Here is a 72,089-nt window from a genome sequence, read left to right as displayed (position 1 = left end):
CCTAAGCACCCACCCCAGACTGACTATACCCACCCTATACCCATTAAGTAGTATAGTGGTACATCATACCCATATAATAATAATAATAATAATATGGGCATGATAAGCCTCTATAGCACTCAATGAGCACCCTAATAAAAATACAGTAATACACAAGACACACAGTAAGAAAACCTAACTATACTCCCAAAAAACACACTTCACTAAATAAAATCAGTAGCCAGCTAATCCAATCAATAGAAGCAATTACAACATCAACAATGAATTAATTAAACCATTATCCAATCAAAACAATTAATTCGGAAAGCAACTCAAAATGAATAGTAACACTAACCAATGTAAACAATGAATTAATCCAACATTAATTAATGTAACCATTAAAAGACAAATAAATACATTAAAACTATCTCTGAAGTATCCATAAAACACATTAGCTAACATAATATAACATTAAGTACAAGCGAACACCAATCGCAAATCTTTTCTTACATTAACCATAAACAAACAATTACATCCACATCAATAAATGCAATAACAAGCGTGAAATGCCCCCCAAATATTGGCATAATAATGTATTAATCTGTACCCTAAAGTGGTACAGATTAATATATTATCACTAAATGTGCCTCCCCCAAAAAATAAAAAAAGACATCCAAAGAATACACCTGTAAAAAGAGACATTTACAAACATTGAATATCTTATTTACCATTAAAAGCGGTGGCCCTCCGACTCCCGGGGTAACAGGAAGCTCACGTACCTTGAAGGCCTCCAACAGCATCCGATGCCATCCGCCATCAGGATCCGGCTCAGGTACCCCAAACTTATTTTTTCTTCCTTTACTCACCGTCTCCTATCTTCATCTGTAACCATTTCTTGTTGTTCTTTATCTTCTTTCTTCATCTGTCAATCCATAAAACCCCATGTTAAATCCCAGCCGATGCTGTCTCGTCGGCTTCTTGGGCTCAAATGAGGCGTCACGGCCTTAAATATGGCTTGTGACGTCACATTTACCCTCACAATGGTTAACAGCCACCTGATTGGCTGTTAAAACCATGTGCAGACTGATTTTTTTTTTTGCCGTGACGTCACTTAAAGGGAATGATGCCAGCCAATCAGAATGGCTGTGCTTCATTTACCTTTAACATGACGTCGGTAAATCCAAGATGGCCGCTGTGTCAAAAGATAATTCAGCCAATCAGCGTGTTGAATTGGTTCCCAGGATCTAGTTAGTAACCGCTAAGGTGATTAAAGGGTTAGGGACCATTAGAATGTATTTATTTTCTATATATGCTTTCTGGCAACGGAGGACAGAGGGACCTGCTGTTGTGGTAAGTATAACTGTATTTATTTATTTTATTTATGTATGCTAATGCATTGTTTAATAATGGGCAAATAATCTATTATCCATATCTGGATAATAGTTATTTTGCCCATTACTGTACTGTATGGGTTTGGGGGGGGTGGGGGTTGCGTGTATTGATCTGTTTTTAAATATTTATTTAAATATATATTTCTTTAATAGTGTAGAGGTGCAGGGGGCCTCCGGAGCTGAACCACGTTGGTTTTATGTCCGGGGACCCCCTGCTTCCCGAGATACAGGCCTCTTTATGGGGTGCTGGTATCCCTCTACATTGAAATGTCCCGCGTCACGTGACCGGGACATTTCCTTGCATAGGAGATACCGGCACCCCATAAAGAGGCCTGGTAAAGATGTTAAGGTGATATTATCCACGCCGGAATTAACCCCAAGCGGAGGTCTGCGGGCAGCACCGGCGTAGCACAACCTTCACTGAACACAATAATATTGGTACCCTGTAACACACAGTAAGATGCACCCCAACCTGATACCAAAAGTGAGTGTCCCCAGAGTACATTGGGTGGCAGGCACCAATACCCTGATATCCCTTTCCCAATGTCAAGGCCCACCCAAAGTGTTGGAGATAGCGCTATACCGTGGAGTGGTGGTGCACTTAGTTAGGTACTTGCCCGGGGCTCCAGCACCTGGGTAATGCAGAAGAACAAAGAGGATCCGTCTGATCCGACATTGTCATCCGCGATGGCGTCCGCCTCCGCTTGGGGTTAATTCCGACATGGATAATATCACCTTAACATCTTTACCAGGTAGCTGGTCTGGTCTCAGAACACAGGCCGCAGTCACCGCGTGGCGTCTCACCGGTGCTGTACTTGACTATATGCAGCTACTGGAGAAAGGTCCCTGACTATGGACTTTCCCTATAGCATCCACAAGCTACAGTGAGTCGAGGCCTAACTAGGGCCTAAGGGGGAAGAGTTGGCCTATTCCAGGGCAGCACTGCTCCCTGGACACTACCTGCTCCTCAGAAGTCCCTCTTCCAACTGGCGTGGTCCCAGATGCACCAAATGTATCAATAGTCCAGCCAGGGAGATCTTCGCAGCCCTATTGGCCTGTCCTTGACACATGCCTACTTGCCCTTGTGCACTATGGGTCTTATAGTTCACACAAAGCCCTAACTCCCTAATGGCCGCCTCGCTCTATTGCATTGCGCATGCGCCACTTGGTAAGGGTCGCCGGGCTCCCTTTGCGCATGCGCGAACCTCCGCGAATGCCCTGTCTCCCACAAGACGGTGGCGCCCTACTATGGGGCCACCGGAGCGTCCGGCGAGCCCGTCACTGGCTCACACCTTCCCACAACGCTGCCCGCTTACTCACGGAGGTAAGCGGGGGAATGGAGGGTTAACCCAGGCCACATTTCTATGTCACTTCATGTTGTGTATCTTTAAAATTCATGTGCAGAAATGGGACATGTCTATTCCAAATGTTGTAACTACCGGTATATAACAAATCCTCTTTGATTTTACACATACGATATACAACAATCATACCAACAATCATACCAACCATCTCCGAAAAAATATAATTCAAAGAAAAACACAGTTGGTACTGGTAAATAAAATACAGTTCCCTGGACAAATTCCCTTGAAAAGCGGTATACTCAAGTGCGTCAGGGTGACAGGGTGGTTTCTCTTTCTAATAAGTTTTCAGGGAAAACCTTGTGTAGCTACCACGTCATGTGAGGAGATGGTTAATCACAGCCTGAGGTGATTAACCAGATTCCATCTGTCTCGTGGGGGGGGGGGGGGTGGATCTCTGCTATAGGGAGGAACTCACCCTTGACCACTCTAGAGATCATGACAAATTGGGACTATCTCTCCCCCTCTTGCCCATCTAGGAGGAAGCTGGATGTATCTGCCACCGACTGTGCACACATCTTCTACATCAAGAACATATAATCATTAACAAAGATCAGTCTGAGAGTGTAATGAAAGTCACTTGTCCAGGAATATCGTTGGTTGTTCGACCCTGAAATCACTGAGGCCTCAATTGCTATGAGTCCATTTACACGCTAGCTATACTCAGTACCTTACAGCCTGACGGCCGAAGCGTGTTACACTTGGGTTGGACAGCTTTTTCCTGGGCTTACTGTGCATGTCCTCTTACATGTCTTATACTCTCGTAAGAGAAAAAGGGGATATCTGCTGAACACTACACTGGCGACACACTTTATTCGAGCTCGGCTAGTGCCACGAATTCGGGTATACCCGAGTGTATTGAGGTTTGTGACTGTTTTCTGCCCGAGTGCATTGAGGTATTTTCCAGGCAGGGATTGAAGCATTTTATTCCCGCTGGCTGCAATACTGCACAGTATATATATATATATACTGCATTACAATTCATGAATTTATGCCATCTGGTAGACACGCGAAGCATTGCAGCCTATTAAATCCTAATCATTATCATTTAACAGATCAGCCGCCCGTCAGCCAGGCATGAACCCAGGCTGGGAAGGCAAACGCAATGGGGCTTGTCAGAGGTGAGGAGCGGCGCATTCCAGGTATCTGCCAGGTACATACTGGGTATTTGCTCGAATAAAGTGTGTCGGTGCAGTATATAATCAATAAACATACAGAATTACCAGTGCTCAAGTTGAAGGATAGCCTGCTGGAAACCCAAATAGTATGCTGAAATAAAAATAACACAAGGCACTGCAGATTTTCTAATGCTATTTTAATGAGCAAAAAAAACCTAAGTACAGGCATACCCCGGTTTAAGTACACTCACTTTAAGTACACTCGCGAGTAAGTACATCTCGCTCAATAGGCAAACGGCAGCTCACGCATGCGCCAGTCAGCACGTCCTGAACAGCAATACCGGCTCCCTACCTGTACCAAAGCTGTGCGCAAGCGGGGAGACTATAGAGCCTGTTACAAATGCCTTATTTACATCAGTTATGCACGTATATGACGATTGCAGTACAGTACAAGCATCGATAAGTGGAGAAAAGGTAGTGCTTCACTTTAAGTACATTTTCGCTTTACATACATGCTCCGGTCCCATTGCGTACGTTAATGTGGGGTATGCCTGTAAGTGGTTCGACTTATACTTATACTTTCACAATCAAGATGTCAAGCCTCATCTTATCTTCTCCTTCCTTTGTGCTCCAACTTGGTTTAGTCTTTAGAAGTTTTCTAGTATTATCTGTATGTAATATGGGTGTCTCGCTGCTTGTCAAACTCGCACTTGCCCCCATTCTATCGCCATGAAACCCCTTGTTTCCTCATCTATTCTTTTTCATTTCCCTCCCTCCTCCATCCTAGTTTAAAATCTCCTCCAACCTTTTTAACATTCTCCCCCCTAGCACAGAAGATCCCTCTTCATTGAGGTGCAATCCGTCCCTAGACTAAAGATGGCACCTCTCAGAAACGGAGTCCCAGTGCTCTTAAAACCGAAAACCCTCCTTCCTACATGTCACGGTAGACCAGACCTAATTCATGCAGAATATACTGGGCACTGATTGAACAGGACAAAATTATAAAATAAACTGAAGATTTATTCCCTTTCGGGCAAACACAACACTGTAAAATAAATGACACTTGAAAATAACACTTACGGTAAAATAACAGGGTGAAGTATCCAAGAATAACACTGGCTAGCAATTCTCCCTTGCTGGATTAGAGTCATGAACCACTAATTCTGAACAGCGAACACTCAACCACTCGAGTTGGGCAACCTGCCTCTTTATAGGGTTTGAATTCCCATCACAAACAGGCTAGGACTCTGGGAGGAAAAAGGAGTGCCTCTCTCCCCACTCCCCCCCCTATCCCTGGCAACACCAAGTCTAGGGCTGAATGGCTGGGCATTGTCTAACCCATAGGAGGGGTTGATGGCAGATACTTAATGGTAGCTGGCCCATCCCCACTCCTTATGGTTCTGCAGCTTGATAGTCCTGAATATCTCCAGACACCTTGGCAACAAAGCCACTGGATGGCCTTTGAAGTCAGGGACTCCAAAAGCTCCCAGATCATCCTCAATGCAGATTTATCTGCAGGACCTCACCTGGTTAAATCAGAGGCCCCTCCATACAAATGTAACTCACATGCAAATCCCATTACAAGTCTGCTATCTGAGAAATTAGTACATACAGTCACATAATCCCCTGAACACTTTGCAGGGCTGACTCCCAAATTACATCACAGTGCTTACCCATAGATCACAAAACACTTTACCTCAATTACCTGCTTAACTAGACTTGGAATTCCAATTAGCGTTTTTTGGCGCCAAACGGCAGACTGTCCCTATATATAGGGTGTAGTATACCATGTTTAACTGACTTCTTGATAAAGTGCAATTTTCACTGCACGAAACGCGTAGAAGGTTGCAGCCTTCCGTTTTTAATGTTTCTACAATAAAGAAGATTTTTGCCAGACCTGCTATCACCTTTCTTTCTGTGCGTTGCATCAACAAACTCTGTACTGATAGATGCATGGCAGTTAGATTTCTGACAGTTGGAGTTCTGACAGTTAGAGGGACTGGCAGTTAGGAGAGTTAGGCATTTGGGGCCAGGACAGAGAAAGGGAAGGTAGGGTCTGTGTGTCAGTGGCACCAAGATTAGGCCAGATTAATCCTTTAGGTCAAAGATACTGCTGCGGCCAAGTTTATTCGAGCATTTGCCCGTTCTTGGCCGCAGCAGTAGCCTGGCGCGCGCCCGAGAGTGACGGGCGCGCGCCGAAGCAGCGGAAGAGCGCCCTCCGATCGGGGCGCTCTCCCTACCGCTGTTGGGTCCGCCGGGTCCCCCGGAACCCCCTGCCGCTGTCCCGCGATCGCGGGACACCAGGGCTCCCTCGGGGAGCCCCTGGACGCGCGTGCAGGGGGCGCACGCTCCCGAAGACGCGTGACCGCGCGTCTATGACGCGTTACCGCGCGTCTATGACGCACGGCACGCCGAGGGGCGGCCACTAGCAAGCCGGGAAATCTCCCGGCTTGCGGTACCGGCCACACTTTAATAAAGTGTGTCGGTAGTGTAGGACCAACTCACCTAATCAGATTGTGCTGCTACAGGGAAACCCCTAGCTAGGGACATTGCCTCTGTAGCTGTATACAGTTAGAGTCTAGTGCAATTTGAAGACTGTGGTCTGTGGACTACCACCGCACTATCATAGACTATCAAAGGTGAGACCCTCCTACCGGAGTTCAACCCACGCAGACGTGGAGGCTTCGTTGACATTGACGTTGCTGGATCTGTGGATCCCTTTTGCTTTTCTGCCATACCTGGGTGCTGGAGCACCTAGGCAGGTACCTCGCAACATGCACCAACTATAACACTTTCAGTTACTGTGAGCAGTGCTTTCTCACACATTGGGTGGGTTGGCTCTTATGGACATCAGGGAGGTCAAGTGTCCAGGGGCACGGTGGGGCTACGGCCATTAAAGGCCTATATTGTATGTGGATTAGTAATATACATAGTTTCACTTGTGATATGTAAACTGTTATTAAATTCAAGTGTGTGATCTTTTTGCATTGGGTCCTGTGAAGGGGTTATCAGACGGATCAGGTACACCCCGGGCTCCCAGCAGCGGAGGTTCAGGCCTCCTGTGAGCCACAGGTAACTGCCAGTACCCGCCACGTTTCCCTTAGGGTGGGGGAAACAGCGCTACATTTCGAGGCGCTGCAGAGATTTCAGACCTGGGGTTCCCAATCTAAGCCTAAAAGCAGTCAAATCAAATTAGGGACAATGTCTCTACCGTCCCGCCAGAGCATCCATGTGTGGGCCCTATGACGCCACACATCGCCTCGCCATGTGGTCACATTAGTCAAGTCCCTTTATCCCTGCCCAGCTTGCAAACCGCACGGAAACAGATACCAGGGTTCACAAAAGCACATATTGTGGACGCTAAATGGATGTCTAGTGGAGTACGCTCCTGGTTGATTGTCGCTGTAATATTCAGTGGACAATGCCCCACAGTTCCTGCAGCTTTCTGAAGTGCCACCCGGTGGAAGTCCACTTATCTACCCTAGACTGAGCACCAGAACAGAGGCCGCTAGAGCTGCCGCAAGCGTGGAGGAGCGTCAGGCAGCCACAGCCATCTCTCCACCAGGGAGCCCGAGCCGGAGTAAGCTAGCAGCTGATGGTCCAGACAAAGCCACTACAGTGTCCATCGTCTTGGGGAAGGTCAAAGACTTGTGGAGGCCTTTCAACAACTGACAGAGAAATTAGTTCAGTTGACCCCGGTCCAACCCTACCGCAAGTTAAAAGCATTTTCTGGTGGTGTGGCCCACGCCACTAGGAGAAGAGGCGTTCGAGGAATGGCCTGACATGACGGTGCAAGTGCTGCCCGAATGCATGGAAGCGGTCAAGAAACAGATAGTATAATAGGGAGTTCTTGGCCATTATCTTATACTTGTCCCAAAGTTTGAGAGTGCACTATGGTCAGGGGAAGACTGTGGATTGGTGGTCTGCTGTTAGCTGGCAACCAGAGTAATTTTTCTATCTCTACTGGGTACATTTGAGCTTCCTCAAGGGCCACCCATCTTCTCAGATCAGGGTTTTAGTGCCAGGCCACCCATTGGTCCTCTTGAGCTGCTTTATAATAGGACATCAGACAGGGGAGATACATTTAGTGTTCAGGGATTGAAGCTTGAGAATTTCTGAGTTTATAACTGGGACGGGGACCGTTTGAAAGACAGGGAAGGAGGTTCATTTTAACAGATTGCACTCTGCTTATCTAGGAGACATTGAATTTGGACCAGGTTTTGAGGTCTGCTGTGAGTGCCTTTAAGAGACGCGGATAGTTGCCTTGTATACGGAGGTATAGTCCTTGGTTATAAATACTCCTAAATATTTTATCGCTTGATGTCTAAGTTCTAATAATAATAATAATAATAATAATAATAATTCTGTTAAGATCTAATAATTTGGACGTTTCCTTTCGTAGGTTAATATTAAGAGCCTTTGACTTATTATTTTTTTTGAAACCTGATAACTTGTTTAAGTACTGTATGTCAGATCGGAAAATGGTTTTGGCGGGGAGATTAAAGGCCTAGATATTGTAAGGACAATATCATCGGCAAAGAGGACCAGTTTAAAATTAAGGCCATCTATTTGTATAGAGGAGATATTTGCATTGTTTCTAATTTGGGTCGCCAATGGTTCTATACATAGTGCGAATATAAGTGGTGAGAGTGGACACCCCTGGCAGGTCCCACTCTTGATTCGTATTAGCTCTGATGAGGTTCCTTGGTAAATCACCCTGGCAGTGGCTTCACTATAAATTGACATTATAGCTATGAGAAACGATCCTCCAAAAACAAACGCCTTCAAAGTTTTGTTAATGTAGGTCCAATCTACAGTATACGATCGAAGCCTTTTCTGCATCGAGGCTGAGCAAAATCGAGGGAGACTTTGATTCTCGGGCATATGCTGTTGTTGTGGCCACTATGCGCCTAACATTATTCACTGCCTGACGACCCGGAATAAACCCAAACTGATCATTATGAAAAAGGGGAGGGGGGGAAGAATTGATATGAGCCTGTTGGCCAGTATCTTTGAGAATATTTTAATGTTCAAATTAATTAGTGAAATTGGGCGATAGCTCCCACAGTTCATAGGATCCTTCTCTTCTTTGTGGATTAAGGCGATTGAGGCCTGTAACATGTTTGGGCAAAAAGAGGAGTCCTCCAATATTGAATTGAAGAGATTTAACATCTGGGGGAAGAGAATTTGGGCGAATTTCTTATAATACAGTATATGTTAGAAAAACCATCCAGCCCAGGGGGCTTAGATGATTTCAGATTTTTGATGACCAGGAGGAGTTCCTCTGATTTTATTTTCTGGTTAAGCGTCTCATTTTGCGCTAGGGTTATCCTTGGAAGATTTAGTAAAGAGAGATAGGTATTAATTCTCCTCTCAGGATTTGGATTCTGGGAGGCCTTTTTCCCATTATATAATTTGTAGTAGAACCCATGAAACTCCTCTAGAATTTTGTCTGGGTTGGATGTCAGGACCCCCGTTTGTTGTCTAATTGACTGTACCCCTATGATCGGCTGTTTGTTCTTTAATTTTGTTGCTAGCAGAGTGTCTGCTTTATTACAGTAGCTTTTTTGAAAACAAATATTTTTGTCCACCTCAAAGACTGCTCAGCTCTCGACACAAAGAGAACATGAAGTTCTGCTCTAGATTCTTTCAAGGTGCTAAGGCTAAGGCCCCGCTCCCAGAGTCAGCGCGCCCGCACTGCAGACAGGCGGGGTGCTGACATACACAGACCGCGATATGCGGTCTGTAGGGAGCAGGAGCCGGAGCGGGAGGAGGGCGGGAGTGGGAGGATTGACAGGGAGGGGGGGCGTGGCTTGAGCGGAGGGACCCGCTTCTCTCCCCCCCCTCCCTCCCTCCACGGGCTCTGGCTGCTGATGGTAAGTAAAACACACACACACTCATACACACACACACGCACACACACAGGCAGGCACTCACGCACTCATACACACACACACACACACACAGACAAGGCAGGCACTCACGCACTCATACACACACACACACACAGACAGGCACGCACGCACTCAGACACACACACAGATCCGCACTCACGCTGCTGTCACTCCACACTCCTCCCCGCTTCCCGAAGCCTCTCCTCCTCCCGAAGCCTCCCCTCCCCATTGGCTCACAGCCACACCAAGTGACGCGTCAACGCTAGGGATCACCATTTTCTTGTGTCCCATAGCGGCTGACGCGCCACAGCGTGTAGTAAGCTGTGCAGCCAGGGGGGACCGGGACCGGCTCCGCAGGATTCCCCTGCTGGTAGGGAACTCGCGTGTGGCCGCCCGCGCCAACGAGCGCAGCGGGACCGAGGCCTAAGGGTCTTGGTGGAATGATCTTTTTTTGTGTGTTGAAGTTAGGAAATCAATTCTGGATTGGAGATTCTTTATCTTTATGAGTCTCTCTTTTTTCTTCTACCTGAGGCTATTGCTATAATTTCCCCCCTGATCAAATGAATGGGCTGAAGATTACTTTTGACCTGAAGGTGTCTTATTACATAGTTAAATAGTTACATAGTTGATGAGGTTAAAAAAAGGCATGTGTCCATCAAGTTGAACCTATACTAAATTTAGACAACAGATCTACAGTATATCCTATATCTATACTTACTTATTGATCCAGAGGAAAGCAAATAAAAAAAAACAGTGACATATCATCCAATGACATCTCATAAGGGAAAAAATAAATTCCTTCCTGACTCCAAGAATTGGCAATCGGATTAATCCCTGGATCAACATCCTTCCCATGTGTACTTATTTGGTATAACCCTGTGTACCTTTTCTTTCTAAAAAAAAGGTTGTCCAAACTTTTTTGAACAATTCAATTGTATCTGCCATCACAGTCTCCATGGGTAATGAATTCAACATTTTAACTGCCCTTACTGTAAAGAATCCTTTCCTTTGTAGCTGGTAAAATCTCCTATCCTCCAACCTTAAGGGATGCCCCTGAGTCCTTTGTACTGCCCGTGGGATGAATACTGTAGTTCTTTTGAAAGCTCCTTGTACTTGTAAATAGTTATCATATCCCCTCTTAGGCGCCTCTTTTTTTATATAAATAAATCCAATTTAGCTAGCCTCTCCTCATAAGTTAGATTGTCCATCCACTAATGCCGTAACACTGTTTAGTAAATATGGACTTGTATGGCTCATTTATTTAAATAGGCAACAAGGCGTCTTCCAGCACGGAAGGTGTCTTAAGGAGTGGATGTTCGGTTCATATTTACTAAGCAGTGCTATTCCTCAGGACATCTTCTGGAGCTGGAAGGCACCTTAGGACCCATTCACTTGAATGGACTGTGCGGTATCTTTGTCTCTGAAAGGATGTCCCCATATTAAATATGGGCCTTAATATTAAAATATCAAAGTATAATGTTTATATTTTAAATTATTCAGAAATGGAAGCTTGACTTCTACCTTGTCTTATTAATTACAAATCCACATTATACCCACTGATTGATATTGAATCCCTCCTTATTTAGAATTAAAGGGGACAAAATAAAATGCTATCTTGTTTAAAGCAAGTCGGAAAAACATTAGTGAAACAGCAGCTGTTTTACATCTCGTGGATAACCTTGAAAATGAAGAGAGAAGATATGCAATCAGTTAACAGATGGAGCAGGCCAAGGAAAATGCTAGGAGAGAGATACATCACTGCCAGGAGCACATGGGAGTTCAAAACCTTAACCAGCAGGTCTGTGCATCTGATGCACGGAATCAGAATGTTCTCATGCAACATCCTTCCTATATTCCATAGAAAGTTGCCAGTCTAATGCAATGCGTTCGCATCATCAACCACTGTGGCATAGCTCAGTTGAAAGATGGATCTTGCTTACTTACGGCATGTTCAAAATCTGTTGGCATTTAGTAAACTAGCCAAGTGTTTCAAGTTTTAATTGTATAGCTGTGCAGTTAATATCTGCTCAGTATGATGGTGGAGACTATCAAAACACACAGACAAAAGCATAGTACAAACAGAATGACATTTCTTTAGCATGTAGGGGTAAACTCGCAACAACATTCACCGTCATATCTATTACATAAATAATAACAATTTAATATAGCTCTTTTCTTCCAGTAGGATTCAAAGTGCTTCACAGTTACAGTACAGTGCGCAGTAAGCAGCATTATACACAGAATTTCTGTAGGCACGAGTCCCTGTCTAGTGGAGCTTACAATCTATTTTCTGGTGCCTAAGGCACAGGGAGAAAAAAGGAGCTGACGCCAGGAATTGAACCTGCTTCACACTCAGCGTCGTTGTTTACAGAGTCAATGGGGCCGATTCACAAAGCAGTGATAAGTGGTTTAATGAGCGATCAATGCCCTTATAGCACACTACTGCCTGATCTGCTATTAACAAAGCAGCGATAACAGTGCAGTATCATGCTATAATGGCTTTATAATGCCCATTAAAAGCCAGAAACAAAAAAAGTCATCCAATAAGCCAAAAACAGGCAAATGCACCATTTGTTGCCAGTAATAGCTATTCACAAAGCATTGATAAATTTATCGGTGTATAAAGGCTGGTGCAAAAATAGATTGAGAGATGCATAAAAACATGTATTTATTTTCCAGCACTGGTATCAATACTGAGGCCGGTGTGAGTCTCCAGGGGGTCCCTGCCGGTGTCCGGTGGCATAAGGGTAGTCCCCACAGTTATACAAGGGGCCCCACAGGTGTCTTGGATTTCTCGGGTGGTCTCCATGGGTCTTTGGGTGGTCCCTGCAGGTGTCTGGGGGCCCCACGGTTGTTTAGGTGTCCTCAGGTGGTCCCTGTGGGTGTCCAGGGGGCCCATGGGTGTCAGAGGGTCTTAAAGTGGTTCCCACGTGTTTCCTGTGGCCTCAATTTGGTCCCCACGAGTGTCCTTAGGTGGTCCCCGCAGGTGTCCTGTGGTCCTCGGAAGGTACCTGCAGTTGTCCTGCGGTCCCATGGGTGTCCGGGGTTCTCATGTGGTCCTCTCAGGTATCTTGGGGTCCTTGGGTGGTCCACACAGGTGTCCAGGGGCCCCACTTGTGCCTGATGGCTTGCGGTACCAATCCTGTGCCGAAAAAAAAAAAAGTACAATTCATTCAAATAAATATACACCACCACCCCCCCCACCCCCCCCCCCCCCCCCAATGCATACTGTACTGTAATGGGCAAAATTATTATAATCCAGATATGGATAATAGTACATTTACCCATTTAAAATAAAACATAAACCAGCAGTATGAAGTAAATAAACCTTGCACTTACCCATGCCATGATGAAGGCCATCCTCATCCGCATCAACGTCCTTGACAAAACATACATTTAATGGTTTTTCTTACCTTTACATGTCTTCACCCTCCGATTCCCGGGGTCTCAGGAAGCTCTCGTACAAAGAAGCCAGGTCCTCAGATACAGTAAGTTGTTTTCATACATTGAATGTATATTATTTTAATTTTGCAGGGTTTTTCATTGTATTTTTTTATTTGTATTTTTTTCATTGCCCATTGATTACCAAAGTATTATGCCCCTTTAGGGCTACACATACATACAGTGACAAGCAAAGCATTGATTTTGTTGCTTTTATGTCTTTTAATTGTATTTTGGTTGTTTGCTTTTAATTATTTATGCTATTCTGGTATTTTTGTGTGTTTACTTTTTTATTGTTTTTTTTTGGTGATTTTTTAAAAATTGAATTTGATATTGTTGCTGATGTTAATTTTTTTGTTCACCATTGGCTGTGATAGTGGTAAATCATGCCCATATTATGTGGGAATGATGTACCACTGTGCCCATCAATTGGTTTATTGACATTTGTAATGTGTTTATTTTTCTATGTAATGTGTTTTATTTTGGGCCTGTTTTTTGCTTCCCCATTTATTGCTATAGTGGCAAAGCATGCCCATATTATATGGGCATGCTCTAACACTGTGCCAATCAATTGGTAGTGGGGGTGGTGTCCCCAGGTACGGTGGTTAGGCCTCCCGGGTGGGTTGCGTGGGAGGGTGAGCTGATCCCTTAATTACTATAGCAGCTACTAACCACTAAGGTGATTAAGGGTTAGGGGCCATAAGTTTGTATTTTTTTAATGTACTGATTCTGTTGTTCTTGCTGCCCATGGAGGACAAGGATGGTGATGAGGATGAGGACAGCCTTCATCATGGCAAGGGTAAGTGCAAGTTTTATTTACATTATGCTCCTGGTTTATGTTTTATTTTAGTTGGGCAAATGCACTATTATCCATATTTGGAAAATAGTAATTTTGCCCATTACAGTACAGTATGTATTGGGGGGGTGTATTTATTTGAATGTATTGTACATTTTTTTTCTCAGCACAGGATTGGTAGTGCAGGCCAGTAAGGAGCCGTGGAGCCCACGGACACCCACGGGGACCACCTAAGGACTCCCGCTGGCCTCTGGTATAAATCCTGTGCAGAATAAAATGTGTTTATGTGTGTTAGGGGGAGGGTTGTTGGGGTACAGGGGATGAGTGGGTTGTGTATTGGTGGGTAGTAGATATTGTAATGTTTATTGAGTCAGAGGGGGTGAGTAAAGGGCCAAGTACCCCCTTCACCCACCCCCTCTGCCCACAATAAACCTACTATTGTGCCATAACCCCTTCATTGCCTTAGCGGCTAGTAGCTAAGGTAATAAAACTGCTTTAATTTAATTTTTACTAATAGTGTGCAGGAACAGGAGGTCTCCTGACCTGAACTGCTTTGATTTCTGCTTCAGGGACACGCTGCTTCCCGAGTTACAGGCCCTGTTATGGGGCATCAGTGCCGGTATTGCCGCCATTTTTAAATCGTCCGCTCCACAACCGGGGTATTTAAATACATAGCAGGGCCTGTAACACGGGAGCAGGGGGTTCCGAGGCTGAAATCAAGTGGTTCCGTTCAGGATACCCCCTGCTCCTGCACACTTGTAGTAAAAACTAAATTAAAGCAGCTTCATTACCATAGTGGATAGCTGCTATCGTAATGATTTTTTTTATAGTTTATTTATGTTTTGATACTAGTGTGTGGGAGCAGGGGGTCTTCTGAGGTGAACTTAATTTATTTCAGCCTCAGGGACCCCCTACTTCCTGAGATACAGGCCCCATTATGGGGTGCCGGTACCCCCCTGCATGATTTAATTCCCACAGTCACGTGACTTAAATCTGTGGCCGGAGAGTCCATTTTCCCTCAGTGGAGTCCTTCTCCTGGCTCTGGCTGTGGCAGATGGCTTCCTCTTCCCCTCTCCTTGGTTGAGCTTACCAGCCCAAAACCCACAGTCCGTTTTACAGAAATATCAAATGTCCTTATCTGTTTTGTTGAGGGGGGGGGGGGGGCGGGGGGGTGGCTCTGCCCAACGAAAAGTCCAGAAAATCAATTTGAAGCTCCAATGTTCTGCATAGGACAGCCCTTCTTCCACAGCAGTCCTAAGGGACTGTGCCAGCCAGCTCCTCCTGTCTAGGGAAAAGTGTATCTCTCTGCTTTCTCTAAGGAAAGCAATCTCTCAGAGTAGCAGCTCTCTGTCTGCCTTTTAATTTTAATGTCTGCTAATTAATTGCTAATTAGCTCCACCTGTAACTAGCCTCTGCCAGGAGGAATTTGACTGTTTATGTGATGGAAACTACACTTGCAGCACTACTATATGTACATATATACATACATACATATATACACATACATACATACATACACATATATATATATAGACACACACACACACACACACACACACACACACACACACACACACATATATATATATATATATATATATATATATATATATATATATAGTCAAAAAAGAAATAGATGATACCGTTCTGTGGCTAACGAAATGCTTTTATTTGTGCGAGCTTTCGAGATACACTGATCTCTTCTTCCGGCGATGTTACAATGAATGAAGCAAGCAAAGGTTATACTTAAAAACAGTGTCTCTTGGAATGTTATCTGTGCTTGTCCTCCCCCCCCCCCATGTGGATGTGATTTATGGTTACAGGTGTTAAATGGTTCCTGAAAGTAAGTGATGTAAGAGTGTGTGTGTGCATCTGTGTGAATATAAATGAATGGAGAGCCCACAGTGTATACAGTGCTTTACAAAAGGTGTGTGTGGAGTGGGAGTTAATATAAATGGTGTGGGTAGGTGTGGAAATGTGAGAGATTGTAGCATAACTAAAAGTGTGTGTAGATACTATGTGGTCCCTATTGGTGTATAGGGATGGAAAAACAAGGAGTATTAGTATGTGTAAGGGACAGCTGTGTGTGCATACATATAGCGCAGTATGTACAGACATGGCCTTTAGCGCTCATGGAAAGAGAGTTCACTTGTGTCAGTAATGACTCATAAAATTTCGATCTCTGTTTAGGCCGCCGTTAAGTGTCCTGAACAGTTGCATAAATTTGTATTCATGCAACCGTCTCTCTTTCGGTGTTTTAAGATTACAAACATCCCCCACGAGGATGGGATTTCAGCCTGCAGATACTTTCTGGGACCGCAGGAGCCACTCACAGAGACAGTGACTAAATGCATCGAATTAATTCTGACCCATAACTACTTCACATATGGAAATGACACATACCTCCAGACAACCGGGACTGCTATGGGTACTCGGATGGCGCCACAGTATGCCAATCTATTCTGCGCAAAACTGGAAAGTGACTTTCTTTCCACCTGTCACTTGAAACCCCTTACATACCTTTGCTACATCGATGACATCCTCCTGATTTGGACCTCTGGCGAACAGGACCTCCTACAGTTCTATGACAACTTCAATACGTTCCACCCGACCATCGACCTCAAACTCACCCATCCCTGATGAAGTACATTTCCTAGACACCACCATTACTATAAAGAACAACCAACTATAGACTTCTGTATTCTGTATACCGCAAACCTACAGACAGAGCCAGCTATTTGAGGGACAACAGCTTCCACCCGACACACACCAAACATGCAACCATCTACAGTCAAGCCATACGATACAACCGGATATGCTCCGACACAGCAGACAGAGACCAGCGGATTAAAGCCTTGAGATCAGATTTTATAAACCGTGGATATAACCACAGAATGGTAGACCAGCAAATTCACAAAGCCACCAGAATACCAAGAAGTGATCTCCTTGAATACAAACAGAAGGAGGCAAGCGACAGGGTACCTTTGGTGGTCACATATAACCCACACCTAGGAGCCCTGCACAAGATCGCCAGGGAACTACAACCCATCCTCCAGGAAGATACAAGACTGCAACAGGTCTTCCCTGAAGCACCCTTATTATCATACAGACAACCTCATAATCTCAAGAATATTATGGTGAGGAGTAAAGTATTCAGCAGTACAACTGAATGCGGGACAAAACCATGCCAGGACACAAGATGCAAAACCTGCGCAATGCTCTACACAGCGGACACAATACAAATACCACACAGGAATCGGGAATACAAAATCAGAGGAAGGTTCACCTGTTCCTCCAGCAATGTCGTGTACCTCATCATGTGCATGAAATGCCCAGGGGGCTGCTACTACATAGGTGAGACGGGGCAAGGGCTAAACAAGAGAATGAACCTGCATCACAATAGCATCACACACAGAACAAGAGACAGTCCTGTCGGCGAACATTTCTCTGACTCTTGCCAAAAAGATGAATGATCTGAGGGTTGCCATACTCAAAGGTAACCTTAAAACACAGAAAGAGAGATGGTTGCATGAAAACAAATTTATGCAACTGTTCGGGACACTTAACGGTGGCCTAAACAGAGATCAAAATTTTATGAGTCATTACTGACACAAGTGAACTCTTTTCCCATGAGCGCTAAAGGCCATGTCTGTACATACTAAAACTCCTTGTTTTTCCAACCCTATACACCAATAGGGACCACATAGTATCTACACACACTTTTAGTTATGCTACAATCTCTCACATTACCACACCTACTCACACCATTTATATTAACTCCCACTCTACACACACCTTTTCTAAAGCATTGTATACACTGTGGGCTCTCCATTTATTTATATTCACGCAGATACACACACACACTCTTACATCACTGACTTTCAGGAACCATTTAACACCTCTAGCCATAAATCACATCCACACAGGGGGGTGGGGGGGGGACTAGCACAGATAACATTCCAAGAGACACTGTTTTTAAGTATACCCTTTGCTTGCTTCATTCATTGTAACATCGCCGGAAGAAGAGATCAGTGTATCTCGAAAGTTTGTACAAATAAAAGCATTTTGTTAGCCAGAGAACGGTATCATCTATTTATTTTTTGATTATTGAAGCTCAGCTAACACGGTACTGATACCTCTACATGTATATATCTCTATCTCTATCTCCACACATACACACATACACACATACACACATACACACATACACACATACACACATATACACATATACACATATACACATATACACATACATACATACATACATACAAAGGAGAAGGCAGTTGGCACACTACTAACAGGCAAAAACAGATGCTTATCCCATCTGAATAGAACAAAAAATATATTATCAGATTGGGTCTAGCAAAAAGAGACAGCCCACTGCATGTAGTCTTCAGATAAAGAACTGTATTAAAACACAGGGCACTGTGAACCCTCCACAGTAAAGCATATAGCAAGTGGAAATATTACTTTATGCTCATTTGCATGTCTTAGCATGTCTGCAACCCGCCTTTCACCATTATCACCCAGCACACAGCACTTCAACTGCAGCAAGGGATTCTGGGAAATGACATGCAAATGAGCCCACAGTGCACCCTTTTGCTTCACAACCATTAACATGGTTCCCTATACGCTTAAGCTTGCTGCATGGTCACAGCTTTGAGCACAGCCAAGGCTAAGATGCATAGCCAGTAAACACAACCACAGACAGCTGTTTCGACCTTAATTGGTCTCATCAGTGTGGGGTTGGTTATACTGGCTATGCAAAAAAATAAAAATATATATATATATTTTGACATAGTCCAGGATAGTGGACAGCTTTCTTCCTGATTTATAGAAGAAAGAGCAGACATAGTGTGGATGTGATCTGCCCCACAGATTCACAGTGACTAAGGCTGGTGGATAGGAAATCCATACCATGCTTTACAATGGTTCTGGTTTACCTCCCCTTCTCTCCTAATTGAAGAACAGGAATATATTGCAGTTGGGAGGAAACTGCTGCTCCCCAGGATCCAGTTCGGGGTAGATTGCCCCCTCACGTATTGCAGCACCTGAGAATCTATTGGGATGCTGTCCCCATCTGACAGTTAAGGATTCAATGTCATATCTGTGTTATTTAAAGTTGGTAACTGGCTTAACCAGCCAACATTGCAGATAGGGATATGCATGTGAGTTAGACTCCTTACAGGAGTAGATGTTTCTTTTTATGATTTCTTCTGTTTCTTAAAGTGACGGTGTTTAAAATACCGCTAAGGCAATGAAGGGGTTAACCAGCTGTGCCAGGTTTATTGTGGGTAGCGGGGGTGGGTGAAGGGGGTATTTGGCCCTTGGTGGTTGTTTAGGGCTTGCGTGGGGGTTGCGGGTGCACTTAACCCCTTCATGACCTTAGCGGTTAATACCGCTACGGTCCTGAAGGGGTTAACCCCTCCCGCTACCCACCTGCAAGCCCTAAACAACCACCGTTGGTGCTAATACCCACTTAAGCCACCCCACTACCCACAATAAAATAAATACACACACAACAGCCCCACACTAAATAAATAAATATATATATATATATATATATACATATATACATATATATATATATACATATATACATATATACATATATACATATATACATATATACATATACTGAGTTAAGTTATGGTGAGTAAAAAAAGTAACAAAAACCCTCCACAGCAAAGCAAATATGCAAATGTAAATACAACTGTATGCTCAGCTGCATGTCTTAGGCAGGTCTGCAACCCCGCCTTTCACCATTATCACCCAGCACACAGCACTTCCACTGCAGCAAGGGATTCTGGGGAATGACATTCAAATGAGCACACAGTGCCACTTTTTGCTTCAAAAACCATTTTTAACATGGTTCCCTATAGGCTTAAGCTTGCTGCATGGTCACAGCTTTGAGCATAGCCAGGGTTAAGGTGCAAACCCAGAAAACCACCCACAGACAGCTTTTTTTTTTTCCCTCCCGAGAGGGTTGGGGGGTACCCTCCCCTCTCATTCATCAGATCCCAATCCACTTCAGTGGTTCGGGTGCATGCCCTTGGACTGTCCAACCAAAGTCAGAGCCGCCCTCGGAACGGGTTCCCTGAAGATTTCAGCCCGAAAGCCTAGGTCTCCAGGGACATTGATGCCTTCCTCCCTTAGGATTCAGGACATCCGTCTCTTCCTCCCTCTGGCCCGAGGCCCGCAAGGGAGTTCGCGTCATCTCCCCTCTTTCGAGGGTTGTGCGGGTGCACCCCAGCCCCAAAGGGTTGGTTGTTCGAATGCCATCTCCCCTTAGCCAGAAGGCTCAGGGGTTCTGTGGTCCGGGGCCTGGACACCACCTCTCAACGAGCTAGAGGGCCAAATGCTTGCCACAGACCTTTCCTACTGAAGACCCAGATAGGATGGTACTGCATTTGGTCATAGCTGTGCAGGCCGAGAGGAGCATTACCCACACCGCTGTTTCGACCTTAATGGGTCTCATCAGTGTGGGGCTGGTTAACTGGGTATGCACAGAAGCTATGGGGTAGGCTATACCATAATACTGAGTTAAGTTATGGTGAGTAAAAAAAGTGACAAAAACCCTCCACAGGAAAGCAAATATGCAAATACAACTGTATGCTCATCTGCATGTCTTAGGCAGGTCTGCAACCCCACCTTTCGCCATTATCACCCAGCATACAGCACTTCCACTGCAGCAAGAGATTCTGGGAAATGACATGCAAATGAGCACTCAGTGCCACTTTGTATATATATATATATATATATATATATATATATATATTTATCAGTTAATATATATAAAAATACACAGACACACACATACACACACACAGTGTGTGTGTGTGTGTGTGTGTGTGTGTGTGTGTGTGTGTGTGTGTGTGTGTGTGTGTGTGTGTGTGTGTGTGTGTGTGTGTGTGTGTGTGTGTGTGTGTGTGTGTGTGTGTGTGTGTGTGTGTGTGTGTGTGTGTGTGTGTGTGTGTGTATATATAGATAGAGATACAGAGAGACTACAGATATATTCATACACACTGACGGATCTGTTATTGTTACCAAAAATCATACATGATCACATGCCAACATTATGAACTATGAAAGAAGATTAAGGTAAGTAATGTCTTACAGAGTTAAGACACCAGAAAACATAACATAAAAATTTATGCTGTTCTATGGGTACTTACTTAAAGTTGTTTGACAATAATATTAGCATGAAATGACTATCTACATTACCAAAATAACCCACATACATCTCATCTTGAACAAGAGCTAAGTGAATGTCATCTTCCATTAACATGCCAAGTGTGTAATAATGTTGTACCATTAATCAACTGATGATTAATACATACTCATATGTTATTAAATATGCCTTCATTCAGTCAGTGAGCATTTCTAAACATTCATATGTACAAGGACATACTTGAATGTTATCAAACATCTGTACATGATCATACATACACTATGCATGAAATAGTCTGCATTAAACAACACCAGGACACCAACAAATTTAGTGAATGTGATTATTTATTTTTGTTTATCCTTTTGAGAGCGAGTCACAGGCCTGCTTGTTGGCTGTTGTGTTTGCCTTTTCCCTCTGCCAAGTTCTCTGGCCTTAACTGTACGACTTGTACTGGCCTGTGGCAGTTCTGTGGCAGTTCTGTGGCACTGGGTGTGGGCTGTTGCACTTCAGGGGCATTGGGTGTGGTCTGTGGCACTTCAGGGGCACTAAGTGTGCGCTGTTGCACTTCAGGGGCACTGGGTGTGGGCTGTGGCACTTCAGGTGCACTAAGTGTGGGCTGTTGCACTTCAGGGGCACTAAGTGTGGGCTGTTGCACTTCAGGGGCACTAAGTGTGGGCTGTGGCACTTCAGGGGCACTAAGTGTGGGCTGTTGCACTTCAGGGGCACTAAGTGTGGGCTGTGGCACTTCAGGGGCACTGGGTGTGGGTTGTTGCATTTCAGGGGCACTGGGTGTGGGCTGTGGCACTTCAGGGGCACTGGGTGTGGGTTGTTGCATTTCAGGGGCACTGGGTGTGGGCTGTGGCACTTCAGGGGCACTGGGTGTGGGCTGTTGCACTTCAGGGGCACTGGGTGTGGGCTGTGGCAGTTGTGAAACAGTTGATAAACATTGCAAGAGTGCTGGTGGAGCACTTTCTTGTTTTGCTGTTTTAATTTGTTTCCAAAAGCTGGTTATTAGTAATTGTTGCCCTAACTTTCTTTTGCGTGTCTCATTTGTAGGTGTCGGTTCCATATTTTGAACACATGTAAGCGGTTGGATGTTGACAGGGACCTGCAGAGAACTTGCACCTACTGTACCGGTATCATCCAGAACTGGGGAATGAAGAACTGATGACTCAGGAGAAAAAGTAGCAGCATGTAAAGATCCATCCTCTGATGGGGTAGAGTGGAATTGTTGTTCTCTTGCTGTACTCCGCAGCTGATTTGATTGGCTTACATTGAGAACTAGTGCTTGTAATGTCCTGTTTACATTTTGGATTTCTTTAGGAACTTGGATGATGACTTTTTGAATTTGTGACAGTTCTGATATTGACCTTTCATGCATCCTTTCATGCAGTGACAGCATCCTTTCAAGCACTGACATCATTTCTGAATGGCGATGATTTTCTTCACCCAAGATTCGTTCTTCAGAAGCTGCAATAGCTGAGTAGGTGTCACGAGCAGGAGTACTTGAATGCTGGGTTAATCCAGGAGTGTCAACATCTTCATGGTCACTTGAGTGAATTTGTCCTTGAGCGGCAACATCTGGTTCTACAAAGAAAGAAAGACATTCTGAACTGCCATGGAACTTTCACTTTGTTTTCACTATAATGATAGTTGTTCTCATAGTGTAAGACATAACATGTTTTCATAATTTATCATTTGTGTCCAATTAAAAGATGATTCTTGAAGTAACAATGATGTTTCGACTCAGTGTGAAAGAAGAATGAATTAAAGGTTGTTGTAACCTAACAACTACTAGCTGATAGTTTAAAACACACACAATACATGTTGTCAGGAAACACTACATCTTCTGTGACAATAACTGATGTGACGTTCATTACATGTGAAAGGCATTTATTTTGCAAGGCAAATGAAATTCTTCAAATGTACACATTATATGTGCTGCACCTCATACACTCACCTTCCATTCTTGATGATGATCTTGATGAGCCAGGTGATGAGACATGTTCAGTGTCAGGTGACCCAGGAACTGCAGGAGCAACTATATAGAAGAATAACATCAGAATTTAATTGTCATGTGTACATAATTAACATGAAGTATCTGTAGTGGGAGTAGTTATGGCTAAATATCAGCATCACATAACGAAATGACAATGATATGGTTCGCCCAATCTGAATATTATCCATCTTAACAAATGTTCATGTGAACCTAACCTAATCGGCACATTTATTTTAAACACCATACAACATACAATGTTCATGCATGAATGCGTTGTAAAATTAAGTGTTCTGTTGTACATACACTGCATATGTTGTGTAGTAATCTAACAATTATAATGTACATCACTACCATGACAGCAAAATTGACTCTGCTTATAATTCAGTACCTAATTGTGGAAATGTGAATGAATGTTTTTAGTGATCTGTCTGAACATTTAAGAGAAGCAGGTGTAGCGCTCAATGTGGCTGACACTCATCAACACATGCAGTGTGTCGCTCACAGATGGTACTGGTGTGATAAGGTGGCATATCTATAAGGTTAAATAAGATATGACTTAACGAATGACTAACGTACATTTTCATATATAGTGGCCTGGTGGCTGAAAGTCTTCAGATAATTACCATTTCAAATGAATGTGATGAACTTCTGTTCACCTTGTTAGCTTGTAACAGCTGTAGTCCCTCCCCCAAGACGTGACACCATCCTGACATTTTATTTGGTTCTACCACCTGTAAGCCGTCCCACAAGACTTTATCCTACCATGACCCTGTGATCTAGCTCTGTGCCCGACCCCACCCCCTCTGTTCACCTCTATGCTGTGATTACATATTAATTGCAGCTGGTTTCACACACTGGTACATGAGCGAAATAAAAATATTAAGTGTCCTACATATGAACACAATTAAATACCATATGGTACATGTTCCTATTTATGCTCACATTATACTACATGAAGTGAAACAAGAGCTTTAATAAAACATAACTAAATGTGTTTGTGCAAATTACTTATGTTCACCTTTGAATGCACAATATTCCATGCAAGACTTGATTAGGCAGTAATGGCCTGTTTAAAGGTGTAACATAGATTATCACTAATATATACATATATATATATATTATATATATATTATATGTATATATGTATCGACTCATACATGAAATAGTGAATTATGCATTTGTGTGAATAGACACAGTATAACGAAGTTATACATTACTGTGACAAAGAATGAGTGCGGGTGTGCTTTGTTGTTATGCATGTTAACCCATTGTTTGTACAAAGATTCACACATACATTAAGCTTTGAACTATAGGGCAAAGATGTTGAATGCTTTGTAAGGTAGAAGGTTGCAGTGTGTGTCATTTGGAAGATCATTACACATAATCCCTTCATGCTGGTTAAGTTGTGTATGTTTACTCATAATGATGTCATCCACGATAGCTTAGCCAATACATGTTTCCAAACACACACATATATATATATATATATATATTTATTTATTTTTGGATTTTTGCGGACAACTATAGATAGATAGATAGATACACTGGCGACACACTTTATTCGAGCTTGGCTAGTCCCACGAATTCAGGTATACCCAGGTGTATTGAGGTTTGTGACTGTTTTCTGCCCGAGTGCATTGAGTTATTTTCCAAGCAGGGATTGAAGCATTTTATTCCCGCTGGCTGCAATACTGCACAGTATATATATATATACTGCATTACAATTCATGAATTTATGCCATCTGGTAGACACGCGAAGCATTGCAGCCTATTAAATCCTAATCATTATCATTTAACAGATCAGCCGCCCATCAGCCAGGCATGAACCCAGGCTGGGAAGGCAAATGCAACGGGGCTTGTCAGAGGTGAGGAGTGGCGCATTCCAGGTATCTGCCAGGTACATACCGGGTATTTGCTCGAATAAAGTGAGTCGGTGCAGTAGATAGATAGATAGATAGATAGATAGATAGATATAGAGAGAAAGACATACATACAGATATATATGTAGGTATGCTTATATTGGGAAAAACTATACGTTTCTGCGGAAATGAAGATAAGAACTGTAACATACGACACACGTAATACAGTAACATTTGTCACCTGGTGGAAATTGAGCCGAATAAATTCCAATATCTCTGTCCCCTGCCAAACCCTCCACGACGACTGGAAGAATTTTTTCCCGCATCTGCTCCTCCAATGGAGTTAAGATTAGAGCTTGTGCTGGCGGCCTACCTCCAGTGGCAGAAGCATGCATCCGTTGTGCTTGGATTTTTTCTTTAAATTTGCCCTGATATCATCGAATCTCTTCCGACAATTCGCCCGGTCCCTGACATGATTCCCACACGCAGACACAGGCAATGTTATTTTCTCCCACATTTCATTTTTGGATGCTGAACTTGTCCGCCCTTGAAATACATACAAAATATATGACGTTAAATATTATTATAAAAACGATCAGTTTCCTAAACTGCTACCTGTTCCAAGAGATACCAAACATGCTGGTTTAGGTTGAATATGTGTACAACATGAGCATTTACGTGTAAACATACAAATCTAAGGAATCTTGCATGAATATTGTATGAACTTTGGCAAACTTTTTAGACTGATTGTTATGGTCGTTATAAAGCATGAAGGAATATGTGTGTAACAATTAACTTTAATTGATAGATATTAGAGAATAATAGTTTGATATTAAGACATCTCACATGACATAGGATAACATTTCTTTGAACAATCAATGCAAAGATAGACTTACCTAGTAAATGCCCAAACAGAGAGTCATAGTGCTCCAAAATCCCTGTGACAAGAACTCCGTTTTCCTCTTCGTTGAACTGAGGATTACGTGGCCACTCCAGATGTTTCCTCCGAACACGTGGAGCCACAGAGCTTGGCTGCTGCTGACTGGACTCTCTTTCTTCCAAAGGAAGAGACTCCAAAAGCGGGCCACCACCAACCATCCCACCACCAGACACACCAGCAGCACCAGTAACAGATACCTCAGCAGCACCAGCAACAGACACCCCACCAGCACCAGCAACAGACACCCCAGCAGCACCAGCAACAGAGCAACCAGCAGCACTAGCACTCACAGCAACACCACTCGTACTCACAGCAACACCAGTCACACTCGCAGCAACAGCACTCCCCTGATTCCTATGTTCACTCAGACGCGTACTTACACGACTACCAGTACCACTCACACCAGCATCACTCTTCCCACGCCTTTCGGCCATACCTATAGCACTCAAAAAGAACAGAAAATAAATTTAAAGACAATCGCACTGAACACTTACAAAGTGAAAACAAGACAAAGATGTTAACAAAACAACACAGGACAAACCTCTCACAATACACAACAACTCTCTCAGTCAATATGAAATATGTAAATCGCCAAGCTCTGTGTGTCTCTCTCTCTCTCCCAACAACACAGAGAATGAATAAAAATACACGCTACCTTTAAATGGGCCGCTCAATCCAAAACATGCTTGCTTCGGCAGATTCAGCAAGAAGTTTCATTAGCGAACCTAACACCACCCCGCCATGCACGCCGATACACCTGTGTGTGATCGGCAAATCATCGGCAGAGTGGGACCAAATGTTTTCGGCTTGATTCGGAAGGAATTCGGCACTTATTGCATACGGCGAGGGAAAATCGGCAGAATCATGCCGATAAGGAACACTTGGCGAGAGGACTTTTTCGGCGCTTACTGCATAGAGCCCAAAGTCACTGAGTGCAAATCTGACCAACTTTTTATATACTGCCTTTGCATTTGTTTCTGTGGATATCTTTGCTGAAGGTACTATTTCGGAGCCAACTAAGCCTATATCAGGGCTACTGTCTGCACACTGCTGTGGGGATGCGTTACAATGCATCACTAGCCTAACCGCATGTGTCTGTTTCTCTAGCAAGGGATAGAACTCAATGTTACATCTTTGATACAAACATTGCTACATTTCTACTATGTGTATTATTAGTCTACGACTTACTAAAGTTACACCTGTTTGATACAACAGTACTTTTATATAATTGTTGATCATTTTAGCTGTGGTATTAGGGTGACATTTTCACTGACTGTTGGTAGTGGTTTTAATGCATGAACAATTTACTATTTTGATCATTCCTGACACTTGAAATCACTCATACCAATAGTTAACTGCAGATATAGGGAACCATCAATCAGTATTTCACTATAGGATAGATTACATTATATCCCTTGGTTTCTCTACCATTATCTCCACTATGGGGAATTTTAACAATAAATAATATTTTAATCATTATTGTAAATATTGTTGATGCTAATAAAATTTTATTATTTTTGGTTCTAGTTTTCTGATCCCCTATTGGCTATTTGATTAACTTATAAGTAGATAATTATTTATGGACCACTGTTACCACTGTACTTATTATATAGGCATTGAGTGCATTTTCTTTGGGGTTTTCTTTGATCAGTCTTGAGTTCAAATCTGCATTTCGTATTATATACCTCTTTGCATCTACTGATTCATTTCTTTGAGTCTTTACTATTGGAGAGCAGTCTGATTCTTCTGCTTCATTTACATCTGTAAGTCAACAAGATTCCGGTAAGATCTTACCGGAGTTGAGATACGGTAATTAATCCAACCAATGTCATTTAGCTAATTAAAGCCTCACGATACAATGGGGGGAGTGTTATTTCCACCACAGAGTTATGTAATGTAAATTATTACAATATAAATTATAACATAACCCCATGGCAGAAAATTAAGGCACCAAAAGAGTTAATATTCCGATTAAACTATACTACATACAGCCCCCCACACCCCCAGCTACTTAAGTGGCTAGTAAAGCATTGCCAAATCTCAGGCCAATAGGAAGTCGTAACATCATCAGTTGTGACTTTCTTTTGGGTGGCCATTTAAATTCCCTTTGAAGAACAGTTTGGGTAGTTTTGTTGCTTCTTAGCTTCCTTATTCAACATTGATTATTAGTGGTTGGCCATGTGTTCACAATAGATGATAATTTGGCTGAAAGATATATATTCTGATACTCTAGCAATCTTTTTTTTTAACTTGAATAGCTTTGAAAAGGCTCAAAATGCATAGAAAGTTCTTTATTTTTTTTATACATTTAATGTTTTTTTTTAATTTATTTTTTACTTGTAGTTTTTAAGCTATGTTTACAGTTTTTGGTGGATGCTGGTATGTACTGAAAAAAGGAATATTAAGGTAGGAAACTAAGTGAGTGGGGTCTGCCATGAGGAGGAGGAGAGAGCAGGATGCAGAGTGACTGTTATCCAGTGTGAGGAGGAGAGAGTGAGAGGCAGAGGGAGAAGTGTCCAGCAGGAGGAGAAGAGAGCAGGAGGTGGAGTGAGTGGTGTCCAGCATGAGGAGGAGAGCGGGAGGCAGAGTGAATGTGTCCAGCATGAGGAGGACAGAGGAGGAGGCAGAGTGAGTGGTAAAAAGCATGAGGAGGTGGAGAGAGTGGGAAGCAGTGCGAGTGAGTAGAGTCCGCCATGAGGAAGGGGAGAGAGCAGGAGGCAGAGTGACTGTTATCCAGTGTGAGGAGGAGAGAGCGAGAGGCAGAGTGGGTGGTGTCCAGTATGAAGAGGAGGAGAGCAAGAGGCAGAGTGAGTGGTGTCCAGTGGAAGAGGAGAGAGTGAGAGGCAGAGTAAGTGGTGTCCAGCATGACGAGGAGGAGAGAGCGAGAGGTGGAGAGAGTGGTGTCTGCCATGAGGAAGAGGAGAGAGCGAGAGGCAGAGTGAGTGCAGTCCAGCATGAAGAGGAGGAGGAGAGAGCAAGAGGTGGAGTTGTGGTGTCCAACATGAGGAGGAAAGCGCGGGATTCGGAGTGAGTGTTGTCCAGCGCCTGGAGGAGGAGAGAGTGAGTTAATTTCTCATTGAATGTTAATGTGCATCTTGAAATCTCACTAACGTCAGGTTTGATCCAGAAAGAGTAATGTATTAAGTAGGATGGATGTTTGTGCTACTGATATGCAAAATAAATATTTCCCCTAACAACACATACTGTATCCACAGAAGTCCATTAAACTTAATGCATGGATTTAACCTTAAGTTAGATAAATCATCCCATCAAGATCTTGAAATAGAGAGAGGTTGAGAGAAAGGGCAAGAGACCTAAAATCTATATTTCGGGGTCTGGATGAGAGTAACGCCACCTTTAGGTTAGACATGTTTAATGCCATGTTATTTCACGCTACAGTAACACTAGACAGTGCTAATTTAACATGGCGATGAGCCTACGCTAATGAGATATACAACTGCCATTGTTTTCTCATACAATTAGCTTTGTGGATACAGTATGTGTTAAACTCGTGGAAAATAACGGTCGGTACTGATTTTGATAACGATCTGTAATGATCCCTGACCTCTGTGGTTCTGGGCTACATTAAAGGTCATTTTTGTAAAAGTTCAATGCACACCTTTTACTTTTCAGAAAATCGTTATTCTGTAATTTGCTTACTTCCAACAATTGGTGGTAAGCGATTATTCTTATAATTTCTTCATGATTTGGATAAATAATCCTCTCTAAAATCCAATTAAATATAGCAGTGGTTAAAACCACTTTATTGGAACGTAAGAATTTATTACGTTTGGTGACAGAATTAACAGGAAACAATTAATTATGTCTACAATTTATAGTAATTTTTAAAAAAACTCATGAAGACATAATATTGTATATAATTAAGTTTAGACAGATATTAGATCATATGTAGGTTGTTTATCATAGATCCATCAAAAAGTAAACTAAAGTTTTGCATTGCATTGAATAGGTTGAATTTATTAAAAACTATAATATTCACAATAACATTAAGGGGGATTTAACAGAGCGTTTCCCCAGTTTAAAAAGGCAACACATGTACTGTAGAGCCTGTCTGTACCTTATGAGTCCAGGAGGGAGATGGTTAATTGTAACTAGAGTCAATTAGCCCATCTCCACCTGGCTCATCAAGCAGCTGTAAATGTGTGCTGCACACACTGCATACTGTAGGTCTCGAGCACAGAGGGTGTGTGTTGCCAGAAGAGATTACCACGAAACCAGACCCTCTATTCCAGGGCACAGCGGACCCTGGAACCCACCAGAGGATGGCCCACCAATGGACACCAACCCAGACCCAGAGACTGATATTAAGAGCCCCCTACATACAGGTACCTCTTTGGACTTTGGGGTCATAGGTTAGCAAGGGGCCTATCCTCCCAGCCCTGCAGATAGGGACTGGGAAGTGAGTTAGCCCTAACTAAGGGACAGGCTGTTTATTTATTTGTGTGCCTCCTTAAAGATGTATGGGCCTATTCTGGTAGCTTTGCTATCTCAAACAGTTTGGCATGATCTCACCGAACGTTTTGTCTGTTGAATAATCACAGTATTCAGAAAGAATCTGAACGCCACTCAAACCATGCGAAAGGAAAATGCCCAAACCATTCGGGACAGCGGAGATGAGATTTCAGCCTCACTCAAAGTTCTGCCCCGTACGGTCTGGCTGCAGAGCTGCACAGAGAGAGCCACCTCTCCCTGCACATACAGTGGCGGCCGATCTGAGTCTAAGGGGCTTATGCAGAGAGGAACGTTATTTAATGTGAAAACGGCAGGAAAATAGCCACAGAATTGGAGTAAGTTATGGGAGTATGCTGAAAGCTGCGTTACCTCTTTTTTCTGATGAGATTCAAAATTGCCAAGTTTTTCTGGCTACATTGAACTCGCTATAATATAGGGCAGAATGGCGAGTTGCAGTGCATCTATGCTACCTGCATACCACCCTATTTTAACATGGCGAATTTACCAATCTCGCCACGTGTTTGGCAATTTTTAAAGTAAAGAAACCTGCAGTGGCGAATTTTATGAATCTCTCTGTGTTCTCTGCAGGACAAGCTTCTCTGGTGCGTATTTTCGCCAAAAGATGGCGCTATTTCCCTTCTCTATCCTCTCTGCATAAGCCCCTAAGTCGGCTAGATCCGCGGATTTCAGATTATCCCGGTTAGGTGCGTTTTTTTGTCGTTTTCGCCCGGAGTGAACTGCGTTATTTTCGCGCTCGTGATATTAGCATTTTATTCTCGCTGTCTGCAATACTGCAATGCCGTGTAAAACTCAGGTTTCAGGTTTGCGAGCTATTGTCTTGGAAGTCTAATACTTTCACGGTTCAACCTACGTCAGTACACAGTCTGTGTGTGCGCTCGCAGTAATTGTAAATTTGCATATTTAAAGTATACATGCATTTGCAGTGCTGTGCTGCTGTACAGTATGTCTCATGTAAAATTGTTGAAACGCATAGGCGTGTACAGTACTATAACAGTGTCACATTTCTGCATATACAGCGCTCTCCCCTCGCTCAGGATAATTAACTGCACTGCAGGGTATTTCAACTTCTTATCTTCTGTGCAATGTAGTACATTTCTCCCACACCATTCCTTTGAACGTGTGTCTGGTTTCAATCACATTCCTGCTTGACAGCAGGAATTTACTGCGCATGCGCCTGTAACTTCTCCCACCACTGCTTGCTTGCCTGAGTGAGTGACCAAAAAAAAATAAAAACATTTTTTTTATTGTAATTTTTTTTTCTCCACAAGCCTGCAAAAACCATCTTACTGTATAACGATATTCAATCTGTGCTGTAGCTTTTGACTGCAACCCTGTGCGTTTGACTACACATGGTTGATTTGTGTGCTTTTTACGTACTGTATTTGGGGGTGTATTATTATGATGAACTGCCTTTTGAAATTAAAGTATGTCTTTAGCTTTGAACTTCATGCAGCTGTACCTGTAGCCCCCTCCCCCACGAACGCTAGCTAAAGGATTTGAAATTCCACGGAGTCGTTAATTTTCTGAACCTTGCCATTGTGTTCTTAATCCGTCCATAGCCGAGCTACAAAGCCTCAGTGTGCCTGCGTGTAATCCTTTTTGAGATGGGAGCTGCTTACTGCGCATGAGTCACCCAACCCCCCCCCTCTCCACAGAGTCTTTAATTTATTGAATCTTGCCATTGTGTTCTGAATCCGTCCATAGCCAAGCTACAAAGCCTCACTGCGCCTGCGTATAATTCTCTTTGAGATGGAAATTTTGAGACTTTGTTTACGGCAACGCTTTGGAAAATCCCTTCTCGAATTTGATTTGCACAGAGCATCACCTCTCTATGTGCCTGTATGTAATCCTCTTTCAGATGGGAGCTAGTTTATTCCTGCTCATGCGCCTGTAACTTTTAACCATTATTTTATCCACAAGCCTGCAAAAACAATCTTGATATTACGTTATTAAATCTGTGCGTTTGCCTGCACATGGTTGATTTGTGTGCTTTTTATGTACTGTATTTTGGGGGTGTAGGGATCAAATTACAGTATTATGATGAACTGCCTTTTGAAATTACTGTACTCTACAGTACAGTATGTTATTTTTTTGAACTGCTGCACGACTAATCCTTCATCCCTCCCCCACGCACACACAAACTCTTATCGACAGACACCTCCACAGAGTCATTAATTTTCTAAAGTTAGTCATTGTTTTTTTAATCCGTCCCTAGCCGAGCGTCTATCGCCTCACTGCTCCTGCGTGTACTCTAATCCTTTTAGAGATGGGAGCTTGCTGCTTACTGCGCATGAGTCACCCAACCCCCTCTCTCCACAGAGTCGTTAATTTTCTGAAGTTAGTTAGTCATTGTGTTTTTAATCCGTCCCTAGCCCAGCGTCAATCGCCTCACTGCGCCTGCGTGTACTCTAATCCTTTTAGAGATGGGAGCTTGCTGCTTACTGCGCATGAGTCACCCAACCCCCCCTTTCCACAGAGTCGTTAATTTTCTGAATATTGCCATTGTGTAATCCTCTTTGAGATGGGAGCTATAGAAGACACATACAAAACTGTACTATAGGTATTGGCAGAAAAAATAAATACATGTAGAATAAATGCATAGTTTTAATTTTTTCGGGTTTATTACACAGTATACTGTACACTGGCGACACACTTTATTCGAGCTCGGCTAGTCCCACGAATTCGGGTATACCCGGGTGTATTGAGGTTTGTGACTGTTTTCTGCCCGAGTGCATTGGGTTATTTTCCAGGCAGGGATTGAAGCATTTTATTCCCGCTGGCTGCAATACTGCACAGTATGTATATATATACTGCATTACAATTCATGAATTTATGCCATCTGGTAGACACGCGAAGCATTGCAGCCTATTAAATCCTAATCATTATCATTTAACAGATCAGCCGCCCGTCAGCCAGGCATGAACCCAGGCTGGGAAGGCAAACGCAACGGGGCTTGTCAGAGGCGAGGAGCGGCGCATTCCAGGTATCTGCCAGAATAAAGTGTGTCGGTGCAGTATATTAAAAAGTATTGTATACTGTACGGCCGGAAAACATCGGCATACTGTTTCAGTTACAGTATTCTATCCTAATCAATAACAACGCCCACTAAACTGTAGACTCCGGTACGTGGCTTTTTAAATCCGATTTAGCAATGTGCAGGCATTGTTATACAAAGTGATATTATCCATCGAAATCACTCCATTAGCCGCTTTCTTTTCTGAGGAAAAACAAAAAGAAAAGTTTTACTGTAATGGTCTAAAGAAGTTCCCAGCCAGTCCCACCAATAATTTTCTCGGGGGGTGTCTCCTGTTCACATGCGCATGCGCCTACCGTCAATGTAATGACATGCATATGCGTTTCAAGAAGGTTCCAATGCGCATGCACCTAGCGTTCCACCAATTGTTCAGTATCTGCAGTATAGTATTGTAGAAGCCGCTCAGCCAATGATATTGCTTACAGGAGAATCGCTTGACTTTTGAATCGCATCGATATTGATACTGTATTGTCAAAATTAAAAAAATTAAAAAAACACAGAAAATAATACGGCAACAATACTCACCATAGAATTTCCCAATCAGCTGGCGCCGGCGCCGGTCCACTGCCAGTCCAGTGTTCTTGATCATCCACGTCGATAGTTTGCAGTGAGACTAGTCCACCTGTAGTCAGCTGATGAGGCTGGAAATTGCTTAGGTACATGCAAGCTTGATCGAAATGGCACGCGAAATCCGACTCAGGCTCAGGGTTGTCACTGACGGTGGGACCGGTTTTTGAAGCCGGTGCCGGTGCATTGCTTGGCAGCGACTGTCGTTTCTTAGTTGGTTTTAACACGACCCTTCGCCTTTTGCCGTCTGCATGATCATAGATACAGGAAAAAGCCGGTGATACACACCAATATCCTCCAACAAATTGTGGCTCAATACGATAAAAACAGGGATCACTACATAACCTTTTCCTTATTGCACGCTTCCACGTATGAGGAGCTGGTGAAAATTTGTAAAAGTCATAGTTTTCGATAAAATACTGATACATTTGAACAACTGTTGCAATCTTATCATCTGTTGCATTAATCGCGGCCCATATCAAATACGCGTAACTTCTGTCGGGTTTTTGGAAAACGGGCTGCACTTGAACACTCATGGCGGGCGGCGGGTCTCTGGAGAATACTGTAACCGAAACTGGTCTTTGTCTTTCTTTAATATGAAAAGCCTAAATTAATACATTTTTGCAACCTCTTCCTTCAGTCTCAAGGCCAAGTTACAATAGCACACTGTGGTATCTTTTTTTAACAAAATACCTGCAAGTTGACACATTACTGAAGCGCATGCGCATTACAATTCATGAATAGCTGCCCTCTGGCGGACACGCGAAGAATTGCAACCTATTAAATCCGAACCATTCTCAATAAACGCATCAACCGCGCGTCAACCGCGCATGACCCGTGGCTGAGAACGCAAAATGAATGCGGCATGCATCAGGTGAAGTGCGTCGAATTCCAGGAAAAAGCCAGGGAAAAACCGGCGATGTGTTAGACTCAGATGAGCCGCAGCAGTATCTCTTGCAATCGATCGCAGTGTTTTTATAAAAATGTTAATACTAGTGTTCGTGAGCATGGGGTCTCTGGAGCAGAACTGCATTGATTTCAAGTCTGGGGACCCCCTGTTCCCGTGATACAGGATCAGATATGGGGTGATGGTATCTCCTGTGCGTTTAAATATCCCGGTCATGTGACAAGGGACATTTAAACATTACATGGGGATACTGGCACCCCATAAAGGGGCCTGTATCTCGGGAAGCAGGGAGTCCCTGGACCTGAAATCAACGCGGTTTTGCTCCGGAGACCCACTGCTCATGCACACTAGTATTCAAAATTAAATAAAAACAGCTTCATTACCTTAGCGGCTAACCTCTAAGGCAATGAAGGTGTTCAACTTGAATAGCCTGTTTCTTGGGGTCAGAGGTGGTGGATGAAGGGGGTAGTAGCCCCAGGGTGGTTTGTTAGGCCAGGTCTCAAAAAGTCAGATTTGATGTATGTTTTACAAGTTCGGAGAGGCTAGGGCTGTGTGCATATAAGATTGTGTCATCTGCTTTCATGTGTATTGAAGCTCCCTTACAAGCTGTAGGAAGATCATTGATAAACACTGAGTATGAGCCCCAGAACAGAGCCTTGCGGTACACCACAGGGGAGATCCAAGGGGTTGGAGTTAGAGCCTATGGCCCGTAATATAGTTGGTGCGTACACTGCACTGTGCGTGGCAGTTATAGTTGGCTTTGGTTAGCCAGCACTTTGTATGCTAGGGCCGTGCACGGCAGTGAGCGTGGAGCTGGGCGATAGCGGTGAAGACTCCAAAAAGTAAGTATTAGTGCCGCTACCGCAATGTGTGTGTGTGTATACAATATTAATACATTTATTCTCACAGCATGTCTTTTTTAATTTAATACACACACACACATATATATATATATATATATATATATATATATATATATATATATATATATACATATACATATACACACACACACACACACACACACACACACACACACACACACACACACACACAGCTTCCCCAGTGACACACACACAGTGACATACACAGTACCTTCCAAGCCTGTCGCTCACAGTAGCACGGACCGTACACACACACAGAAAGTGTGCGTCACATGCACGAGCGTTCCGACAGGCACGCACACCACTATATTACGGGCCTAAGATAGACACATGTTGGGATCTACCTGATAGGTAGGAATGAAACCAGTTTAAAGCATGCTTCCCCATTCCAGAGCATTGGAGTTTGTTAAGCAAGATAACATGGTCAACAGTATCAAAACCTTTGCAAAATCTAGAAATATTGCACCAGTGAGTTGTCCAGTTCCATTCCACACTGGATTTCCTTGCAAAATTTTTGTAAGGGTTCCAGTCCAGGCTTTGCCTGGACCCCACCCTACCTGGCTGCTGTATACATTTTAATTACTGGCAGCCTGCTATATTGGCTGCACCTGTTCAAGAGCTTAAACGGCAGCCAGTGACTTCCAGTTCTTGTCTGAGCATTGTATACATTTTGTTCTGTTCCTTGCCACCCTGGGCTCTAGTTCCTGAGCCTTCCGATTCCTGAGCATTCCGTGTGGCTTGCCTATCCATGTGGCTTCCCTGTTCCTTTCAAATTCCTGTTGCTGACCCCAGACTGTGACCCAACCTTGCTGTCTTCCGCCTGCCGACCTGACCTTTTGCCTGTTGCCTGGATTCTGCACCACTGCCACTTGTCCTGACCCTTTGCCTGCTTACGACCATGGTTACTCTAACAAGGCTCTGTCCCTGGGCTCTGGTCGGTTAATTGGCATCCCTACCTCAGCCCTGCGGGTCCGCTTCCTGATCAGAGCCGAGCATCATCACAGTTTTAGCAAGGTAGTTACTGTGGAGTGTTTGGGGCAAAAGCCAGATTTGAATTGGCTAGGGCAATATGTCTTTGTATAGTAATTGCTTAATTGGGAGTGAACACATTTTTCCATGACTTTGGATAGTATTGGGAGAAGAGAGATTGGCCTGTAGTTTGAGACAGTGTTTTTATCCATTGTATACAATGTTTTGTTTTTTTTTAATGAATCCCTGTGGATTAAAACCAACCAAATCTGTTTATGTCCCCACTTTTGAAGATTGGGACAACTCTGGCAGTTTTCCAGGTCTTAAGGATATGGCCTGCAGACAGAATAAAGTTGACTAGGGAAGCTATCGGTTTGACAATGGCTAGGCACCAAGTTGAGAAACTTAGATTAGCTGTAAGGTCAGTTGTAACCCACGGAAAGTGGGCCCCCATACTCTTATTCTGCGTAGTGGAGCTTGGGTATCACAGAGTTTTAAAAACTCGGATTGGAAGTATTCGAGTCCAGAATCGGGTAAGGAATTAAGTCTATTTGTACCAAGGGCAGCTGCTAAGATCAGCCAGAAACTGTTCTGGGTTAAAGTTTCTAAATGTTCAAGTGAGAAGAACTTTAGGGCTTGATTGGGGTGATAGGATTTTCTTTACACAGTACACTATTTGCATGGTCACTGAAAATGTCAGGTAGGATGCCAGAGGATTGGATTCTGCTGAGATTAGAGGAGAGAATCCAGTCTAGCAATGGTTGGGAGATTTCAGGTTTGTCCGTGTGGGTTGGGAAATGTGTTGCATTAGGTGAAGTGACTTGAGTTGTATCTGGATTTTGTTGATTTTAGGGTCGAGACAATTCTAGTTGAAATCCCCAAGAACTAGCAACTCACTCTTCTCATTCAGAGAGAAAATTGAGCCAAGAAATTGTGTGATATCAGTCAGAGATTGTAGTGGGGCTTTAGGTGGGGGTGGTAGAGGCCAGCAATCAGGCAATCAGGACAGGCTTAGAAAAGGGGAGGCAGATTTTGCTAACTATAATTTCAAAAGAGGGTGGGCTTGGGGGGGGGGGCAATTTAACAGGGTGAATTGTAAGGTGTCTGCAATATAAAATAACACCCTCTTCTCTTTGACCTATCTTTCCTAGAAATGGAGTATCCCTGAATGGCGATATTTGCATCAAGGGTTTTAGGGGTTAACCATGTTTCTATGAGAATGATGGCTTTGGGTTTATGCATAAGGCACCATGTCTTTAGTTCGTCCAGTTTGGTCAGCAGGCTCCGGATGTTTATATGAGCAACTTTTTTTGGAATTTGAAGGGGGTTTTCTCTGTTGTATGGGACAGAGTTGAAAAGGGAGGGCCTGGGTTAGGTTCAATATCGCCTGCTAAAGAGAGTAATACTATAGTATGAGTAAAAATTTGAGTAGTTGTTTGCAAGTTGTACATTTGTGATATTTGCCATTAGAGTGAGCGGTGGTTGGTGTGCTGGTTTTCAGAGTTATCCACCAACATTCAGAAGATAGTGCAAGGCTTTGGAGTAATCCAGGGTAGATGATGATATTGGGTGTGGGCCATGAGGGAAGGGATTTTAATGGATAGAGAAAGTAACATTTCCATGAGGCCAGAAGAAAGAAGAAAGTTGAAATACATAGCAGGTTCATTATCACATAGGTAGGTAATGTTGCATGAAGCTGTTGTGAGGCAAGTGAGTGTGTGCAGACTAAAAAGCAAAGGTATGCCTTTCCCTTGCCAAAATGTTTTGCTGCATTGCAATGCTAGGACCTATTCAGGGTTTGCACAGGGAGTTGGTTGAGGGGTGGGGGACAGTTGTGTGCAGTCAGTGTTGGGAGAGGCTGCATTAAATAAGGTGTATGGTGGGGGGGAGGGGTAAAAGTGCAGGCTAACAAGCATGGGATCATAGTGTGGTCAAATAAGCTCACCTTTGTTGCCTTGTGTAGAAGAGTTTGCAGAAAGATATAGTCCCCAGTCACCTCTAGTCATACTATAGTCTAACATATACTCTCACTTAAAGATGATCATTTAAGATGTCAATGCTACCCTGCCAATGTTTTCACTTAAACTGGTATTACATTTATACATCTAAGCAGTCACATGACCCTCCCCCCAATAAATCTGCCTAGTACAAGCTTGACAATTAACAGCACACAATTAACAAAACAACTTTTGCTATTCTAAACATACCAGAGATCAATAATATAGACAGGGTTGGGTATTTCTTTTTAAAACAGGGGGTTGCAGATCAATCAGTGGGTTAAAACATACTTGTGAAGAGACAATGCAATTACTTCAATGTCACATCAGCTGAAGTTATAGATCTTGCATGAAGAACTATATATATATATATATATATACAGTATATACAAACACACTTGTCTAACTACTGTATATATTCTCACTTAAACTCACTATGGGAGTTATTATTGTGCTATTACATATCTTGCATATACATTAGACCAAAAGAGATCAGATTTTTTTTTTTAATGACTTCCTGGATCATTTATGCCTGCTGCTTAAATATAACAACCGTTATTGCAACTGTTAAAGGGTTAATGGAGCCAGCATTTATTTTAATGGAGACCCGTTAAATCTCATTTTAAATGTCGCAACATAAATTTACCGCTATTCTGTGTTAATGGGAACACCTGCACCTAGCTTGGGTACAGCAAGTAAGTAATATCATGTACAAGTAATAAGCAAAGTAATGGTATTTTTTCACTTACTCCACCCCAACCCCCCCTCTCCCCCACTGTAGGCCAGGTAAGAAGCTGTTGGTGTTATTCATTTATAATAACTTTTCTTTGTATAGTGCTTTCCTCCCAAAGGGACTCACAGCACACAATTTCAAAAGAGCTTACAATCTGTTTGGTGCCTGAAGCACGGGGGATATAAAGTGACTTACCCAAGATCACAAGGAGCTGACACCGGAATTCACCCCTGATTCAAACTCTGTGTCATTGTTCTCAGTCAGAGTCTCTGCTCACTCAGCCTCTCCTTCTCCCATAATGATTATGGGAGCACTTACTGCACTCAATTGATTTCAATTAGACCCCAATCAGCACTTCCGCATGTTCAATGAATAACCCCCTTTGTATCACGAATAGTTTATTGTGAGAGAAGTGTAAATACATAAATAAAAATTAACAATGTCGTGCCACCGTAACCCTAAAACAAAAAGGATCATATCATGAGTGTCCCATATGCAAAATTTAATATGCATTGCAATATAACATACTGTTAACTGTACATCTGAAAAGAGATGCTGAAAGCTCATGAAGAATAATATTTCTAAAGAACCATCATGTGTTTCAATTCAGTGATAATGCTAAGTGTTGCACTGCTTTCCAGGGCTGTAATACAATTCTATAGGTTCATGTTTTTTAAGAATAGCTCTTCATGCCTTGGTGCATGAGTGGGTGTGTGAACAGCATGCTGCTTTAGATAGGTACATACAGCTTGAATGATTGAACTAAAGACAGGCGAAGGACAGAACACTATACTAACATTGACATGTGAAGATATGATGATGACAAGACAGCCAGTTCAATGCAGCGACATTGAAAATTATGATGATTATCAAAATTCGTCTTAAAAAGATGGATTAAAAATGTCTGCACAAATAGATGTTCCTAGCACAGGACATTTGTTTAGTCAAATGGAGCAGGAAATAAATGAGATAATAGAACAATTTGTCAGTCAAGTGGTGGAGACAGTGAGTTTTGTGCTAAAGAATATATTACACGGGAAATGCTGAAAGTCTACTGCAATAAATTCAAAGAAAAGGACAAGCCACAATTATTAGCATACAGAGACATTCTAATATGTATTCAAGTAACTACTGTATGGCCAACAAGTGTGAGATAGTTACACGTGTTTACATAGTTTAGTAAACTGTATAGTCATAGAACAGTATACAACTTACCAAGTATTCATCTACAAAACAATATACTGAATATTAAGCTGTGGCTAGTTTTTGAAACATTGTTTATTTTCTTGCTTAAAATAATGTTTATGTCTCGGCAGAAAGTGGTAATAAATGTGCAAACCCCACTACAAAATAACATTTTGGAGAAACACACAGGGATGTAAATTATTCCTAAATAAACAAAGCACCGTTTGTTTCACTATGTAAACAAAAATCCATGGAAAATGCTGTAATACTGTACATGCTGAATCATTAGGCTGGCAAAAGACCTGGGGAGCAGAAAGAGGCAAGCCATGTTTTACACCTCCATAAATCCTAATACACGTCAGTGTATTCCTTGTTTCTCACGCTATGAAATAATTTACCGTGTATTACAATAAACTATGGTCACGTTATCACTATATCACACATATTGTATTGTATGTCTTTATTTATATAGCGCCATTAATGTACATAGCGCTTCACAGCAGTAATACATGTGGTAATCCAATAAATAACAGATAATATAAATAACAGATCATGGGAATAAGTGCTTTAGACATTAAGGAAGAGGAGTCCCTGCTCCGAGGAGCTTACAGTCTAATTGGTAGGTAGGGAGAACGTACAGAGACAGTAGGAGGGAGTTCTGGTAAGTGCATCTGCAGGGGGCCAAGCTTTATGTGCCATGTGTTCAGAATAGCCACAGTCCTATTCATATGCTTCTTTAAGCAAGTGTGTCTTAAGGTGGGTCTTAAAGGTGGATAGAGAGGGTGCTAGTCGGGTACTGAGGGGAAGGGCATTCCAGAGGTGAGGGGCAGTCAGTGAAAAAGGTTTAAGGCGGGAGAGGGCTTTAGATACAAAGGGGGTAGAAAGAAGACATCCTTGAGAAGAACGCAAGAGTCTGGATGGTGCATAACGAGAAATTAGGGCTAAGATGTAAAGAGGGGCAGAAGAGTGTAAAGCTTTAAAAGTGAGGAGAAGAATGGAGTGTGAGATGCGGGATTTGATCGGAAGCCAGGAGAGGGATTTCATGAGGGGAGATGCTGAGACAGATCTAGGAAAGAGTAGAGTGATTCTGGCAGCAGCGTTAAGGATAGATTGTAGGGGAGACAGGTGAGAGGCAGGAAGGCCGGACAGCAGGAGGTTACAGTAATCAAGACGGGAGAGAATGAGGGCCTGAGTCAGAGTTTTAGCAGTCGAGCAACAGAGGAAAGGGCGTATCTTTGTTATATTGCGGAGGAAAAAGCGACAGGTTTTAGAAATGTTTTGAATGTGAGGGGCAAATGTGAGAGAGGAGTCGAGTGTGACCCCAAGGCAGCGTGCTTGGGCAACTGGGTGAATGATCGTAGTTCCAACAGTAATGTGGAAGGAGGTAGTAGGGCCAGGTTTGGGAGGAAGTATGAGGAGCTCTGTTTTAGCCATGTTGAGTTTAAGGCGGCGGAGGGCCATCCAGGATGATATAGCAGAGAGACATTCAGAAACTTTGGTTTGTACAGTAGGTGTAAGGTCGGGTGTTGAGAAATATATTTGTGTGTCGTCAGCATAGAGGTGATAATTAAACCCAAAAGATGTTATTAGGTCACCTAGAGAGAGTGTATACAGAGAAAAGAGAAGAGGTCCCAGGACAGAGCCCTGGGGTACCCCCACAGAGAGATCAATAGAGGAGGAGGAGGTATTAGCAGAAGAGACACTGAAAGTACGATGGGAGAGGTAGGATGAGATCCAGGATAGAGCTTTGTTCCGAATGCCAAGAGTATGGAGAATGTGAAGGAGAAGAGGGTGGTCCACAGTGTCAAATGCTGCAGAGAGGTCGAGTAATATGAGCAGAGTGTAATGACCTCTGTCTTTGGCAGCATGGAGGTCGTCAGTTATTTTAGTGAGGGCTGTTTCCGTGGAGTGAGCAGTACGGAAGCCAGATTGTAGAGGGTCTAGGAGAGAATAGGTGTTGAGAAAATGGAGCAAGCGAGCGAATACAAGAAGTTCAAGGAGTTTAGAGGCAAAAGGCAGGAGGGAGACAGGCCGATAGTTAGAAAGACAGGTAGGGTCAAGCTTGCTGTTTTTGAGTAATGGTATGACTGTTGCATGTTTGAAGGAGGATGGAAAGGTTCCAGAGCAGAGGGAGGAGTTAAAAATGTGCGTGAGCGTAGGGATTATAGTAGGAGCAAGAGGTTTTAGGAGATGGGAGGGAATGGGGTCAAGAGGGCAAGTGGTAGAGGGAGAAGAGGCGATCAACAGCGACACATCCTCCTTTGAGACAGTGGAAAAAGAGTCAAGGAAGGCAGGAGGAGAGTTAGGAAGAGGTGTAGGATGGGAGGAAGAAACAGAGGGGATGTTCTGACGTATGGATTCCACCTTTTCCTTAAAATAGTCAGCAAAGTCCTGAGCGGAGATGGAGGAAGGAGAGGCAGCGGAGGGTGGTTTGAGTAGAGTATCAAAGACAGAGAACAGTCGGCGTGGGTTAGACTTGTGCATGTTGATTAGTGAAGAAAAGTAGGCTTGTTTAGCTTGCGAGAGGGCAGAGTTGAAACAGGATAGCATAAATTTGTAGTGAAGGAAGACTGCGAGAGTATGAGATTTCCTCCAGAGGCGTTCAGAGGAACGAGTGGAGGAACGCAGCATGCCCGTGTGGGAATTTAACCAGGGTCTAGGGTTAAAAGGGCGAGTGCGGCCGAGAGAAAGCGGGGCATGTAGATCAAGAGAGGAGGACAAGGCAGAGTTGTAGTTCCTGACCAGTTTGTCAGGGTCTGTAGCAGATCTGAGAGAGGAGAGGGAGGAGTGTAACGTGGACTCAAAGTCAGGTAAGTGAATAGAGCACAGGTTTCTGCAGAACCGGGGTGTAGATGGAGGTGGAGAAGTTGAGAAGCGAGATAGAGAGAATGAGATGAGGTGATGGTCAGAGAGAGGAAAAGGGGAAATGGAGAAATCAGAGAGAGAGAAATTTTTAGTGAAAACCAAGTCTAAGTAGTGGCCATCCTTGTGGGTGCTGGCTGCAGTCCACTGTTGAAGGCCAAAAGAAGAGGTTAGAGAAAGAAAGCGGGAAGCCCAAGGGAGAGAGGGGTCATCAATGTGGCAATTGAAGTCCCCAAGGAGAAGAACAGGGGAGTCTGAGGAGAGGAAGAAAGAGAGCCAGGATTCAAAGTGAGAGAGAAAGGCAGAAGGGGGATGAGTAGAGGTAGGTGGGCGATACATGACCGCCACATGAACAGGGAGAGGAGAGAAGATCTGGACAGTGTGAACCTCAAAGGAGGGAAAGGCAAGAGAGGGGGGAATAGGAATAGTTCGGTAACGGCAGAGAGAGGAGAGCAGTAGCCCCACACCTCCACCCCTGCCATCAAGGCGCGGAGTGTGGGAGAAGGAAAGGCCACCATAAGAGAGGGCAGCTTCCAGAGCAGAGTCAGACTGAGTGAGCCAGGTCTCAGTTATAGCAAAGAGAAGCAGGGAGTGAGAGAGAAAGAAGTCATGCACAGAGAGGAACTTGTTAGAGAGGGAGCGAGCATTCCAAAGGGCACAGGAGAAAGGGAGAGAGGAGGGAGTGTGGCAGGGGATGGGTATGAGGTTGGAGGGGTTAACACCAGAAGGAGTAGAAGTTGTATGTGGGAGGCGAGGACGAGAGCAAGTAGAAATAAGGCAGGGACCAGGATTGGGAGAGATATCCCCAGAAGCAAGGAGGAGAAGCATGGATAGAAAGAGGATGTGTGAGGAGGATTTGTAGGGGTGTTTTTTAGTGCAGGAGGTATAGCTGTGTGGTGACAGAGGACGCAGGTAAGAAAGGAGTTCATGTGAACTGAGAAGTGGGGAAGAAAGGAGAGATGGAGATATATGAATAGAGTTAGAGACATAAGGAGACTGGTGGAAGGAAGTGCATAATTTGAAAATAAGTGCGGTTGCAGCAAATATAAAAAATAAAGGCGGCATCACAGCAATAGTTAAGTGTTGAGATGTGCAGTCTTAGATAGATGATATCCTCTTTTCCAACGTAGATCAAAAGCAGGAATCAGAAGCAGTAGGTGATGTCCACTTTTCCACTTCTTTTTAAACTTCATAAATACTTGAAACATATATACTTAAAAGCATATCTGCTTAAAAGCATGGCTGCTAGCAGCAATGGCTGTTAGGAGTTTACTTATATACTTTTAGAAAGTCACCTGGTTGGCACAACAAACTTAATTAGCACATGTGAGGGTAGTTAAAGCAAATGGTTTTTCTAAGGTGGGTGTTGCCTTGCCTTGCACAAGTGTGAAAGCTGAATTAAATTAAGACAGTAGGGGGATGATTTACAGACAGACAATTGGAATATGTTTTTACCTGAATAGAACTAAATACACAGCATGGGAGGATATCAGGATAGACAGACAATTGGAATATGTTTTTACCTAAATAGAACTAAATACACAGCATGGGAGGATATCAGGATAGACAGACAATTGGAATATGTTTTTACCTAAATAGAACTAAATACACAGCATGGGAGGATATCAGGATAGACAGACAATTGGAATATGTTTTTACCTAAATAGAACTAAATACACAGCATGGGAGGATATCAGGATAGACAGACAATTGGAATATGTTTTTACCTAAATAGAACTAAATACACAGCATGGGAGGATATCAGGATAGACAGACAATTGGAATATGTTTTTACCTAAATAGAACTAAATACACAGCATGGGAGGATATCAGGATAGACAGACAATTGGAATATGTTTTTACCTAAATAGAACTAAATACACAGCATGGGAGGATATCAGGATAGACAGACAATTGGAATATGTTTTTACCTAAATAGAACTAAATACACAGCATGGGAGGATATCAGGATAGACAGACAATTGGAATATGTTTTTACCTAAATAGAACTAAATACACAGCATGGGAGGATATCAGGATAGACAGACAATTGGAATATGTTTTTACCTGAGGAAAGAGAAGAGATGAGTGAGTGATTCAATAGTCTTCCTTCCTTTTTAAACTTCATAAATACTTGAAACATATATACTTAAAAGCATATCTGCTTAAAAGCATGGCTGCTAGCCATGTACTGTACATATACTGTACACATATATCCCCGCCCCGCCCGGATTCTAGGGAGTTTATATCAGTGTCTCTTATAGTATATCGGCTTTCTCAAATGTTTATACCTTATCAGAGTGCTGATTTCGTGCGGCTGGGTGATGATACTTTATAGCAATGGTGGACGTCAGGAACTTTATTCATTCAACAGCATCTTTATTAGGTATATCCATATTACACTGAGAACTCGATATAGACATACCTGCATTCTTCCTGAGACTGTCTGAACCTATTTCTGCCCGCTAGGGAGGTGCCAAGACTTAATCCCATTTATTTATAACAACAGATATATAGCGCCCTTATACTGAGTGCTGTACATTAGTTAGTAAAACGTGATAGGTTGGTGGGCAGGGGAGGGAACATTATGGACTGGGCTCTGGTTTAGGAGCAATTAAGAGTTTGCTTGGTTGGTGGGCACGGGTTGGGGTAGGTCTCTGGATTTAATCTGGTTAGTGGCATGGTGATGGGTCAGTGGGGACATTGGTGTCAATTGGATTTATGAGGTGGGTGACATTGGAGGGTTTTGGAGAGGCTTTAGGAAGGGGTGAGGGTAGGGTAACATTCATTACCTATGGAAGTTGCCTTCAGGGGAACTTGGGTAGAACTATATTCCATATGGGCCCTTGTTGGACTTGGTGCTAATCTCCCTCTGCTGTGAATAAAGGTCCATCTATCGGGCATTGCTTGGAGTGAGACAGCTATAAATCCTACAATGGGGCTGGTCTGACTATGTATCGGGACTACCCTACTTAGCTGTATAATATCCAGTAGGGTCAGCTGTATAGGGAGGTACTCGGTATGGGATGCATGTGGATCCTCGCCTCCTCCACTGCACAATCTTCTACCTAGCAATCGGACAGACCATTGAGGTAAGCAATGCCGAACTCCCTCTCCACTTCTCAGCCAAAACCTGGCCCGCTCCAACTCCCATGTACACCAAAAAATGGAGTACCTCCATATACAGTACAGCTGACCTCGGGATATTATACAGCTAAGTAGAGGTTAAGCCTTATCAGAAGGCACTCATTTTTATATGCATTGGGGTCTTTTTGTATGTTTTTTTAATATATGTTTTGGTGGGTTATATGTATTGGGGTAGGTTATATGTATTGGGAGGTGGTTTTTTGTATGTTTTTGTGGGGGGTTGTATATATTTGGGGAGGTGGTATGGTTGTATATATTTGGGGTGGTGGATTTTTTTTTGTATGTATTTGGGGGTGGGGTTTTTGCATTGGGGTGGGGTTTTTTGTTTATATTTTGTGGGAGGAATTGTGTGAGGAGGGGGATTAAGTGAGAGTGGGATAATTGATGGAGGAGGGGAGAGTGAGAGGAGAGAGGGGGCGAATGAGATGCAGAGGAGAGAAATACTGTACATGTGAGGCGAGGGAGGCTAGGGATTGAGTGAGTGGGGTATTTGATGGAGGGGGGGTAGAGTGAGAGGTGAGACAGAGGGGAGAGAAATACATGGGAAATAGAGGTGACTAGCAAGGTGTGAAATGGGGCTTGCAACACTGCTGATGGGGGTGGGGGGGAAGGGGGTTGCCCTGGTGGGGGGGCCTAGTCAGAACTGTAGTCCTGGGCCCCGGGGCATCTGTCCGCGGCCCTGGTTATAACATTCCCTTGCACCAGCCTTATCGCTTTTTTTTCCACTTGACCTCCTTGCTTCATCTGTGAATACAGGATGACCCATCATAAAAAGATGTTAGTGGACAAGTTTTCGAATGGGTCCTCTTGACAATTCCTGCATGTGTTGCCTCGTTTCGTTGCTCATCTCCCTGTTTGTAGCAATCATATCTTTCTTCTGCTAACAAATACTTTATTGTAACAGGATACCCACAATATAGTACTTAGAATAATACTAGATTCAGAGAACCACCTTGTAGTTTAGACCAACTGTCTAACATAAAATGATACAATAGAAGAATAAGTATAAGCAACTTGTCTTTGATGGATCTTTTAAATAAGGGACATTACCCAATTAATACATATCAGTAAAATAAAGCAACTGCAGCGAAGTTCACGAGCTAATATGACAATAATTACCTTTAATGCTAAATACACATTTATTGTAGTGGAAAATACAGTCTTTAAAGGGAAATACCAATAGTTTGTGAAATAGGAAGGGACAAAGTAGAAATGCATAGAATGATTGAGCAGGGCATTTGCTTTTGCATTGTTTAGAAAACATTGAATCTTTAATACACCACACTGACTAAAAAATGACTATATTTCCATGGTGAAAATAAATTATGCAACTACACATCTTCCATATTTACAGCATATATTCCATCACAGGCTAAGAATTATGACATAGATTCAGTGATTCATGGAAGTGCAACAATGTAATGAAGTCTGTACAGCGTAACAGAACCAGTATACAGTATATTGTAATAAAAAGTGAAACAATATTGTAGACATGTAGACACTGATTTGAGTAGAGTTTGATGTGCCAAGTGACAATTAATCTTGCAAGAGTTCCACTATGAAAACCGAGCAATAGATTGTAATGGTGATACCCTAAATTGGATGGTCATGCATCTACAGTACAGTAAATTACTTCAGTTGGAGTGCATGGAATAAGCAATTCATACAGGTACCGCACAGAACTAAAATGGTCCAAGGACTGTATATACTGTATAGAGTGTGTGTGTGTGTATGTGTGTATATATATGTATATATATAATATATATATATATTCAAAAATGAATATAAACTACCGTTCTGTGGCTAACGAAATACTTTTATTTGTGCGAGCTTTCGAGATACACTGATCTCCTCTTCCAGCGGTGTTACAGCAAGGGATTTACTTAAAAACAGCGCATCTTTGAATGTTATCTGTGCTTATCCCTCCCCCGTGTGTAGATGTGATTTATGACATGGGGCCTCATGCAGTAAGCGTTGATAAGGGATTTATCGCCATTTTATAGGCAAAATTGGGTTTGAGATTCAGTAAGCGCCGATAAGTGCTTGATTTCGCCAGGTTTCGGAGCCGATTATTTTGTTATGGCCAGTCGGCTGCCGATAAGCCTGTTTTCGCCACTGATCGCCACTTTTTTAAATCGGCTGGATTCAACAAAAAAAAACAGCTTATCGGGCCTGATCGGCACTATGATCACTACGACGGCACTACGAAATTGAGATGTTATGGCCAATTTCTCCCGCCAACTAAAGTTGGCAGTTTGGAGGGGAGAACGATCGCTAAGGCTGCCGGAACGGCACTTAGAAAAAAAAAAACTTCTGTACATCAATGGAGTCAATGGAGCGGGGACGTATAACAGTATAGTACTGTTTACGTTCTATTACTCACAATACAAATGTCATTTGCATTACAGTGTGGGGGCATTCCCTGCATTGTGTCACAGCTGACGTGTATTATTTGCATAACATTATACTTTTACATGTTGTCAGCATTTGCGGGTCACATTACTCATCATGTGATGATGTGCCAAGGGAAAATACTATACTCAACTCTTAAAGGAGAACCTCACATCATATCACACATTTTTATGAACTGAGCGACAATTATTTACATGATGTTACACATGTCACACATGTCACACATACACAGTATATTCATGTTCCTTTACATTACACAATGCTTGTAATGTGTCACGCATCTTTAAACGTTCATGTACATCTAAATTCTCATGTTTACATATACTTTTGGGTCCTCCCTATTTTCATGACGTCACTTATTGGACGCTCAATCACATTGCATGTTTACATTGTAACCGTAGCATTACAAGCACTTCAACCTAACTTATACACACATGTACAGTAATTCAGCATTGGGACACCTTGTTAACTCATTCTATAGCAACTATCCTCATTACACAAATGCATGCATATGCACACGACTATTCATTGTTGTCAACATGTCACAATAACATGGCTAATTACACATGTTACACAAAACTTTTCCCACGTCAATCTCAGCCTTTTTGCCTAATTACATGACTGACTGTTGCGTTCACAAGTGTTACATGCATTGCACATGCAACTATTTATTTGCAAGCAATGTTTCTACAAAGGTTCACGTCACATCATTGCCAAATATCATCATTCCCTGCAGAATACACACAACAAATACTTATAACAAGAACTGCACACAGCTTGCCACAGAAGTACTTTATTATGTTAATGTAACACCTTGCATTTTACTATGTCACCTGACATCATCACATACCTATTTAAAGGACGCCCATTACCTGCTCATTCACAGCTACTCATTTCAAAATGTTGAGATTGTTTAGGAGACGGAGGAACATTCTTTTCTATGACATGCTTGATGATGAAGAGAATCATATAGGGCAAGGGAGGGACACACCGAGGGACAGTGACAGGGACAGTCACGCAGATACGACAGAGACAGGGAGAGGGACAGGAGATCAGAGGAGAAGACAGAGGAGACAAGTTGTGCCTCGTCCGCGTCTGTACAGGGAGAGAACCCTGTTAGATGGGATGAGTGAGGAGGAGATTGTAAGTCGCTATCGTTTGAGTTCAGCAGCAATCTTAGCTCTTTATCAGGAGTTAAGGGGAGATTTAGATTTTTTCACAGCCAGAGGTCGTGCAGTCCCTGGGCTTGTTAAAATGCTGTGCTCATTACATTATCTTGCTTCCGCGTCATACCAGACAACTGTGGGCATAGTGGGCGGGGTCTCGCAATCTACATTCTCGCGGGCCTTGACCCAGTTTCTCTATGCACTCAATAGACGCGCTAGGAATTATATTCATTTTCCTACAGAGGCGACAGAGTGGCTGGAAGTCAGGACTGGCTTTTATAATATAGCAGGGATACCATGTGTGCTGGGTGCAATCGATTGCACACATGTTGCTTTGATTGCACCTAGTCAGAGTGAGCATGTGTACCGCAATCGGAAGCACTACCATTCACTCAATGTACAGGTGGTATGTGATGCGACGATGAGGATAATGCATGTGGTACCCAAATTCCCTGGTTCCAGTCACGATTCCTCCATCCTGAGGAACTCTTCAGTCTTCCATGCGTTCGAAGAGGGACATTTTGAACATGGTTGGCTGCTAGGTGAGTACACATTTACATGTTCTAACACAAAACACATTTTTATTTAGGAATGTTGGCATTGTACAATTTGATCACTAATGTCAGCTTATGTGTGCTCCATTCATTATAGGTGACTCAGGATACGGAATTAGGCCGTGGCTCTTGACTCCGGTGCTAAACCCTCAAACTGAAGCAGAGGACAGGTACAATGCAGCCCATATATCTACAAGATCTGTTATAGAGAGGACATTTGGCCTACTCAAGACCAGATTTAGGTGTCTGGACAGAACTGGTGGGGCTCTTCTATACAAGCCTCAAAAAGTGTCTGATATTATCCTTGCCTGTTGCATTTTGCACAATGTTGCACTGAGGCACAATGTACAGTCAGACCTAGATGAGCCTGTGGTAGACGAGCATCCCACCCATGTAGCTGCTGAAAATGAACAAACAGCCAGTGGTGGCCAGACACGCCAGAATCTCATCAATTCATTTTTTTCTTGTAAGTAAAAACATATATGTTCCAAGTTCTACTTTTATACTTACATTATGTTATCTTAACAATAATGTTTTTTTATATACCCTTCTGGTAGGACACAGATGAATATGGGTTGCACACCTTTCTTCTCTCTGCTGTGTGCACAAAGGGATGTGGCACAGGTATGTTATTGTTGCACAGGTTATATAATCCCTCTTCAATTGTACTTTAGTTGTGTGTATGTGAATAAAACTGGGGTAACAAAGCACTAATATTTTAGCATTGTGTTGTTCCTTATGCTAACACAATACACATATTATGCCCATACTCATTCATGCTTCTAGTATGCTTACATACAATGTTATTGGTGCAGTGTAACATGTACATCCATATGATGTGTACACCAGCCTGATTTACATTTTGAATGTCATGAAATATACATGGTGTTGCACATTTAACACCAAATACACACTTTGCTGTGTTGTTTACGGTACTGAAGATGGCATGTCAATGTTTGCAATTTATATATTGTTCCTTTGCATTATAGGTATATCTCCAGTATGACTGATCATGGTGTGTATATTTGCTGACATCTCTCATAAGATGTGCCTACATCAATCTTCCTATAATTATTTGAAGTCAAAACCCAACATATTGGTTTAAACACAAATGTTACATATATGTACTTTCTGTATCATGTATATGCATTTAGCTACTCTTGACCTTTCATGTGCATTGTATTAGAAAATGATTACTCCCATTTCATCACATTTTATGTATGTTTCCTTATAAATTCCATTAATGTAATATAGAGGTGTTTGGAGACAAGGGGATAACTGTAGTTATTTCTTTACTTACGGGAGATCATTCATCACGGATGAAATTGACTGATCATAAAACTCCATGCATGAATGCCTGCAATCACAACAATGCGTACTACATCTTATATTTAGCAATGTTGGTGTTTTGTAATGCTAGGAATTAATAGTCAACATTAATTTAAATTTGTGACATGTGTATGTATAAGTCACACGTGTGTGGATGTGTCCTACATGTACCAAGTGTTAAACTGTTAACAGAGAAGACAAATTTGTCGCTAATGTTACTGTCATTTAGCATTTATAATTTACCAATATGACAATGTTGGTAATATTTTTGCAATATAAATCACGTCACTTCATCATTATCATGATGATAATTATCAAGTATTGTCACAATTGTAACGTCAATCACGTGCACATTAGCATAGACACACTTTGTAAGACAACTGTTTGTGTCTGTATCAATTTGTGTAGGTTCCATGTATAACACCGACAAATGATAACACCAGCTTTATTATGGTAGCTTATATCATCATATTGACTATACTATGTATTTTTAGAACGTTTAATAAACACAGTAAACTATAGTTAGTTAGGTTAATGAAATATACACAGAAACGTACTTCATTACATGATGTTGATGTCATAATCAGAACATCATGCATTGTAGGGGACCACAACATCTGGCCAATAACATTATTTGCTACAGTCCCAAACCATTTTATCAACATACCCATGTAACAAGAGATTTTTAACAATAAATGGCTAGTTGGTTGTAAGTGTCCTTTACATTGGGAGAAGGAGTGGCTCAGTGAGTAAAGACACACACTGGCACTGAGATTTTGAAGCAGGGGAGTCTGGTTCAATTCCCGGTGTCGGCTCCTTGTGACCTTGGGCAAGTCACTTTATCTCCCTGTGCCTCAGGCGGCAAAAAATACATTGTAAGTTCCACGGGCCAGGGACCTCAGCCTGAAAAATGTGTCTGTAAAGCGCTGTGTACAACTAGCAGCGCTATACATGAACATGCTCATATTATAATTATTATTATTATTATTATTATTATTGTTACATAGTTTCGACAGTCATACGTTCCATTACACAATAGAATACACAAATGGGTTAGCAGAGTGGGAATGGTTGTTATATATAAAACACACCATGCCATAAAATGATAGTAGTCATTAAAGAACACTCAATAAAAATTCATGAGGCACTATTTTGCAACATCATTATGTTAATTAAGTGCTTATGCAATATAGGCATAAGGGTATCACATTTTTTATTGTTTGTTAATAAGCGCTGCAAGCAATATAAAATTAGTTCCATATGTAGTATAGTAGTCGGTGGCTCCTCCTCACAATCATCTCATATAAAGGTAGACTCTTCTGAAATCATACATTGATCCGATTGTATCTTCCCCGACATCTCTGAAATACAGCAAACACATGATGGTCAAATATGGCACCTTACTATATATGTATCCGTGACAACGCATTACACAGCTCTATATGATTGTGTACATACACACGTCACTCACTTATATGTTAGAAGTACAAGTGTACATCAGTATGTAATGTTTCTTTAAATTTGTAGCAGGCATAACTATGTATATGATGTGAACGTTGCCTGTATACTGAAAAATGTGCGCGCACATCTTAGTGTGCGCACGCACTTCAGGCTTGGCTGCACTAACTGTTAGCGCATGCGCAAAACAAAGCGTACGTTGTGCGTTCAATACATCTTGAAAATACCATTAAACATAAAATCTTTATTTCAAATACAATGAATACGAAACTACATTCGTTCTAAACGAGTACATCTGTATTCTTTTGAAACAGACGTGTTTGGACAGAAAGGACGGCCGATAACACAATGCGCAAATGCAATACGTGTGACGTCATGTTAAACCAGCGTGAAACGCACGCTAACACTCCTCCCACTCAATTAACATTCGGCTAACGCCCAGTTTACGGCTACAAACACTGAGCCGCACACATGACACACTGCAGTTACCGTTACTATAACAAAACATGACAGCCAATAGGCTTTGAGGCACGCACGTCGCTTGGGGGCGGGACTTACATCCGTAATCCTTTTTAAGGACGCCTTGGGCCATGACAAGGGTCCCACGTCATACGTGGTGGACCCGCTTTTAAATGTTGCATGATAACAAAACAGGTATGTGTTAGAGTTATGTTAAAATGTTGCTAATATGGTTAAAGGGATAGGAAAGTACGTATATTTATTCCGTCAGCAATGTGTACTACTCTTTCAGGTTATACTATATTGTATTCGGCAACAATTTCTTTGTGATCGCTACATGTTATGCAGTCTGCAATGTTACGCTGTATCCACGCATTGAAAGGGAAAATGGTGGTTAAAAAAAAAAAAAAAAAAAACATTTAAACGCACAGTCAACGCATAACGGTTGTTATATTTACCATTCTTCTAGAATTAACTCTTCGTCTGGCTGCAACTGCTCGCTCCAGAAATGCAAGGCATTTTCATCCACGCTTGACCCACCCGCTGAATCCAGTATGACACACATCTCCTCCATGAAGCGCTCATAGGAATCGCCACTGCTTTCTTCAAACAATTGGTCGGGAGGTAGGTTCATTTCTTCGGGTTCCCATTCCAATGCATTTTCAGCTGAAAGGCTTGGTACATAATCATAGTAGTTTTGTTGTTGTACAATGTGGGTTTCAGGAATGGAGGGTGCAGATATTGCAGCAGGTATCGATTCACACGGAACAGTAGTAGCGGATCCATTGCTATTGGCATTAGGAATAAATATGCCTTTCACAACAATATATGTGCCCTCTTTCAGGGTAAAATGCTTTTCCTTTGCAATCTTCCAGAAACCATAGGTGTGTTCTAGCTTATCCTGCACACGTTCAAAAAAGTCATTAGTTGATAAAGTGAATCTTATTGAGGAATTAAAATTCCGCGCATGCCTACGGTCTTGGTTTTCAAAATACAGCTGTACAACTTACAATAATATATTCAAAATAACTATGTACAAAATATTACCTTGTTTAGCATGTGCTTTTTCTTGTGAAGTCTTAATTAAGAAGATTGGAGTATATCTAAAGAGCTCTTCCAGATTGCAGCACAAAAACAGCTGTAGACATTACAGACGTCCAATTCTACAAATGCTTTGTGTTGTAAACCAATCAATTAGCTCGAATCAAATCATAGATTTGGCGTGTGCTTGCTTTGTGTCCGCGACTGTTCAAAATTGCTTCTGAAACCATGTACTTATAACCTAAGAGGGGATTCATATGGTTAACGAATTCATCAGCCATGTCAGAGTAGCACAAAAGATGTGTGCAGTTCTATCTTCTTTGCTCATCAAAATGATTCTGCTCAATGGCTAACAAATTCCTGTGTTTCGTTTTCAAGGTCAACAAAAGTAACTACTTTTACTCCTTATTTCAAACGCCAATTGGATGTGTACTTTTAATTGATTTAACTTTTGTGGTTAGTGATAGGCGAATGTGGGAAAAACATGTATCATTTTTTTATCTCGTTTGTGAAAACATTCCTACACTTATTTCAGTAACATTGAGTTTTCTAGAAAAATAACAAAGAGCACTGTGTGAAAATAGTGCTTAGACAGCCATATCAGTAAATACACACACCTGCAAAATGAAATGTTTTTTTCCCACATACATTTCTGTGTGTATTTGAAAGTCTGGTTAACTACCTGTCTGCATGAGTTTAAATACGTGTGTATCTATATATATATAAATATATCTCTCTCTTAAAAATATATATATATATATAAAGTGTATATTGTACTATATGTATAGTGTGTGTGTGTGTGTGTGTGTGTGTGTATATATGTATATGTATATATATATATATATATATATATATATATATATATATATATATATATATATAATGTATCTTTTTTCTTTTTTTTTATATTGCAGGAGTACACACAACATATTGATGGCAGTAAGTAGGCCTTGTATGAAACCTATTTAAATGGTGATAAACATGAGTGAATTAAGTAATAAACATTTGTTTGCACCCAATAATGTTAGAGGCTCACACTTAGTATAGTTGTCAAACATTAGGCCCGTATTATTAAAATAGTGTGTTTTCACAAGGAAGCATGAAGTGTATGTTTTTTGTAAATACATCTATACCAGTTTAGATAGTACTATATATACACACACACACACACACACAGTGTGTGTCTGTGTGTGTGTGCATATATCAATACATACTACATATATTTTAGTATAAATTCAGAGATGTTCTTGAAACAAGAACACATAAATGATTAAAGGACAACATTACAATGGCCACCAAAGGTAAGTATTATTTAACACAAAATCCTGCTGTACACGTACAAGAAAGATGTTTGCAGTTAAATAGGTGCTTTTATAATTGCATGAAAATAATATGTACATGCAATGATTACATCAATTAACACACCCAAATGCAATGTTTTGCTGCAAAGTCAATGGCAGCTTCTCTAAACTTAGCAACTGGCTCCTGGTGGACCATTACTGAACAGACGATTAATACATCAATATTTATAACACTATTCATTAATTAGGAGTGTTAACATTTCCAAAACTTCACGTGTACAAGAACATACTTGAAAGTTTGGAAACAACACAGTCTTCAGCATACATACAATAGTAATTAGATAATCTGAAGTCAACAAAACAAGGCCAAAGACATATTTTGTGAATTTTAAAATTTATTTTTTTTGTTCCTTTTGCGAGCGAGTAACAGGCCTGCTTGTTGTCTCTTGAATTTTCCTTTTTCTTTTGCCACCAACTTTAGGCACAACAGAGCCACTTTGAGTGGCCTCTGGCACTTCACGGGCAGGGCTTGTGGCCAGTGACTCACCTACAGGGCTTTTGGGCAGTGATTCACCTACAGGGCTTTTGGGCAGTGACTCACCTACAGGGCTTTTGGGTAGTGACTGTTCACCTACAGGGCTTTTGGCCAGTGACTCACCTACAGGGCTTTTGGGCAGTGATTCACCTACAGGGCTTTTGGGCAGCGATTCACCTACAGGGCTTTTGGGCAGCGTTTCACCTACAGGGCTTTTGGGCAGTGACTCACCTACAGGGCTTTTGGGTACTGACTGTTCACGGACAGGGCTTGTGCCCACTGACACATGTGAGCAAGTTGGTAGACACTGCACAAGTGATGGTTGGTCTGTTTCATGTGTGTCTTGTTTTGTTTTTGTCGCCTCCTTTGTAGGTGTCTGCTGCTGAATTTGTACAGATGGCAGCGGTAGGATGTGATCAGGAACCTGCACAGCAATGTCTGCTACTTGACCGGTAACATTTGGGCCTGGTGAATGAATATCAGATGAATGTGGTGAAAACTGACCTGCATGAACAGATCCTGCCTGTGAGGTGTTGAATTGTGGTACATTAGTCATTCTCCAGTAATTAGCTTGTGTTTGCTGAACAACTAATGCTTCGAATGAGGTGTTGATTTTTTGCAACTGTTTAGGCACTTCAATGAAGACTCTGTGGAGATGTGCCAATTGTGAAACTGTTTCTTCCTGCAGTGCAATCATCCTTTCCAGCACTGTCATCAGGTCAGAATGGCGACGATTTTCTGCTTCCACAATTTTTCCCTCAGAAGCTACAATTGCATCATATGTGGTATTTGCTGGACGTTTTGGCGGTAAAACAGTTTCAATTGGAACCTCTTCATGGTCACTTGCTTGTATTTGTGTGTCTATGGCGGCGGCGGCGGCATCATCATCATCATCATCATCATCATCATAATCCTCTTCATCATGTTCTACAAATAAATTTACACATTATTAAATGGCATGTTAATCTCTGCTGTGTTACTATGTAATTCTACTGTGTCAAAAGAAACAACTAACATGTTTCCATACGTTTTATAACCTCACATTAAAAACTACCTTGACTTAAGAATAATGTTTGGACTCAGTATGAAATATGAGTGAATGAAAACTTGCTGTAAACTCACAACTCCTACATGATAGTTAACATCACTAACACAATACATGTTGCCTTACACTTCATTTTCACATACACTAAGTAATCGTATTTAAAGAACATGTGCAAAACAATTAATGAACATGACAACATAACATATAGAAGAGCACATATTATATGGCCACCAACTGATACACTCACCTTCTAGGTGTGTTGAGCTGGCTGACCCAGGTGAAGACACTTGTTCCCTCTCAGGTGACACATGTCCTTCAGGGGCAACTATATATAACAATAACATAAGTTTTACATTTACATGTGTAAATATTGAACAAACAGTTATTGTATGTTCTGTATTTATGAGTACGTAACAGCATCAGTTCCTTAACCCAAAATGTGTGTGTGAAAGTGAACATAAATAGTTGTAATAACAATGTACATGCCTGTGTACTTAGAACTTTTGAGTTCCCTAACATAAAACATACTATGTTTCTGCAGTAATGCGTGAGGATAAATAGATAAAATTTGAACATTAAAATCATATGTTGTGTAGTGATATCAGTATCATAATGTACATAACTATCATGAGATGACCATTCACAATGGTTATCATGAAGGTGGTCATATTGCAAAAAGTGTTGTTTTTGGTAGAGGATATGTGTGGTACATTAATATAAGATGTGGCACACCTGAATGTGGCTGTGACTCAACAAGACAACACATGCAGTGTGTGATAATGTGTCGTTGATAGTAGTAGTTCAACTATAGATATGAGTGAACTAATGTGTGAGGTACGCTTTAATAAGTAATGAGTTGTTGGGGCATTTAGTAGCTAAAGTGAAGCTTTCAAATGAGTGTGATTAACTTCAGTTGTGCTAGTCAGGTTGTAAGAACGGTATTCCCTTCCCCAAAAAGCCTAATCAGCCACACCTTTCAATTACTTGAAACAGGTGAAAATGGTGTGAACTAAGTTGACCCTAAAATGAGGCTGTAATTAGTGTGTGTGCTGAACCCCACCCCCTCTGTTGAAGTGTATGCTGTGATGAGATATTAATTGCAGCTGCTTTAACACAATGGTAGATGAGCTAAATAGTCGTGTGCAGTTTTTAAGTTATGAAAACAATGACATAAAATATGATACGTGTGCCTCATTATGCTGTCTGTATATGACTTAAAGCAAAAATGGACCTTTTCATAAACAACTATAGATGTGTTAGTGCAAGTGATGTTTGTAGGCCGTTGCATGCAATATATTTGATGCATGCTTAAAATAGGCAGTAATGTCATGTTTGTCGGAGTAAATTAAATAAAATACACAATAATATTCTACATATTTATGTTCTGTACCTGTAGCTAGTAATAATTTCTGATTAACATGTGTTACACATGTGTACTACCCTGTTGTTCCCCATCTTCGCCCACCATCAATTGCTTCCACTGCAGCAATGCATTTTGGGAATTCACATGTAAATGAGCACACAATGGCACGTGCTATATTAGTTACTGCTTTTAGTAGGACTACAACATATATGTCTATTTTGAGATATATATATATACAGAATCAGACATATACATATATAGATGCAGGTATGCTTATATTGTGAAGACAGTATAAAAAGCAGTGTAAATATGCAAAATAACTGTAAGCAACGACACGCCTAGTACAGTAATATTTCTCACCTGGTGGAAATTGTGAGGGATAAATTCCTATATCACGGTCACCAGGTAAGCCTTCCACGACGACGGGAAGTAATTTTGCCCGAAGCAGCTCCTCCAATGGACTTAATATGAGACGTTGTGGTGTCGGCCCACCTCCAGTGCCAGTAGCATGCACGCGTTGGTGTTGTATTTTCTTTTTCAATTTGGACCTAATATCATCAAATCTCTTGTGACAATTCCGCTTGTCCCTCACATGATTCCCACACGCATTGACACCAATGACTATTGTGTCCCACATTTCTTTTCTGCTTGCTGAACTTGTCCGCCCTTGAAAAACATATAAAATATATGAGGTAAATGAATAATAATAGAAGCACCAGTTTCCTACACTGCTAGCTGTTCCAAGAGATAGCAAACATGCTGTTTTATGTGTAATATGTGAAGCACATGAGCATTCACTACTAAACCTATACATGTAAGCAAGGTTGCATTCATATTGTATGCAGTTATGGCAAATTGACCGCCTGTGTTTAGTTGTCCTTGTAAGGCATGATAAAAAGCTGTGTTTCCAGACTAATTAACATAGAAAGATATTCTGAACCCATATTTGCATATGAACAAAACTCAGATGACCTAGGATCACATGTATTTGAATAATAAATGTAAAGGTACACTTACCTAGTAAATGTCCATATATACTGTCATAGTGCTCCAGAATGCCAGTGACAAGAGCTGTATTTTCCTGGTCATTGAAGCGAGGATTACGTGGCTTCTCCACACGTTTCTTCCGAGCAGGTTTAGGGTCAGAGCTTGGCTGGTGCTGACTGGACTCTCCTTCTTCCAATGGAAGAGCCTCCAAAAGCTGCCCACCAGCAAGCACGCCACCACCATCCACCCCATCAGCAACTGCGCCACCAGCAGCACTCACAGCACCAGCACTCCCACTCCTAGCACCAGCACTCCCACTCCTAGCACCAGCACTCCCACTCCAAGCACCAGCACTCCCACTCCTAGCACCAGCACTCCCACTCCCAGCAACAGCACTCCCACTCCCAGCAACAACACTCCCACTCACAGCAACAGCACTCCCACTCCCAGCAACAGCACTCCCACTCCCAGCAACAGCACTCCCACTCCCAGCAACAGCACTCACACTCCCAGCAACAGCACTCCCACTCCCAGCAACACCACTCGGTGCACCAGCAACATCACTCCCCTGAACAGTACGTTCACTCTGACGCGTACTCGCACGAGTAGCACTCCCACTCCCACCAGCATCACTCTTCCCACGCTTTGCGGGCATACTTCCAGCACTCACAAAAAACAGACAACTAATGTACAGCCAATCACACGAAACACTTTCACATATAAAACAAGACAAAGATGTAAACACTTAATCACTTAATCGACGCTTACTGCATGAGGCCCTAGGTGTTAAATAGTCCCTGAATGTTATTGATGTAAGAGTGTGTGTGTGTGCGTATGTATGTAAATATTAATGAATGAAGAGCCCACAGTGTACAAAAGGTGTGTGTGGAGTGGGAGTGTATATAAATGGTGTGGGTACAATGTTGGTTTCAATGGCAATGGACAATGTGGGCAGTGTTACAATTATGTACTGTACATTGGTACTATTTAATGTTTATGTGCTGCATTGTTAACATTGATAATATTGATCTCTGTGAGCATAGACAGAGTGGTTTCCGTGGATATGTCATTTATTAAACTGAAATATTATATATACTCGGACAGTCTGACTTTACAACAGAAGTATTAACTAAGCTGCTTTATGTTCCAACAGCTACAAACATTGTGACTATATAGCCTTTATGTGCTACATTTGAAACAGCTGTCTCTGCAGGTATAGATACAGTGGCTTTTACTGATACATTGACCGCTACACTGAATCACAAACAGGGATTTGTAGGCAACCGAATTACTATGGGTATGTTGACAGTATTATAGCAGCAGATGTACTAGCGAATCTGCTGTTTGTATTAACCATCGTACAGACATTGGTGAGCTATTCCATCAGCAGAATCCGTGTTGAGACAATTAAATGGAATAATATTGATGGTAGGCTGTGGCTTGGCTCTCCGCATTAATATTTGATCAACCAACTAAGATCATAACACAAGGAGTAGCATGCATTGGTGTATTATCAATCCATGCACCATGTTCCAGCTGCATGTTTCCCCATGGCTGAGTTACAAACTGGTAGGAACATAAAGCATCTCCTCTACCCCATATTTTGTGTTCACTGCTGTTTTGGTAACATCTACCTAATATTGGCGCTTCACGGATATACCTATCTCTGAGGAGAATGACTAAAATAGGAAAATGGTTCCGTTAGAGCACTATTAGGATCACTTACCTATCTGTTTAGATGAACATCCGCATAATAGTCTCTCCACTTGGGATTTTATTACCCTGTAAATAATCATTCACTTAGCGACAACATTTGTGTGAAATAAAACGTTATTGTTTTTATGTTATCAGTGGTACGTATGAGAATTATTATAATATAATTGACATTCTCTGTGAGAATATTTATATTCTCTGAGATTATTACATCTCCAACATCATCATTAATGTACTTAGAGTGCAAGTTATAGGGACTCTTGAGTGAGACCTTTATCTCACTGTTTTGTTTAAGCATCATGTAACTCCTCCTATTGAAACTCCCTAAATCGCAAGCTGACGCCAAAGGTAAAAAATGTGGAGCTAAGCCAATTGATGTAACAAGCTGACATGCTTGTTTTGTTTTCATGGCTGAAAAGGGAAAATGTTGCCTCGTTCACAATCTGCTCTGAAACTCTTGCATATCTCTATCCCCTACAACTGTTACAGTGTACAACTGTTGTACTTTGAGGTTCCAGGTTCAGATTGATTCTGAGGATAGTTTTAACCTCTGTGGGAGTATTGCATGTGGGACGCAGTAATTACAGCTGGTGTTCAATACAGCAAAGTGTTGTTTTTGGTGTAAATTTATCTATAAATCTGCTACTTATTGTAATAGCAAAAATATAGTGAAAAATAGCACCAAAGCAGCAGTTTATGCAGGATATTGTGCTGATATCCGTGTTATATTATGTCTAATAATGTTCTTTGGTCTTAATTCTCTGTGTATAAGAAAAATAAGAGACTCCAAAGTAGGCAGTGTTTGTTCAGGTGGCTAATTTCTAAGTGGGGATGAGGACCATATAGAAGATGTTGCTTCACTTTGAGAATAATTTGTCAAGTACATAGACAAGACAAATAGCAATATTGCAAAACATATGATACATTCTAAGGAATTCGTGATGCTGTCATTGATGATCGTTTGAGCCATGCAATTACCATTACACTGATTACCCCACAATCCCTGCATCACTGCCCTGCATGACAGGGAAAGTCTCTCTCTCACCTTCAAATACAGTAGCCTGCCATGCCGGTTTTTCTCAGCTAAATTGCCATATTTTGGCAACCACAATTGCTTTAGGCTGACGCTAAGACCATTTCAAAGGCTTTTACTGTATTTTCTTCATTAAACACACAGAGGCCTATTCTAGTAACTTCAATGACTTTTCTGCTACCTACGGTTTGGTATGACCCCATCGAACGGTTTGTCATTTGTGTTGTCACGGTATTCAGAAAGAATCTGAAACCATCTCAATCCGTGAGGTAGGATAATGCCAATAGAGCCTCTCGCAATCTGTGCTGCACAGAGAGCCGCCTCTCCATGCACAGCTCTCACAGGTCATTGCAGGGTTTTTATTTAAATTTGAATACTAGTGTTTGGGAGCAGGGGGTCACCGGAGCTGAAGTGCATTCATTTAATGTCCTAAAGGGGCTTAGATAAATACACAGGCAGTCAATGGGCACATTGTTTTTTTGTTTTTTTAAATACAATTAAAATACCTAAAAAACAAAAATTACATATATTCAATGTTTTTCTTACCTTTTAGATGTCTTCACCCTCTGATGCATCTGGAAGCTCTCGATCCACGACACAATGATCCTCAGCTTCAGGTAACTTCTTTTGTTCTTTTCTTCTTTCTTTAATCTTCTGTACTTGTAATCCATTAAATCCATTAAATCCATTGGGGGATGTTGTCTCGTCATTTTAAGGTCAAATGAGACTTGACATGCCTTATACTGTATAAGGCCTGTGACATCATATTTGAGTGTCGGATGTTACAGCTCCAATCCGATTGGATGCAGTACCATGTGAAAGTTTTTTTTTTTTTTAAATTTTAAACATGTGCCTTCATCTTCAAGGGAGGCACGTTACATCCTTAAAACTAAATGTCTGGGAGACATCATGTGACATTATTGGGAATGGATACCTAGAGAGGGAGCTCCTGAGACCCTCGCATGTATACTGTAATACAAACAAAGGAAATTTCCAACTTACAAAAAAACACAGAAAAATGTCCTAAAGGTGTAGGAACGTACCAAGATGGCAGCAAAGTCCAAACAACCAACAGCACAGGAGATTAGCCAATTTTTGGGGTGATGCCAACATGCGGGGAAGCCAAGTGATTAGGCCCAGGCTGAAAAGGAGACATGTGCTCTGAAGGCTCGGGAGGGCTGCGAGGGAGATGGAGGTGAAATAAGGCTGAACTTTTAAGAATTAATCTCAAGAATGAGGCAAAACTTCCAAGCTGACCTCAGATCACAATTTCAAAATTAAAGGAGGAAATCTTGGCCATAGGCCAGCGGACCACAGATTTGGAATCTAAAATAGAGGATTCCCTGCAAATGCAAGCGGCCACGGACGACGAGAACCTAAAACTAAACTATGAAATTAAACTCCTTAAAGAGACTCAAGAAGATCATGAGAACAGGGATAGGAGGCAAAATATAAGAATACGACATATGCCAGAAGCCATAACAAATGAGGAATTAAATCCTTACCTGAACGACAGTTCTGCGTAATCAATACTGAACTACAGGAGAGAGAAGAAGAGATGGATCGGGTCCACGGGGCCTTGGGGCCAAGAATAGAAGACCCAAGAAGATGCAGAGACGTGATAGTCAGACTGCATCATTTCACCACAAAGGAGAAGTTAATAAATGGTTGTAGAGAAATGGGGGATATACCATTCGAAAACAGCACTCTACAAATATTCAACGACCTATACAAGATCACAGTCGCAAAAAGAAGAGAAGTAAAACCGATCACTTCTATTCTAAGGGAAAGAGGAATTAAATTTAGGTGGGGGTTCCCATTGAAACTGATGGTGCTCAAAAATGGGAAATAAACCACACTATGTTACCCAGAAAAGGGAGAGGGATTCCTGCATAACCTCAGGATTTCGCCATTGGAGGGATCTGGCTCATCGCGGAGAAGCAGGGGCCCAAGTCGCGACTTGCCCACACATGTTTCGTTCAGCCAGCAATGCAGGGAATGAGGTTGGGCCTTGGCCCAGGGGGCAAAATGGACGGACCCTGCTGTGGTGGGCCCTGGTCTCCCGCAATCGGGAGCTTATGTTTGTGTGGGTGGGGGGGGAGTGGGCGGCGGGTGGCGGCTGGTTTGCTCCGACTGCTAAAGAGCCCGGGGATGGCTTCGGGATGGTTCCCCGGACTTTCGAATGGTCTTCGTCGGAGTACCCAAGGTGTCCTCAATCCAATTGGGTGAAGTACATGTGACTTTTTTTGTAAATGATGTGACATCTTTAAGGGATGATGTCACATCCTTTTTTTTAAAATGGCTTCCATCACATGCTACTGGAACCAATCGGATTGAGAAATATACCAGTACTTAGGGGGCTATGCACTAAGCTCAATGGGTTTGCGTTCTGATGTTCAAAAAAAGCACATCCGTTAAAAAGTGAGGCCAGGGACGCGATTCACTAAGGCCTTGAGCTCATTTTTTAACGTACGTGCTCAAAACACCCACAGCGTACGGTTTGTGTTTTTTCCCCCTGCTAGCGTTCTGAAACTTCATGTACGCTAGCTGATAGAAAAAAAAGCCGCATGTAACATTTGCATGGAGATTTGCCATCTCCATGCAATGCTGTTACAGGTGAACGTACACTAAATAAATAAAAAAAAATTTTTTACTTATTCTTTATTTGTTTTGTTGTTGAGAAAAGTGGGGAGTGGGATACAGAACAGAAAAAAGGGGAACATGTTACTTGAGATTCACATACTTTTGTATCATGTGGATAACACATTCAATGGGTAGACAATAATGACATCACTGTTATGACAGTGTTTAAAGTAATGAATACAGAAAATTAACTGAAAAGACTTAAAAGGGGGAAAAAGAAAAAAAGAAAATGTCATTGCTTTTAGAATATTCATTTCGTTTGTTGATATATCATACCAGCTTAACATCCGTGCAATTGTGGAGTATCCGAAACTGGATACTGGGTAACATCCAGGCTCACCTCTGCAATTTATACAGTTGCGATTCCTATCACACTAAAGTTACCTCAATAGTGAAGCTCTTGTTATTATTATTATTTAGTTCTTTGTTTGTTTTTTCCTAGCTAGTGTGTTTTTTACCTCACCTATTTTGTGGTTTTCAGGATTGGAGAGTAACCCTCGAAAGATATCTATTTCCTATATAGGTTCCCCATGGTTCCCAGACGTCTATGTATTTCTGTACTGTGTCGTTTTGCATCCCCGTCAGTTTTTCCATAAGACAGATCCTCCACAATCTCGCTTTTACAGCGTGTATGGTCAGCTGTTGTTATTGTTTCCAGGCTTTGGCTATTTCGCATCTGGCAGCTGTATAAATGTGTGTCAGAAGTTTGTCGTCAGTTTTTTCCATGTTTTCAATTGGCCTGCAAAGCATTACCTTCCAGGGGTCTAGGGGGAAGTCATACCCAAGAATTGTCTGTGCCATATCATGTGTGGCCCTCCATAGCTTTGTTACCTTCGGGCACGTCCACCACATATGTATAAACGAACCTTGCTGGCCACACCCCCTTGTACACAGTGGGGACATGTTTCTGAAAAATTTGGACAATCGTACTGGGGTGTAGTACCATTGGTGGAGCATTTTATATGCATTTTCTTTTATTAATACACATGTGGAGCTCTTTGCTATTCCTTCAAATATGTTATCCCACTGCTCCTGATCTAGTTCTCCCAACTCCTCCTCCCACTTTGACATCAATTTGGGTTATACCTCCGTTTCTGTTTTAACCCTCTGCAAGTATGCTGTAGACTTTAGAGATCAGACCCTTTTTGTCCTCCCCTATAAGGCACAAGTCCTCAAATGCTGTGAAGTCATTATATGGACCTGTCCTCTGTATGTGGTCTCTCAATTGAAGATATCTAAAAAAAAGGCCGAGTCATGAAGGCCAATTTCTCTCTTTACTGTGTCAAACTTTTTAATATCTTTGTTTACCCATAGGTCTTTTACCCTTGTGATGCCAGCCTTGCTCCAGTCCTTAAACGCTATTGGTTCCGTGCCTGGGATAGAGCTAATATTGTCAAATAGTGGTGTCATCTGAGATTTGAGGTTGGATAGCCCCTGTTTAAGTTTCAATGAATCCCACATGGTAAGTGAGTGTGTGATAGACTCCAGGGGCACCATCAACGCTGGTCTTTCTTTCTTTGTTAACCATAGTATCATTTCTATAGATGCCCCTGATATCATATCGGACTCAATTTCCACCCACTTTTTCCTCTGTTTATGTGCATGCCAGTGAACCAGTTGGATTACATGTGCCGCTTGATAATATTGCCACAAGTGTGGCAAGGCTAGTCCTCCTGACTGTTTGGATCTGTAGAGTGTGGGCAGCTTTATTCTCGCCTTTTTGTTATTCCATATAAATTTAGTGATTTTTCCCTGTAATTTGTGTATGTCCCGAGCTCTAGCCTCTACTGGAAGTGTGTGGAAAATGTACAAGATTCTTGGTAGTAAGTTAATTTTGATAGCGTTTACTCTGCCTATCCATGATATATGATACCTGGACCATTCTTCTAAGTCTCTTTTCAATATTTTTATTAGTGCTGGGTAGTTTGTCTCATATATAGTATCATTTGTATTGGTCAACCAGATTCCCAAGTACTTTATGGTCTGTGTCTTCCACGCAAAGCCAAAGTTTATTTTTATTAGCTTTAGTTGTTCCTGAGGGAGGTTTATATTTAGGGCTTCGGATTTTTGATTATTTATTTTAAACCCTGATCATTTCCGGAACTCTGATAGGTTATTAAAGAGGTTTGGGAGTGAGGTGAAGGGTTTTGAAATTGTTAACAAAATATCATCTGCAAACAATGCCAATTTGTATTCTTTTTGTTTTACCTTAATCCCCCCGATATCTGCGTTCGCCCTGATTTGGGTTGCTAACGGTTCTATCGCCAATGCGAACAATAAGGGTGATAGGGGGCAGCCTTGTCTTGTACCATTTCTGATGTGGATTCTCTCGGTCTGCATATTAATATAGGATACTTTAGCTGTGGGTTCTCCATATAGTGATGTAATAGCTTTCATAAATTTGCCTTTCACTCCAAATGCCCCAAGTGTCTCAAACATATATCCCCAATCAATGCGATCAAAAGCTTTCTCTGCATCTAATGATAGTAGCATCGAGGGCGATTTATTGTGCTTAGCTATCTGGATTAAGTCAATTTTTCTACCTGTATTGTCCACAGCCTGTCGGCCTCTTATAAATCCTGCCTGATCTGCGTCTACCAGTTGCGGAAGATACTTATTCAATCTAGTAGCTAAGATTTTGGAAAATATTTTGAGATCATTATTGATCAGGGATATTGGTCTGTAGCTTTTGCATTGGGTGGGGTCTTTTCCCTCTTTATGTATTAATATTATTTTTGATTCCAGCATTGTTTGTGGGAACTGCTCCCCCTCAAGCGCTTTATTAAATATCTTTAGTAATTGTGGAATTAATATTTGGGCTAGTTTTTTATAGTATATATTGGACAGGCCATATGGGTCCCGGGACTTGGAATTTTTCAACCCCTTTATTGTTTCTAGTATCTCTGTCGATGTTATTGGCTGGGATAGTGTTGTTACCTCTTGTACTGTGAGTTTAGGCAAATTCAGTTTTCTGAGGAAAGCTCTCTGTTTTTCCTTGGTGGTGTTCCCTCTATCTACTTTATCTCCGTTGTATAGTTCTTTGTAAAATATGGTGAATTCATTAGCTATTTTCTGTGGATTTGTTGTACACGCCCCATCTTTTCTTCTAATGCTATGTATTCTAGATTGCATTCTATCCTTTCTCAATCTTGTGGCCAGCATTGTGTCAGCCTTATTAGCCTTCTCGTAGAATTTTTGTTTTGTCCATGCTATGGCCTTTTCAGCTTTGTCTGCCAGTAATAGATTTAATTTCCCCCTTAGATCCCGCAATTCAGTCTCAATAGCTATACTGTGATTTGTTTTATGGACCTCTTCTAGGGTCTTTATCTTTTCTTGCAGGCTTGCAGTTTGTTTCTGTCTCTCCCTCTTTCTATGTGTTGCGACACTGATAAGTTTTCCTCTCACCACAGACTTATGGGCCTCCCAAAGGGTGTAGGGTAAGTCCACGCTATCTTCGTTTTTTTGGAAGTAGTTGGTTGCCTCATTACTGATCTCCTCTATGACCTCTGGCATTTTTAGGAGGGACTCATTTAATCTCGATGTCCCTTTACTTGGTTTCTTATATATGTTCTCAATGAGCACTTCAACTGGGCCATGGTCTGACCATGTAATAAGGTGTATTGTGGCCTTTGTAATTTTTGGGATTAGTAGAGAGTCTAAAAATATGTAGTCTATCCTTGTATATACTTTGTGGGGTGCGGAATAGAAAGAGAAGTCCCTTTTCTGCGGATTCAACTCCTTCCATGCATCCCTTAAATCAAACTCTTTAAGTCCTTCTTTTAGCGTTTTTTTCTCCCCTTTTTGGGTGGCTAGAGTCTTAGCTAGAGCAGGTTTAGATCTGTCTTGTTTTTCATTTAAGGCTACATTAAAGTCTCCCGCCAAGACTATGCGGCCCTGGGAGGTTGTACCCAGCAAGCGGAACAATTTTGTAAAAAATATTCTCTTATTTTCATTCGGTGCGTACACATTAGCTAGGGTTATTTGTGTATTTTCTATGTCCCCTGTGAGTATTATGTATTGTCCCTCTGGGTCCCTTTTTACCTTGTCTACCTTAAATGGGGATTTCCTTGCTAGAAGTATGGCCACCCCTCTCTTCTTTTTGTCCTTTGCAGAAGCTGTGTATATCTGGGGGTAGAATTTGTCCCAAAACGTAGGGGTAGAGCCAGCAGTGAAGTGCGTTTCTTGTAGGAATATTATGTCCCCTGATAGTTTTTTATATTCCGTCATTGCTAGCTTCCTTTTTACCACATTATTCAGTCCCTTGGTGTTATGAGATATTAATGTCAATGTCATTTGTATTTACCTGGGTGTGAGGTCTTCTTCTCTAGTGGATTCGGCTTCTGATGTCCCTTGAGTGGCGGCCTGGAGGGTATTCCTGCACATCTTATAGCAATGAGAACATTTAAACAGCAAAAATAAAACAACATATATAGGATAATCCAGGTGACTAACATAGCCTGGATTTGTTTGTTCACTGATCGTGAACGGTCTTTCAATGCGATTGCGCAGTAGCGCTAATCCCACACCCATATCTTTGGGCGTGTACAGACCGAACTGCGGTCCAAGGCGGCGGGCCCGCTCAACAAGTCAACTTTTTTTTTTTTAACATGTAACATTTAGCATTTCTATCCCTCCCTCCCCCCTTTTTTTTTTTTTTTTTTTTACTAGGATATTTAAGTAGACCTCCCAATCTAAATGCATAGAGCTAAGACGTTGTGTTCAACTCTATATGGAACAAGCCTAATCCAACAACTAAAAACATACATTAACATTAATTAGTTAATTACATTAACATTAATTAGTTAATTACATTAACCCTATCTTGTCTACGTCTCCCCCCCAATATTTTGTCTACAGCCCCCCCCTCCCCAAACTTTTTTTTTTTTTTTTTTTATATATTTATTTATTTTAGCTTAACTTCTTGCTTTTTGCGGACTTGCACTCGTAATTCTAGCCTTTGGATTACCCGATCATCTATGGGGGGGGGGGGATTGTTGGTGACCTCTTGTTATTCCTTATCTGGGTCTACTCAACACATTACAGTATAACATTTTTGACATAGTTCCTTATATCGGGTTTTTTTGGGTCTTCTCTGTTGTGGCATGTGCAGCATAGACCTAAGAGTTCTGATGGTCCTTTAGGTTCCTTCTATGTGGAGTGGTTCCTCTGCCCACTTCTTTCCAAATGGGTCGAACTGGGGGCGGTCTGTGTTCTTCTCTGGTCATGGAGTCTGGTGGTTGCAAACCCAATCTTTCTATTAAGTCCACTCCCTCCTCTGGATTCCTCATGTAGGCTTGCGTTCCATTTCTAGTGGCGAAAAGGCCGAATGGAAACCCCCATTTGTATCGAATTTCGTTGTCTCTCAGGAATTTAGTGATATGTTTCAGGGCCATCCTCTTCGTCAGCGTTGATGGTGGAAGATCATTGTACACGTCTATCGTCACATCTCCCCATTTCAGCTCTCCTTTTTCCCTTGCAAGGGTAAGAACCGCTTCTTTAGATTTGAAGTAGTGCAGCCGCACTACTACATCTCTTGCTCTATCTCCGGCTTGTGGTCTCGGTCTAAGCACTCTATGTGCCATGTCAAGGAGCAGTGTTGCTGGGGGCATTTCTGGGATGAGTGTCTGTAGCCATTCCGTTGTTGCTTCTTCTATGTCTGTGACCGTCTCTGGAATGTTTTTGAACCCGAGGTTGTTGCTTCTTGCCCGATTTTCTTGATCCTCCTGTTTCTCCTCCATGTCAGCCATTCTGGAGCGTAGGTCCAGGATCTCCGTATCTATAGTTGTCTGGTTGTTGATGACTTCGTCCACTTTATGTTCCAACGTGTCCGTGTGCTCTCCTATGGAGCTGACCTCTGATCTTAGATCTTTAACTGCGCTTTGTAGCTCTTGGAGGAGTAAGGTTTTTAGGCTGGCGTATAGATTCTCAATGTTTTTTTTAGTTGATGTTTGGTTAAACACCTCTGGTTCGGGCTCGGGTTCTGCGTCTGACTGTACAGGAGATGTCGCTCTGCTTTCTGAGCGGCCCGATTTGTTTCTCTCTTTTGTCTTAAAAAAGTCTTGCGAAGTCGGCTTTTTTCGGAGCCATTTTGGGGATTGCTCGATCCAACTCCTCCGATCTATGCATATCCTGCTTCTAATAGTTTGTTAAATGGTCTTATATGCCCGCCGCCTCATGGAACCAGCTTCAGACGGTCATTGTGAACTGCGCCGCACGCGCATCTCTAGGAGATGTATTTGGTTTAATGACTCCTGTTTTGGGGGTTCTGTCTTGCCTGGGGAGCACAGGGCCACAACTTTTCAGCTGTATCGGTGTAGTT

General features: G+C 42.0%; 1 protein-coding gene across 1 annotated transcript; it reads right to left on the bottom strand.

Annotated features, from left to right (window-relative positions):
• Window positions 1–56,738: 56,738 nt before the first annotated feature.
• Window positions 56,739–58,452, bottom strand: LOC142467668 (uncharacterized). Its single transcript, XM_075573603.1, has 2 exons — window positions 58,279–58,452; window positions 56,739–57,913 (listed from the first exon to the last, which is right to left on the bottom strand). The coding sequence occupies exons 1-2, from the start codon at window positions 58,373–58,375 to the stop codon at window positions 56,847–56,849; spliced, it is 1,164 nt and encodes a 387-aa protein (XP_075429718.1). The 5' UTR covers window positions 58,376–58,452; the 3' UTR covers window positions 56,739–56,846.
• Window positions 58,453–72,089: the final 13,637 nt, after the last annotated feature.

The sequence above is a fragment of the Ascaphus truei genome, chromosome 16, assembly GCF_040206685.1.
Source record: "Ascaphus truei isolate aAscTru1 chromosome 16, aAscTru1.hap1, whole genome shotgun sequence".
Taxonomy (NCBI): domain Eukaryota; kingdom Metazoa; phylum Chordata; class Amphibia; order Anura; family Ascaphidae; genus Ascaphus; species Ascaphus truei.
This window is presented reverse-complemented; position numbering and strand designations above follow the sequence as displayed.

Excerpts from the sequence above, each read along its gene's own strand:
- LOC142467668 (XM_075573603.1), bottom strand. The coding sequence starts at position 58,375 with ATGTTATTGTTATATATAGTTGCCCCTGAAGGACATGTGTCACCTGAG. Across the intron at positions 57,914-58,278 it reads CAGCTCAACACACCTAGAAG|AACATGATGAAGAGGATTAT; the intron begins GTGAGTGTATCA and ends ATTTATTTGTAG.